This window comes from Prionailurus viverrinus, chromosome D1 (assembly GCF_022837055.1).
Source record: "Prionailurus viverrinus isolate Anna chromosome D1, UM_Priviv_1.0, whole genome shotgun sequence".
NCBI lineage: Eukaryota > Metazoa > Chordata > Mammalia > Carnivora > Felidae > Prionailurus > Prionailurus viverrinus.
The window spans coordinates 2,828,531-2,900,619 of record NC_062570.1 but is presented as its reverse complement, the minus strand read 5'-3'; positions in this window follow the sequence as shown (position 1 = coordinate 2,900,619).

Genomic DNA, 72,089 nt, shown 5'->3' with positions numbered 1-72,089 from the left:
CATTTTGACAATATTTATTTTTCCAATCCATGAGCAGGGAATGTCTTTCCATTTCTTTAAATCTTCTTCAATTTCCTTCATAAGCTTTCTATAATTTTCAGCATACAGATCCTTTACATCTTTGGTTAGATTTATTCCTACATATTTCATGCTTCTTGGTGCAATTGTGAATGGGATCAGTTTCTTTATTTGTCTTTCTGTTGCTTCATTGTTAGTGTATAAGAATGCAACTGATTTCTGTACATTGATTTTGTATCCTGCAACTTTGCTGAATTCCTGTATCAGTTCTAGCAGACTTTTGGTGGAGTCTATCGGATTTTCCATGTATAATATCATGTCATCTGCAAAAAGCGAAAGCTTGACTTCATCTTTGCCAATTTTGATGCCTTTGATTTCCTTTTGTTGTCTGATTGCTGATGTTAGAACTTCCAGCACTATGTTAAACAGCAGCGGTGAGAGTGGGCATCCTTGTCGTGTTCCTGATCTCAGGGAAAAAGCTCTCAGTTTTTCCCCGTTGAGGATGATGTTAGCTGTGGGCTTTTCATAAATGGCTTTTATGATCTTTAAGTATGTTCCTTCTATCCCGACTTTCTCAAGGGTTTTTATTAAGAAAGGGTGCTGGATTTTGTCGAAGGCCTTTTCTGCATCGATTGACAGGATCATATGGTTCTTCTCTTTTTTTTTGTTAATGTGATGTATCACGTTGATTGATTTGCGAATGTTGAACCAGCCCTGCATCCCAGGAATGAATCCCACTTGATCATGGTGAATAATTCTTTTTATATGCCGCTGAATTCGATTTGCTAGTACCTTATTGAGAATTTTTGCATCCATATTCATCAGGGATATTGGCCTGTAGTTCTCTTTTTTTACTGGGTCTCTGTCTGGTTTAGGAATCAAAGTAATACTGGCTTCATAGAATGAGTCTGGAAGTTTTCCTTCCCTTTCTATTTCTTGGAATAGCTTGAGAAGGATAGGTATTATCTCTGCTTTAAACGTCTGGTAGAACTCCCCTGGGAAGCCATCTGGTCCTGGACTCTTATTTGTTGGGAGATTTTTGATAACCGATTCAATTTCTTCGCTGGTTATGGGTCTGTTCAAGCTTTCTATTTCCTCCTGACTGAGTTTTGGAAGAGTGTGGTTGTTCAGGAATTTGTCCATTTCTTCCAGGTTGTCCAGTTTGTTGGCATATAATTTTTCATAGTATTCCCTGATAATTGTTTGTATCTCTGAGGGATTGGTTGTAATAATTCCATTTTCATTCATGATTTTATCTATTTGGGTCATCTCCCTTTTCTTTTTGAGAAGCCTGGCTAGAGGTTTGTCAATTTTGTTTATTTTTTCAAAAAACCAACTCTTGGTTTCGTTGATCTGCTCTACAGTTTTTTTAGTTTCTATATTGTTTATTTCTGCCCTGATCTTTATTATTTCTCTTCTTCTGCTGGGCTTAGGCTGCCTTTGCTGTTCTGCTTCTAGTTCCTTTAGGTGTGCTGTTAGATTTTGTATTTGGGATTTTTCTTGTTTCTTGAGATAGGCCTGGATTGCAATGTATTTTCCTCTCAGGACTGCCTTTGCTGCGTCCCAAAGCGTTTGGATTGTTGTATTTTCATTTTCATTTGTTTCCATATATTTTTTAATTTCTTCTCTAATTGCCTGGTTGACCCACTCATTCGTTAGTAGGGTGTTCTTTAACCTCCATGCTTTTGGAGGTTTTCCAGACTTTTTTCTGTGGTTGATTTCAAGCTTCATAGCATTGTGGTCTGAAAGTAAGCATGGTATAATTTCAATTCTTGTAAACTTATGAAGGGCTGTTTTGTGACCCAGTATATGATCTATCTTGGAGAATGTTCCATGTGCACTCGAGAAGAAAGTATATTCTGTTGCTTTGGGATGCAGAGTTCTAAATATATCTGTCAAGTCCATCTGATCCAATGTCTCATTCAGGGCCCTTGTTTCTTTATTGACCGTGTGTCTAGATGATCTATCCATTTCTGTAAGTGGGGTGTTAAAGTCCCCTGCAATTACCACATTCTTATCAATAAGGTTGCTTATGTTTATGAGTAATTGTTTTATATATTTGGGGGCTCCGGTATTCGGTGCATAGACATTTATAATTGTTAGCTCTTCCTGATGGATAGACCCTGTAACTATTATATAATGTCCTTCTTCATCTCTTGTTACAGCCTTTAATTTAAAGTCTAGTTTGTCTGATATAAGTATGGCTACTCCAGCTTTCTTTTGGCTTCCAGTCGCGTGATAAATAGTTCTCCATCCCCTCACTCTCAATCTAAAGGTGTCCTCAGGTCTAAAATGAGTCTCTTGTAGACAGCAAATAGATGGGTCTTGTTTTTTTATCCATTCTGATACCCTATGTCTTTTGGTTGGCGCATTTAATCCATTTACATTCAGTGTTATTATAGAAAGATACGGGTTTAGAGTCATTGTGATGTCTGTATGTTTTATGCTTGTAGCGATGTCTCTGGGACTTTGTCTCACAGGGTCCCCCTTAGGATCTCTTGTAGGGCTGGTTTAGTGGTGACAAATTCCTTCAGTTTTTGTTTGTTTGGGAAGACCTTTATCTCTCCTTCTATTCTAAATGACAGACTTGCTGGATAAAGGATTCTCGGCTGCATATTTTTTCTGTCTAGCACCCTGAAAATCTCGTGCCAATTCTTTCTGGCCTGCCAAGTTTCAAAAGAGAGATCAGTCACGAGTCTTATAGGTCTCCCTTTATATGTGAGGGCACGTTTACCCCTTGCTGCTTTCAGAATTTTCTCTTTATCCTTGTATTTTGCCAGTTTCACTATGATATGTCGTGCAGAAGATCGATTCAAGTTACGTCTGAAGGGAGTTCTCTGTGCCTCTTGGATTTCAATGCCTTTTTCCTTCCCCAGTTCAGGGAAGTTCTCAGCTATTATTTCTTCAAGTACCCCTTCAGCACCTTTCCCTCTGTCTTCCTCCTCTCGGATACCAATTATGCGTATATTATTTCTTTTTAGTGTATCACTTAATTCTCTAATTTTCCCCTCATACTCCTGGATTTTTTTATCTCTCTTTTTCTCAGCTTCCTCTTTTTCCATAACTTTATCTTCTAGTTCACCTATTCTCTCCTCTGCCTCTTCAAGCCGAGCTGTGGTGGTTTCCATTTTGTTATGCATTTCGTTTAAAGCGTTTTTCAGCTCCTCGTGACTGTTCCTTAGTCCCTTGATCTCTGTAGCAAGAGATTCTCTGCTGTCCTGTATACTGTTTTCAAGCCCAGCGATTAATTTTATGACTATTATTCTAAATTCACTTTCTGTTATATTATTTAAATCCTTTTTGATCAGCTCATTAGCTGTTGTTATTTCCTGGAGATTCTTCTGAGGGGAGTTCTTCCGCTTGGTCATTTTGGATAGTCCCTGGAGTGGTGCGGACCTGCAGGGCACTTCCCCTGTGCTGTAGTGTATAACTGGAGTTGGTGGGCGGGGCCGCAGTCAGACCTGATGTCTGTCCCCAGCCCACCGCTGGGGCCACGGTCAGACTGGTGTGTGCCTTCTCTTCCCCTCTCCTAGGGGCGGGATTCACTGTGGGGTGGTGTGGCTCGTCTGGGCTACTTGCACCGTGCCAGGCTTGTGATGCTGGGGATCTGGCGTATTAGCTGGGGTGGGTAGGCAAGGTGCTCGGGGGCAGGAGGGGCAGGCTTAGATCGCTTCTCCTTAGGTGATCCACTTCAGGAGGGGCCCTGTGGCAGCGGGAGGGAGTCAGATCCGCTGCCGGAGGTTTGGCTCCGCCGAAGCGCAGAGTTGGGTGTTTGCGCGGAGCGAGCAAGTTCCCCGGCAGGAACAGGTTCTCTTTGGGATTTCGGCTGGGGGATGGGCGGGGGAGATGGCGCTGGCGAGCGCCTTTGTTCCCCACCAAACTGAGCTCTGTTGTCAGGGGGCTCAGCAGCTCTCCCTCCCTTTGTCCTCCAGCCTTCCCGCTTTCCGAGCAGAGCTGTTAACTTATGACCTCCCAGACGCTAAGTCGCGCTTGTTGTGGGAACACAGTCCGTCAGGCCCCTCCGCTTTTGCAAGCCAGACTCGGTGGCTGTGCTTGGCCGGCGAGCCGCCCCTCCGCCCCGGCTCCCGCCCGCCAGTCCGTGGAGCGCGCACCGCCTCGCCGCCCTTCCTACCCTCTTCCGTGGGCCTCTCGTCTGCGTTTGGCTCCGGCGACTCCGTTCTGCTAATCCTCTGGCGGTTTTCTGGGTTATTTAGGCAGATGTAGATGGAATCTAAGTGATCAGCAGGACGTGCGGTGAGCCCAGCGTCCTCCTAAGCCGCCATCTTGCCGCCGACGACCGGTAAATTATCTTTTAACTTAATGTTATACAAATCTTATGACCTTACTCTTCAAAAAGAAAGCTAGAATCTTTCAAGAATTAAAAGAAAAGCAGGTATGTCTGCCCTATCAATAAATCCCATTGTCAGTATCTTCCTTAACACAATACTATTTTTTTTTAAATCATACCCAAAGAAAATACAGAAAATAAAATAAAACGTTACTTAAAATGGATAGGAAACCAAAAAGAATTCTTAAAACTATTAGGATTTTTATCTGGCCTTTGGGGCTATCTAACAGGCTCGACCAAACACTGAGCTAGCATCTTTTCCCGCTGCTGTTTTCCTCCTCAGGAATGTTCTAGTTACTTATTTTTGAGTGAAAATATTTCCCACAAGGGAAATGCCTGCACACTTAGACCACTGATGAGGACCAGCTTGTCCGGTCCTCGAATATAAAGTCCCTCAGCTGCTTTCTGCCAGAAACTTCACCCAGTCCTTGCCAAACAACAAAATTACAAGACCATCAGCTCATGAGGAAGTTAGCAATTCTGGACTCTTTAGATAATAGAAGAGATGTTGTGGAACAACATTTCTTGGAACATGACTTCCTTTGGGACATCAATAATGGCTTGCATTATATCCGGCGTGTGGTAGGAACAGCACTTTGGTCCCCCGCAGTACGAGACTTTCTCATTCATGGAGAAAGAGTCCAAGTGCATTCACAGTCAGTTAGTGACCTAAGAGCCCCGTGAATTGAGAGACCATGGTAACAACGTCCAGATATAAGGATGCATTTGATGGTTTTCACTGTATTCACTTGCTGCAAGGTATACAGTTAATCAAAAGTATGTTCTGGAACAAGAAAATTACAAGTCAGGTCTTGAGCACTGTAAAGATTTTTCGGATAAAAGGAAAGAGAAACAAACATTACTCTCTACTTGTTGTTCATTTATAGGAATAAATAAAGGCCAAAAAAAAAAAAAAGAAAGAAAAAAAGAAATCCCAGAGTGGAAGACTGATTACTAAGAGAACTCTAAATGTACAAGAAGAGGCTACATGGTCAAGAAGAAAACATCGATGAATATTCCATGCTAAGAGGTTTTTTCTTTTAAGAAAGTAACAGCAGTATAAACTTGAGCCTTGAGATTGAGTTGAGAATGTCCTGTCTTTGGTTCTGTGTCAGTGAAGAAGGGTTATGCTCTAGTAACAAGTGACCCCAATATGTCAGCAGCTGACAGCGAAGGTTTATTTCTGGCATCTATTACGTGTCTATACTGTGCTGGCTCTAACTCTGTTCCACGTGATTTCTCCACGGAGCCCTGGCTGATGGGGCAGGTTCTATTTTGAACATTGCTAATTCTCACAACAGGGCAGAATGGGGAATCACATGCTGGGTCTTAGAGCTTCTGCTTAGAAATGACAGATGTTATTTCTGCCTAGATGTCATTGGCCCAAGCGTGTCACGTGGTCATGCCTGAGAGCCACAGGTGGGAAAGGACATTCTCCGTCACTGAGGAGCACCTCCAGGAGAAACCGTGAATATGGATGAATATAAAATAGGCCACATATATCTAGTAGTCTGTAATTTAAGATCCTTTTGCTATGATGCAGTGTACCATTTTTAGGAAAAAAAGAACTAAAGATACCAATATTGAGGATTGTTGTGAAGATAAACTATGATGAGTAGTAACTGTCTGGAATAGGAACTGAGGCTCACAGATTACAATAATGTTTTATGATTATTCTCTTCTACTTACCTATATTATGACCACATATTATCTGACAGACTTGGTTACAAAAACTCAGACAGAGGCAGCCTAAGACTTATTAGACTGTGTGGCTGGCAGACAGCACTGTTGTGAATTCAGTACCAAATCCAATGAAAATGCACATTTTTGACAATTAGACACTGTGAAAAAAATTTGCCTCAATATTTGTCCCTCAGATTGAAGCTTTTGGAGAGGAGGTTTATTTACTCACTGATTGATTCAATTTATTTATTGAGAAATAATTCATTCCCTGATGGGGAGAATTATGGAAAAGAATTGCGAAATTTAAGATAATCATTATGGGAAGTTATTGTGATCATTCCTAAGGGTTGAATTTGATCACCGTTGGCCTCAAGAAAAGGGTTCCCAAAAAAGCCTACAGCAGTGGGAAGCAGTCCCGTAGAGCCCATGTTCCTCCAATTCCCTCCAAGTTTAACTAAGGGTCCAGTTATTGAACAAGCACCAGGAAACACGGCCTCCAACATTCAGGAATTCACATGATGTGGCCTATGTTTGCCATCGCTGTTTCATCACTAAATGGAACGTTCTGCTAGATGCCCTGACAGTGGGTGCTAACTAGACTGAGTGCGCCTGGTTCACAATGACAGAGGACCCTGAAAGTAACACTGACGACTCTTCAAAGCATAACTTTCTGGCAACCTGTAACTGAACAAAATTCCACATTTCAGTTTGTTAGGAGATGCGAGACACCGGCTACAGCTCTCTCTCCATCACCTTTTCCTGACTCTGTGGAAGACAGTCCATGAAATTTACACTGGAACGGCCAATCGTTCACTAAATAGGAAGGAGTCTCTTGTGTCAACTACCTATGGCTACAGGACAGAATGTGTTTGAAGTAGCCGGGGAAAAATCGTATACCAAGGGGTTTTAATTATAAATGAGCTACACAGCAATCCTGGACACATCAATTACTTGATGCCATAGTCATAACCTACGTTTCCATCGTGTATGGATTACTGAGTGAGAAAACATTTATGTGTCCCTTCGTACATCAAGATTCGCTAGTGCATCTGACCAGTCACAGAGCATGTGCAAACTTCTAATCTTTTAGGTCCACGTCTCAAAGCTACTTATTCAGAAAACACACACACACACATATGCACACACACACACACCATAAACAAAACGATCTTTCAGAAACACCACATCTACAAAGGAGACAATCTTCCCTTTGGAATTCTCAGCTATACCTTGCTATGTGTGTGTGGGTACGAATATATGTGTGGTGTGTATACATGTTTATTTACTTTTACTTCTACTACCTGTAAGCTCATTGAAGACAGGACCTGTGTTTCTACGGGCACCAAGCTTGGCCCCTGCATTTGTAAAGAAAAGCTTCATGAACTCCTATGGCTCAAAACTAGAAAACCTGGTTCTTTCCTTCCAGGGACAGGTGAATATTTTTTTAAGTTTACTTATTTGACAGAGAGAGAGAGAACACACAGCTGATGGGGAGGAGGGACAGAGAGAAAGAGGGAGAGAGAAGCCCAAGCAGGCTCAGTGCTGTTAGCGCAGAGTGCAACATGGCGCTCGATCCCACAAACCTCAAGATTGTGACCTGAGCCAAAACCATGAGTGGGACACATAACTAACTGACTGAGCCACTTAGGTGCGCTAAAATAACATTCTACAACAAATTTAGAAACATAAGATAGCTCATGGTAACAGTTATATCTACTCAAGATCAATTATGAGCTGATGCTACAAACAGTATCTTAGTTTATTAATATTTCGTAGCTGAGATCTGTGTTCTATTTTTCACTCAACCACTAATAATGTGAAAGACCCCAGAAAAGTCATCCTACTGTAAATAAAAGGGAGCATGCCTATGGTATGCAAGCCAGCTAGATTCTATTAAGTCCATGTGCACTGATTTGTTTAAACCTCACAACAACCATGATATATCCCACTTTTTATTTTCACTATCTCAATATGGAAACTGAAGTCAACCTAAGTTAAGTAACCTGCTCAAGTTCATAGAGCCAGGCTACATCAGAACTCACAGAGAGGCAGTCAGGCGTCAGACACCGTGCCCCTAATCACTACGATGTGCACCCTCAGTGAACTTAGCATTTTCATTTATCATGAGGATCCAGAAGGTCTCTTTCAGCTCTAAAAAGTATGTAACTTCAGAATAATCACTGTACACATGATGAGTAATCTACTTCTTAATTCATTTGCAAACTAGACTCAATGACTAGCACAAACCCAAACTCAAGAATAAGCATGACCTGGGGCGCCTGGGTGGCGCAGTCGGTTAAGCGTCCGACTTCAGCCAGGTCACAATCTTGCGGTCCGTGAGTTCGAGCCCCGCGTCAGGCTCTGGGCTGATGGCTCGGAGCCTGGAGCCTGCTTCCGATTCTGTGTCTCCCTCTCTCTCTGCCCCTCCCCCGTTCATGCTCTGTCTCTCTCTGTCCCAAAAATAAATAAAAACGTTGAAAAAAAATTTTTAAAAAAAAGAATAAGCATGACCTTCAGGATAAATAATCCACCAAAAAGCAAAAAGTCCTCAGCAATACAGCATAGTCATAAAATGCAAATCCTTTCCATTTTCTACTATACTGGGGAAAAAAGGTCATGTCTCATATGGTCTAGCACAAGACAGGATTACTGAAAATATAGGGAATAATCTAGACTTCTGGGGAACTGCATAATTCTAATATATGGTGATTCAATTACCTAATTAAGATTATTTCCACTTTTACTAATAGAATCAAAGATAGGCAAGAGAGTAAGTTGTGCTAAATGCACACAATAACAGATTTTGACAGAGGAGAAAAATGAACTCAGGAGCCAATGCTAGGAAACATTTTGTTCTTACGAACTCTCAACTTCAGTAGAAATGACTGCTGTAGAAAGTCCTTGAAGAACGCTTTCAATAACTGTGTACTGTAATTTGCAGATTCAGCTGTGAGTGTGAACTATTAGCCTAATAAATATCGTGAATGCGGTTTTTCCAGTGTTTTCCACCCCTGTCCACCTTTCCTGTTTAACTACATCCATGTTGGTTCACCAATCTAGCTCCTTCCTGTACTGTTATGAAAACTTCACCTTCTGACTCCATTCTGAGGGATATGTCCTTTCTAGAACTGCCAGAACGAATTTACAAAACTAGGGCCATCCTCAAAAAGAATTCATTCCCTGATGGTAAAAGCTTAACAACTACGACATGGCAAAATGGAATGTATCTTCTTCATTAGAGTCCACTTACTAATCTTTTTCATGAAAACTACTGTCAGAATTGCTTTTTATAGCTCCAAACTATAAAAACGTTTATGGAACTAAATGCTTTCACTGTAACTCAAAAGTCAGTAAGCAGGAAACACTTCTAGTGGCCACCGAGTTGCACTCAGAATTCTCCCCAAGTTACACCCAAGGAGCCCGATTCCACCCGGCTTCCCCAGGTTCTCAGCCAAGCATATGCCACACTAGCACCCTCTACTAGCCCAGACACATGTGAGCAGAAAGCTCCTTTTTAGACTAACCAGAGAAAATCAGTTAAGTTTAAAAAACAAATTAACTGGGGCGCCTGGGTGGCTCAGTCAGTGAGCATCCGGCTTTGGCTCAGGTCATGATCTCACAGTTCATGAGTTCGAGCCCCGCATCGAGCTCTGTGCTGACAGCTCAGAGCCTGGACCCTGCTTCGGATTCTGTGTCTCCCTCTCTCTCTGCTCCTCCCCCGCTCACACTCTGTCTCCCTCTCAAAAGTGAATAAACATTAAAAAAAATAATTAAAAAAAAACAGATTAAAAAAATTAATAAATTAACTAGAAACTTCGAGAATAAATAGAAAGCATAAGCGACATGACATTTCAAAATGAGAGCATCCAAATTAAAATTAAGGAGCTTCCTGGGCTCAAGGACTCTTGCTTAATAACGTCTCAAATAAGGCACAGCTAACGGGTTGACACTGTCTGAGGTCGGTGAGCATCTGCACCCCTCCACATCCCACTTGCCGGACTTCTCTGCAGGTGTGGGCTTGCGATATCTTCCAAAAGTCCCTCACTGGGTCTCTAAGCTCCTCACACTCAACTTCTGCCGCTTCCTCCCATCATCCCTGTCATTCCAGTCAAACTGAACCACCCGCAATCCTCTGAAAGCTTCTTCAGGATCCTATACACAAAGCGTTTTCCCCACTTCCCCTGCATAATACGTAAACATCTTTTCCCGAGCACAGCAACTCCCATTTGCCATTCTGCCTCAGTTTACACACTCTTCTGGCCTTTGAGGATTCATGCCTCACCCTCTACTGACTCTTCAAGGATCACATTTTGTACATACAGGCACACACCCCAAACACAGGCCCCAAGTAGCCCTGTCATCCGACGCCTTGTGCTTGTTCCTGTTTTAGCAGTGACCACAGAGATGAATTCAGATTGTCCCCCCACAAGAACACGGTGCCAATCTTCAGCAGGGATCCAGGAAAGGCGGCAAAATAGCTCAGGTAAGTGCATTACATGAAGGAGGGGAGGAAAATCCAAAAGTAAAAAAAGGTGCTCTCTCCTATTACAATAAACAGACAAGAAGGGAACCCATCATGGCAAATAGAGATCTGTGTAGATACACTGGGCCCACAGAGGCAATCCAGGGTGCTGGCTTGGCCTGAGGTCAGCCGACCAGCAGCCTCAACTGCAAAGGTGACCTTGACTCCCTTTGCCAGGGAATGGAACAGATTCACAGGTTCAGGTATGAGGATGTGAACATCTTCGGGATATGAACATCATCTTTTTCTGACTCCCACAGTCACCACTGGAGCACTAATAAAAAAATATTGTTATCAATTATCCACCAGGTTCTGTGGAAGCTTGTTGTTTGTTTTTTTAACATTGTTCGTTACTGTCTGATTGACTAAAGGGAATTTTCTTTATTTAGCACCACAATAGCTTAGAGTGAACGGATGTACTGTTGGACTCTCACTTTACAGCTTATACTCATCTTTTATTTTGTAGCCTGTGTTCAATAATTAATGAAGATGAAGCGATTAGTGACAAAGGGGAGTGTATGGCACCACTGTCCCCCAGAAGCTGGCAGGAAACCCGCCCCATTACTCCCTCCACATCTCCTCTGCCCGAAGCCCAAGACTGAAAGGAGAGAAGGTTTAAACAATGAGGAGCCTGCAGTAACCAGTAACCACACTTAACCGCACACATCTATGACTCTGCGATTTCAGAAAATGAAGGGGACAGTGTTTGCCTGGACTTTTATACGGGGTGATCTTCAGTCTAGAAAAAGGGATCATGGGTGCCTGGGTGGCTCAGTCAGTCGAGCTTCCGGCTTCGGCTCAGGTCACGATCTCACGGTCTGTGGGTTTGAGCCCCGCGTCGGGCTCTGTGCCGACAGCTCAGAGCCTGGAGCCTGTTTCAGATTCTGTGTCTCCCTCTCTCTGACCCTCCCCCGACTCATGCTCTGTCTCTCTGTCAAAAATAAACATTAATTAAAAAAAAAAAAAAGATCAAATTGAGCCTATTAAGCTTAATACAGCATATTAATTTTTAAGCAGCATATATAATAGCAAAGACGTTTTTAACCTAGGGTACCACTCATAGTTAGCTATTTCTAAGACTTATCTTCATTTGTGTCTGCCCAACTGCAGTAGACAGATGGGTGTAATTCCGGCAACAGCCTCCTGGGACTCTGTCCGCATCCCTGTCATCACAGGCGTGGGCCGAGTCAGGGCATCTTCCGGCAGCTTCCCCACCTCTTCCCAGATAACCTTTCACTGACCTCCATTTACTCAAGTCACCATTACCTACAGCTCTCCATTTCTTCCAAAGAACATAAACGCAGAGGCCCACGGGTCCTGGAAGCTCATAGCTATTGGCTGAATCTCTGGTGTGCCTTCCACTTACTCTGCTCTGTTCACATCAGTTCTTTCTTTACCGGCTAACATCAGCTGACTTGTATTTCTAAGTAGACAATCAAACACAAAGGCAAAATAGAAGAGAGTTATTATTTCTATGAAGACCAAGGAGGCTGCTTTGGAATGGTTCAAGGAAGAGAAGACACTAAAAACTTGCTGGTAAATTTTACCTGGGTGAAAGAAATGTTAAAATTGGAGAAAAAGTAACTGAAAATAACATGGTATTCTTCTCTAAGATTCCATAGGTAGGGAAACTGTCGAACATACATTTTAACTGGAATTAATACAAAACCAACAATGCTGATTACCAAAGAATACGTACTGTTTTAAAAAGCCAGATCTCTGCACTAAAGAATTAGCACATTTACACGCAGGTAAATACATTAGGGAAGTAGCTTCAGGGCCTCTGGGGGACTCAGTCTGTTAAGCTTCCGACTTCCGCTCAGGTCACGATCTCAAGGCTGTTGAGTTCAGTTTGTGAATTTGAACCCCGCGTCCAACTCTGTGCTGACAGCTCAGAGCCTGGAGCCTGCTTCAGATTCTCTGTCTCTCTCTTTCTCTCTCTCTCTGTCTCTCTGCCCACTCGTGCTCTTTCTCACAAACATTGAAAAAAAGGTAAGTAGCTTTTAACTATATATATATGTACGTATGTATGTATATATATAGTTAAAAGCTACTTATCTTTTTCATATACATATACGTACACATATATACACATGTATATGTATATATGAAGACCTTTTCTTTAATAACTTTTTTATACATATTCCTTTTTTTAACTTTGTTTATTTCACTTATTTTGAGACAGACAGAAACAGCATGAGTAGAGGCACATGGGAGGTGGAGGGGTGGGGGGGAACCAGAAAGAGAAAGAATCCCAAGTAGGCTCCATGCTCAGCATGAGGCCCAAAGCAGGACTTAATCCCCCAACTGGGAGGTTGTGACCAGACATGAAACAAAGAGTCAGATGCTTAACCGGCTGAGTCACCCAGGCACCTCTTTAACAAGGTTCTGGATTCACAGGCTAATTCCTGGCTCCAGTAAAAGGAGCAGTCTATGTTAGACTTACATACAGATATATTGGAAGTCCATAGCTCCCCAGGACTCCACATTTCCTACATTCCCAATGATCCCATCTTGTGCTAGAGCACATCAGACACCATCTTTTTTCCCAATGTATCAGAAAAATGACAAATGTATGCATATATGGCAAGGACTTGTGTTCTAACCGTGGGTAGGATATGTTACTTGTAAGTAGTATTATTGACTCTCCTTTCCTGAGGAAGTATTAGCACTAACTTCATTTTATTTTCTTGTAGAGAATAATGTTTTTATTTTTTTAATTTTTTTATTTTTAAATTTACATCCAAATTAGTTAGCATAATGTGCAACAATGATTTCAGGAGATTCCTTAATGCCCCTTACCCATTTAGCCCATCCCCCCCTCCCACACTCCCTCCAGCAACCCTCTGTTTGTTCTCCATATCTAAGAGTCTCTTATGTTTTGTCCTCCTCCCTGTTTTTACATTATTTTTGCTTCCCTTCCCTTATGTTTATGTTTTGTATCTGCAAGTCCTCATATAAGCGAAGTCATGTATTTGTCTTTCTCTAATTTCGCTTAGCATAATACCCTCCAGTCCCATCCACGTAGTTGCAAATGGCAAGATTTCATTCTTTTTGATTGCTGAATAATACTCAATTGTGTGTGTGTGTGTATATGTGTATATATATATATATATATACATATATATACACATATACACACACCCCACATCTTCTTCATGCATTCATCCATCGATGGACATCTGGACACTTTCCATACTTTGGCTATTGTTGATAGTGCTGCTAGAAACATAGGGGTGCATGTGTCCCTTCGAAGCAGCATACCTGTATCCCTTGGATAAATACCTAGTAGTGCAATTGCTGGGTCGTAGAGTAGCTCTATCTTTAATTTTTTGAGGAAACTCCATCCTGTGTTCCAGAGTGGCTGCACCAGAGCACTAACTTCATTTTTGTCTAAACGTGACCTCTGACTTCATTGAAAATAGGGTAACTCTTTTCCTCTGAGGGTAAATACTGCAGAAAGAATTTAAGATCTTAGTGAATTATCATAAGCAGCATTTGTAGCCAAATTTCTAAAAAGAAGGGCGAATGTTTTTCCATGTGTAGCCTTTGTTCTTTCTGTTACAATTGCTAGAAATAGTCACCATCACAATGAGACATAATTGGATGATTATGCTTTCCAGATTTATTAAAACCCTCCCCAGCTTGTCTTAAAGATCAATGTGGTCTGCAAAATACAAATTTCAAGCCATCGTTTTAAATGTCAAGCTGCCAGTTTTCCCAAGCGAGCTGAATGATTAGTTATACTAGATGCCAGATACGAGATTTTCCTCTCCAGAAACCACTCCACAGCTTACTCTGTAGGACACAAGAATGCTCTCTCCTGGGAGCACACCGCAAGCCTAAAAGCTGAAGGCTGCATCTATTTTTCCTGAGGAGCATGTAGGAAAGCCAAAGCTCTTTTCCTTTTCCCCAAGTCCTCTCCAAATTCTGAGACACAAAATAGAAAAACAAAACCACAGGGGAAAAAAAACTTTGATTATGCTTGTCATGTTCCCATGACTTTGGTATGATCTATACAGTGTTTTTCTGGTGCGGACATCACACTAAAAACGTTCTGAGGGAAATAATATGAAATATTAAAGATAATAATAGCAAAGGGTGAAAAGTTCTGACGAAAGAACTTTCTGGAGAACGCAACGTAAACGGCAAAGGCGAAAACAGGAATCCCGTATGTGAGCAGCAGTGTCCACAAGTCCATGAGCTACTCCAAGTGTTCCCTGAACTGCATAAGGCTGTTCTGTGACAGGAGAGGAAGGGAAGGTGGTGCAGGAAGGTGTCCACCTGCTTTGGAGCAGAACGAAAGGACGTCATTTTCTGCAGAAGAACTTCATCCACTGGGCCACGGAACACGTACAACGCGCCGGGCACAGTGACGGGTGCTGAGGAATCGTACTCACGTCCCAAAGCTGTCACAACCAGCATCACCAACTGAGGGGCTGACATGACAGACATGTATTTTCCCACAGTTCTGGAGGCCAAGAGTCCAAGATCAAGATGCTGACAGGGGTCCTCCAGGGCCCCTGGGGAAGGACGTGTCCAGGGCCACCGTGGAAGTACGTGACCCAGGGCCACCGTGGAAGGACATGTCCCGGGACCACCGTGGGAAGATGTGTTCCAGGACACTCCCAGGCTTACACATGGCCCTCTGGCTGTATCTCCAGGACGTCGTTCTGTGTGCGCACCTGTGCTGTGTCCTTGTGTCCCTATCTCTTCTTCTTGGAAAGACATTGATCAGACTGCATCAGAGCCCATGCTCTGAGCCTGGTGCCACCTTCCTCATGCCTTCAGGGGCCCCGTCTACAGCAGACTCCCTTCTGAACTTCCAGGGGTCAGGCTTCAACACGGGGCTCTGGTGGTGTGAGGGCATGATCCAGCCCACATTGGGGGTGAAATACACCAAAGTCCTACTCGCACCCTCAAATCACAGGAAGGAGGGCTTCAGTTCTAGCTATAACCTGTATGAGGACAGTAGTGTAAAATGGACTACATGAGTAAGGAGCCCATAGAGATGTTTGTTAAATAAAAACAAAAGTGTGTCAAACGGAATTACTCCGAAACTGATAATCTGTGTTAGCTGTCTTCTTCTTCTTCTTCTACGACGGGTGTCAAGGTCTGTTGCCCCAAAACTGACAGAGGCTGGAATGCCCTGGTGGACCCACAGTGGCCATGTGTGCAAATTCCAGCAGGTGGAATTTACAGGTCATGTTAGAGATGACCTGATGAGAAGAGCCATGGTATTGCTTACTGGAAACACCCTGCTTTCTTTACCTCTTTCGTGTGAGGTACGTTGACAAATGCTGATGAGCTCTAAGATTCAAGTCCAGGGCAAATAATCCGAGCACTAGACAACTCACTCACCAAAGTATTCATGTGCCTCTGAAAATGCTTTTCATTTAGAATGGTCTTCCCAAAGTGATCACCTCAGATCGATGATGACAGAAACATTTCATTGATTTGGATGGGACCTGATGGATTCCTCAGAAGTTCAATCTTTTAAACGAATAAATACACAGATACACCAGTCTAGAGATCACTGTTATTAAAATAACTGCCATTTCCTCATTTACACGGACCTTACGTGACGTGTTATCCTGGTGCTTTTGTTTGAACAGATTCAGATCTTCAGTTCTCTCCTTCCCGCAGTTCACCTACGATTCATTCTCGTGCACCCCATGGGGGCATTCAGCAAGTTAAGTGTGACCTCTGCCATCATACTTTCTCTGCCCGCCTCCCATCCAGGAGAGACAAGTGGGAGGTGGGAAGAAGCTTCCAGGACTGGCTGGAGGCGGACTCATGGCTCGGCTTTGCCACTTGTTGCCTGTGGACCGCTGGGCTCAGTCTCCGTTTTCCTTTGTGAGGTGGGGGAGCCGACACCGCACACAATTACTGTGACCACTGAACGACCCTGGACTTCGGAACGTGCCTAGTGCAACCCCATGCAAGAGAAAGGTGAGGCATTCTGACCGCCTTGCGGGTCAAGGCCGGGTAAACAGCACATCTGAAACCTCCCGATTTGGTGATCTGGTCTTCACATTGACAGTTAACCCTTATTAACAAAACCTGATAAAATGCAGGGAAGGAGCCCCTATTAAAAAAGGTTGAGAAGTCGCGACTGCTTACTTCTTACCCAGGATAAACACTAGCGGAAACTGCAAAATCTTTGTTCTTCCCCTTCTAGAAGACCCCTCCTAAACGGAACCAGGGTATATTCCTGTTCATCCATGCGCGCGCGCGCACACACACACACACACACACACACACACACACACACCTGTGGGATCCAAAGAGCTGGCTCTCCCACAGTCGGCGGGCAGGGCCGACCTGGCACCGAGGTGAGGACACACGTGGCATCTCGCTCCTTTCCCCACACACACGACGTTCAAGCAGACATTCACATGTGGATCGAGGTGCCATGATAAACCATGTATACCCTTTACTTCCTGTGTGTTTCTTATGATTCATTAAATGGGAAAGCCAAACACTGGGGCCAGCCGCGGCTACGCGCAAGGCCTCCCTCGTGACAAGTGGCACGCAGCCTGGTGCTCTGCCAAATGTGTCATTTATACATATGCACCAGGACCAGGGTCAGCTGCACATAATAAATGACGTCTTAAATGAGCTAATGTGTATTGACTGCCTTTGGGAAGCATCGCCAAGCCGTTCTTCATTAAGTGCTCTTCCCCTGAGCGGTGTGGCCAAAAGGGGGCTGAACAAAACCGATCTCTTACATAACCTGCCTCATTCTGATAGAGGTTGGCAACATGTCACACAGGATACCTGGCAAGTTCCCAGGCCATCTGCCTTATTCACTAACAGCCAGATTTGTATGATGTTATCTGCTGACACCACCCCCTAAATCAGATACCTTCAGGAAATTACGTACGTCGAGCGCAAAATTCCAAGCAACCTTCCTGCTGCAATCTTTGACCGTTTTGACTGTTTTAATATGAACGCTAACGATACAATCATTTGGCTTATAAAACTCATTCACACTATCACCGAGTGATTTGCCCCATTATCCTGATACGGTCTGCTGATTAGAGACGAGAGGACCTCCAACACCGTACGAAGCGTCAAGCCCAGCCGTGGAGGCACAATCACTACCACCGTAGGCAACGTTCCTAACAGCGCTCCACACAATCTGGAAGACTCTTGAGCATTCGGAAGAAAGTTGAGTAACGGCAGCCTCAGACGGGCCGGCTGTGTGTCTGGCTGCTGAGAAACACACTTAGCAAGCTCCAGTCAGCTGCCCTTCATGTCCAGGGCTGAAGAGAATATTCCAGGCCTCAGCCCCCAATATATTACCAGCACTTATTTACTTAAGAATCTCTTTAGTGCATGCGAACTTCCTTACATAGCATCAATTTTCTGGTAACTACAAATAAGTACACATATACTACAGGGTATTAAGGAAATCAGTACTTTTGAGGGTGGGCAAAGCATTAAGAATGTGTTATCATAGGGGGAACCTGGGTGACTCAGTCGGTTGAGCATCCGACTTTACCACAGGTCATGATCTCATGATTCATGAGTCTGAGCGTGTCAGGCTCTGTGCTGACAGCTCGGAGCCTGGAGCCTGCTTCAGGTTCTGTGTTTCCCTCTCTCTCTGCCCCTCCCCTGCTTGCACTCTGTCTACCTCTCTCAAAATAAAAAAACACGTAACTTTTTTTTTTTAAAGAACGTGTTATCATAGATAAAACAGAAATTATCCAAAAGTGCATTAATCCCAAACTTCCATGTACATACTACTCACAAACAGTATAATGATAATAATATGTAATAATAGTGATATTTCTGGATTCTCAACTTTATAGTGTAGAATACATTCATTCTTCATTATAGGTGTGAAATAAAGCAAATGCTACCTTAGAAAATAGACTCTAGGGGCGCCTGGGTGGCGCAGTCGGTTAAGCGTCCAACTTCAGCCAGGTCACGATCTCGCGGTCCGTGAGTTCGAGCCCCGCGTCAGGCTCTGGGCTGATGGCTCAGAGCCTGGAGCCTGTTTCCGATTCTGTGTCTCCCTCTCTCTCTGCCCCTCCCCCGTCCATGCTCTATCTCTCTCTGTCCCCAAAAAAATAAACGTTGAAAAAAAAAAGTTTAAAAAAAAAAAAAGAAAATAGACTCTATTATTTCCATAAATATGAGTTTTTGAAACTCTTTCAATTTCTTATGACTCCTCAAAATATTCCAGAAGATATACAATTGTACAGAAATATTTGTATGGGTGTTTGGCCATTTATTGGCTTTCCCACTCATTTTCTAACAGATGTTTGAGAATAAAGGAATGTGATAGTGATTAAAATATTAACTCCAGCCAATATTTGTTGAACATTTCCTTTGTGCCATGAACTATTCTAATGGCTTGATTATATTAATTCACCTAAATGTTGTATGTAAGGTATTTAAACTTCCTAAGAATTTATTGAAACATGTAAAATAAGAGAACAGCTCAGATAACCTCTTCATGGCCTCCAAGATTCAATGTTCTATTGTTCTAAATACGTTTGTATTCACATGTGCACATACATGCTTGTGTGTGTGTGTGTGTGTGTGTGTGTGTGTGTGTGTGTGAAATTAATTACTGGTTTAGTTACAGTTTTCAAACATTTGAAATGTAAGAAAGTTGATGCTTAGAACTACTCTCTACCAAAAAAAAAAAAAGTACCAATTTCTTTAGGAGAGATGGAAGGAGGAGCTCCTTGAAGGACTACAGTCTCTAGAGAAGACAAAACACGTACACTCCTGTAATTAATACCTACACACCCAGGTATGTTGTCACAAGCACACTATTGTCACTACTACTGAAGCCATGTGGATGTAAAAGTGAACACAGCCCCCAATCTGGGACACGTGTGTCCTGTTGAGGGAAATGTATGTTATCTGAGATTTCCGTTTTCCAACACTGCGGCTACTCACCTCTCTTGTTAGCAACTTCCACCTGTGTTTCCTAAAGTGAATTTAGGGTTTGGCTGGAATCCTTAAGGTCAACCATTGTCTTGATAACTCAAATATTTATGTTAATGATACTTTGGCACTGCTGACTTCCTTGATCCCAATGAGGACCCATATGCCTTACTCCCTGGGTCAACAGGACGACATCTAGGACCTCACCATCCAATCATGTTGTGCGACTTGTAAGGTCTACAAGCCTGTTGTCAGCGTTTCATACCATGGCGCCCTCAATATCCACCTCCTGTATAACCCCTTACCCACTCACCTGGCACAACAGGGATTCCTGCACTTATACATGTGTGTCTCCACTGGACATTCCCTGCTGTGCGTGACTGCCAGTTCCTAAGTGCCTACTAGGTATTTTCACCAGGATAATCCATGGCCCTTTCAGGTATTTAAAAGTTAACTCTTCTGCATGTTGCTGTCCAGTTCTCCCAGCACCATTTGTTAAAGAGACTTTTTTCCATTGGATGTTCTTTCCTGCTTTGTCAAAGATTAGTTGGCCATACGTTTGTGGGTTTAGTTCTGGGGTTTCTATTCTATTCCATTGGTCTATGTGTCTGTTTTTGTGCCAATACCATGCTGGCTTGATGATGACAGCTTTGTAGTAGAGGCTAAAGTCGGGGATTTTGATGCCTCCTGCTTTGGTCTTCTTCTTCAAAATTACTTTGGCTATTCGGGGCCTTCTGTGGTTCCATATGAATTTTAGGATTGCTTGTTCTAGTTTCGAGAAGAAAAGACCACTTTCTCACACCATTCACAAAAATAAACTCAAAATGGATAAAGGACCTGAATGTGAGACAGGAAACCATCAAAACCCTAGAGGAGAAAGGAAAAGACCTCTCTGACCTCAGCCGTAGCAATTTCTTACTCGACACATCCCCAAAGACAAGGGAATTAAAAGCAAAAATTAATTACTGGGACCTTATGAAAATAAAAAGCTTCTGCACAGCAAAGGAAACAATCAACAAAACTAAAAGGCAACCAACGGAATGGGAAAAGATATTTGCAAATGACATATCAGACAAAGGGCTAATATCCAAAATCTATAAAGAGCTCACCAAACTCCACACCCGAAAAACAAATAATCCAATGAAGAAATGGGCAGAAAACATGAATAGACACTTCTCTAAAGAAGACATCCGGATGGCCAACAGGCACATGAAAAGATGCTCAACGTTGCTCCACATCAGGGAAATACAAATCAAAACCACACTCAGATATCACCTCATGCCAGTCAGAGTGGCCAAAATGAACAAATCAGGAGACTATAGATGCTGGCGAGGATGTGGAGAAACTGGAACCCTCTTGCACTGTTGGTGGGAATGCAAATTGGTGCAGCCACTCTGGAAAACAGTGTGGAGGTTCCTCAGAAAATTAAAATAGACCTACCCAAGACCCAGCAATAGCACTGCTAGGACTTTACCCAAAGGATACAGGAGTACTGATGCATAGGGGCACTTGTACCCCAATGTTCATAGCAGCACTCTCAACAATAGCCAAATTATGGAAAGAGCCTAAATGTCCATCAACTGATGAATGGATAAAGAAATTGTGGTTTATATACACAATGGAGTACTACATGGCAATGAGAAAGAATGAAATACGGCCCTTTGTAGCAACGTGGATGGAACTGGAGAGTGTGATGCTAAGTGAAATAAGCCGTACAGAGAAAGACAGATACCATATGGTTTCACTCTTATGTGGATCCTGAGAAACTTAACAGAAACCCATGGGGGAGGGGGAGGGGGGGGAAAGAGGTTAGAGTGGGAGAGAGCCAAAGCACAAGAGACTCTTAAAAACTGAGAACAAACTGAGGGTTGATGGGGCGTGGGAGGGAGGGGAGGGTGGGTGACGGGTATTGAAGAGGGCACCTTTTGGGATGTGCACTGGGTGTTGTACGGAAACCAATTTGACAATAAATTTCATATATTGAAAAAAATAAATAAATAAATATAAAAGTTAACTCAACCCCCCTCCAAATCAGAAGCTTTATTTCAAAACTCTCCACTTAAGTGTCTTCCGTCTTTACCAGCCACCTTGGAATATTCTGATAGCTCCTGTTCCGCGGGTTCACTGCCTCCTTCGTAATAACCCTGGCGTCTTTACCGCTGGCTGGGCTGGAGCACCGCTGTCTGAGTTCAATATCACTCCGTCTGACTGATGTCATTAACATTCTGACTGGTCTCTGGTCGCACCCTCTGCAATCTATTCGGCACTCTGTTGCCAGTTTCATCTTCTTAATATACTTCTCTACTGCAGAAAACCTTCAGCGACCTTCTCCTCGCGCCAGACTGATTCACTCCCTTCTCTTCATCATATCATGCACTCTGTGCATATCTATGTCAAGGGTGACACCTTTTCACTCTCCTGAAATGCCCGTTCCTCTTCTCCTCCTTCTGCACTTATCTGGTTCCTCAACCGAGGTCCCTTTCCTACAGGAGACTTGCCACATTCCTCTCAGACCTCACCCAACTTTCTTTTCTTTAATCTACTGCTGGTGTCGGTATGATGCACGCGCTCGGTGTGTCTTATACTCATGAGAGCAGAGGCTGAAGGGCTCTCACGTCTGTTAGTACCCACTACTGAATGCCAGAGCTGGGGTGAAAACAAGCACTTTGTTTTCATGATTCCATAGAATGTGCTTATTTAATATTCAGTGAATTCCTTTGGGGCTCAAGGATATATTAACTTGTGTTATGGACTGAATTCTGTCTCCCCAAAACCCTCGTGATAAAGGTGGAATCCCAGGACCTGAGTATAAGACGATTTAGAGAGAGGGCCTTTAAAAAGGTAATGAAGGTGACATGACATCCTAAGGCTGGGCCCTAATCCAACCGGACCAACAACAAGAGACGAGGACACAGACAACATACACAGCCTGAGGGGCCACCATGTGAGGACCCAGGGGAAGGTGACCATCTGCAAGACAAGGACAGAGGCCAAAGAACCAAACCAACCCTGTATACACCTTCATCTCAGAATCCTGGCAAAGGGAAATGCCGGTCTTAATGCCACTTTGTCTACACTACCTGTTCTAGAAACCCAGCACACTAATGCACTCTGCGTAATTATTTCTATTTGGTATTTATCTGAGGGTCTATGAAACCATTTCCCATTTTCTGTTACAATCCACTCAAATGTTAACATAAATATACATAAATATCAATATAACATATTGTTGCCAATCAAACACTGAAGAAAAGTAAATAACCTCTAATTTGGTGGGCACATATCATGCTTTTCAAAGAATAACTAAATTCAGGTAATTTTACATCCAAATGACCCTGAAAATCAGCATCTAAAGTGAAACAGAAACCTATCTGCCATTTTGATTCCACGTCATGAAATTCTGCTTGGTATTATATTTAATTCCGTTCCCCTTAGAAGCAACAATGAAGTTACTTTGGTCCTTTACACTGCTTTGAATTTAAATGCCCCTCAGCTGCCACGAACACTTAGCAAAAATCTAATACTCCTTTCCTGGGATTATTCAAAATCTAGACTAGACAGAACAGAAATTGTCTGACTGATGGTCCACTTTCTTTCTCAAATAAAGAGTGATTTTCCCAGTCACTGTATAGATTTAAATGTGCAGAGATATTTTGTTTTCTTCCCAAGCCTATAACTACTGCTCTGAGGATTTGTATAAATACCCAAGACGTCAAGTCTAATTTTAGCAGAGGCACAATATACCCACTACTGGGTCTGACACCCAGGCTGACCCATTCTCAGGATAAGCAACCGTGAATTAGTCATTTTAAATCTAAGGTCTTAAAATCCGTTGGACTTCAATTCATCTTTTCTCTACAAAAGTTAGTTATTATCTTTTAAAATGGGAAATTTAGCCATTTTTATGATTGTAAATATAAATTTAAAACTATGCTCCTAAAATGAGCTTCACTTTGATGAGAATGTAAAAAACACTGAATGTAAAGTTAGCCCCGCTTTGGTCCATTTACGGACCTGCATTCTCATCTCCAGTCTTACAGAAAGAAGCTTACAAAGATTCCAAAGTGTCACAGGTTGGATTTCCTGAGAACAAAATCCCTGAGACAGAACTTGTGTGCAGGAAGCTGTCTGGATGGGACCTTCTGGAGCAGCCAAGAAAGCAGGACACAGCAGAGGCAGGAGCTGAGCAGAGCTGTGGCCCCAGCAGTGGCCTTCCTGGAATCTGTGGAAATGTCTAGAGCTAGGAAGGCCTTGCTCTTACAAACTGGGGAAGAAGAGCAGGGCCTGCACCTCCACGTGGTTCAGACACTGGACGGTGGCACCTGGAGAGCAGAGCACGACCCTGGGAGCGGAGACTCCCTTCAGCAGAAGGCAGTCCTGGGGATGGGCTCTACTGAGACTTGTCACCTGCCTGCATCTCCAGCAACTGGGAGAGAACGAATACCTAGGCCTGAAGCTGGTGAGGCATGGTGCGGACAGACCACAGGGTCCACTACAGAAGGACAGGACTTCAACACGCTGGCCAAGTGTTTGCAGGCCAGTAATTCTAACATTTATCAGACTCAATTTCATTCATTCATTCATTCATTCATTCATTCATTCATTTGAAAGAGAGCACACACAGCAGAGAGGGAAAATCCCAAGCAGGCTCTACTCTCAGCACAGAGCCTGACATGGGGCTTGAACACACAAACTGTGACATCATGACCTGAGCCGAAACCAAGAGTCAGATACTTAAGTGACTGAGCCACCCAGGTGCCCCTCCATTTCTCTTTTTCTAACTGGGACAATTAATACCTTTCAGGCTTTCTCAAAATGATTTTTTAAAGCCAGTATCAATGCAAATTCTTTGGGGCATAAAGAATCAGAGCCAAAATGTATCTTAGAAATAACCCAAGTCCAAGTGTCTATTATAGCGAAAGAAGTGAAGCCTAATACAGAGACATATACTACTGTGTACCTGACACAATTCTAGCATTTCTCGTTTATGACCTCATTTAACTGTCACTATGACCTATGACACAAAAGACAAGGAGAGGTCATGTGACTTGACTGCAGTCATACAGTTGGGGACAGGGGGCAACACTGATGATCTCGTGCCCCAGGGGCTGTGCTTTCAACCACTATTATATAGCTTCTGGTGACATCGAAGGCCGTGAACTCCGTGGTCGGGACTGCAGCTTCCTGCCGTGTGGTTCATTTCACCTATCCTGGTGGCCACATGGCCTGTACAGCAGAGACAGCAAACTGACAATCAGGGGGCAGAACTCACCCAACAGGTTCATTTGATCGTTTGTGCTTTTTTTGTATCTTCACAAACCTGTTTTAGTCTGTCCAGGAGTTTGCAATGTACTTTGACTCATCAGGTGTTAGGTTTAGAATCTCACCAAGAAGTCTGGCACCTATAACTTTACACCACATATAAAATGATGCCATGCACAGGCATTCCCAGCCTGATCCATTCAGGCCCCTGAGTTTGCACTCAGCCATGGTTATCCACAGGTAGGTGCTGATGGTGATGGCAACGATGGTGATGATGATGGTGGTGGTGGTTATGGATGATGGGGATGGTGATGATGATGGGGATGGGGATGGGGATGGTGATGATGAGGAGGAAGAGGAAGATGGTGATGAGGAGGACAGTGGTGATGATGATAGTGATGGTGGTGGATAGATAGGAGGTGATGGATGATGGTAGTGGTGGTGATGATGATGGTAATGGTGATGATGAAGAGGAGGAGGAGGATGGTGATAATGACAGTGATGGTGGTGGATAGATAGATGGTGATGGATGATGACGGTGGTGGTGATGGTGACGGGAGGACAAGAAATAGTACGAGGAGGAAGAGATGGAGATGAGGAAGAAAGAGACAAGGAAAGGATTTAAAAGGAGGAGGGAGAAGGGAAGGCAGGGAATAAGTTATTGCTTACAATAATATGAACAGTCAGCACCTATTACGGTATAAGCTCTTTTATGTTCTATTTATCTTCTCTGAGAAACCTCACCTGATACACAACTTCAGAGGAGTGCCACTATTTTTTTCCAGATAGATATAAACTGCTTAAATGAATCCACACCCCACACCAGACTGTTTTGATGGGAGCAAAATGTCTGCAGGCTAATACCAATCGATACAGGGTAGGGGGGTGCAGAAAGGGGGAGGGGAGCAGAGGCATTTTACAAATTAATAAGATACACATATTTTCATTCCATATTTAACCAGGAGAGAAATGCCTATGAAGATCAAAGACACATTACTATTTTTTCAGATAATTACTTGTAACAGGCAGAGATTTTTCCAGGAAAACAGGAACTGAGGCACTGAGAAAAGCACACTGCACTTACTTTCTCACAGGCATCAAGTTTCAGGTTGCACACAGAAATAAAAGTATACATTTCCAGTCATGGAATAAATGCCCAAAGAGGCTGAACAGATGGTGTAATTAGCACATTACAAAGAGATCCAAGTCTCAGGTGATCAGGGAGGGCTCCCCGGATGAAAAATCTAAACTAATAATTGAATATTAATAATTGAATAAATATTAAGCATTGATTGGTTAAATAAAGGGGAGAGGGTATGTCAGGGACCAGGAATAGCCCATAAAGTCATAAAGGAATGTTTAAAGTACAACCAGTCCATTCAGATATACATCTATTTGCAAGTGCTGACAGGAAGGCAGGAAATGGTGGGGAGCTGCCAGGAGCCACCGTGCCCACTGAGTACTCATGGGAAGGAAGCCCACACAAAGGAGACAACTGAGAGACAGGGAGACATCCCTGAAGGTCCCACTGCTGACCCTGTAACAGCCATGCCTGCATCTAGCATTCACTGTTAGAGACTCTTTATTTCCAGGATCTATACATTCACTTTTGGCTTAAACTACTAACTGGCAGTGGTACTTGCAACCAAAAGAACCTTGACCCATCACAGTGATTTTTCTCTTGATTTAAAGCACTTCTAGATAAATAGACATTAAAAAAAATTTTTTTTTAAAAAACTAGAGCTAGGGGCGCCTGGGTGGTTCAGTCGGTTGAGCAACCAACTTCGGCTCAGGTCATGATCTCACGGTTTGAGAGTTTGAGCCCCGCGTCAGGCTCTGTGCTGACAGCTCAGAGCCCAGAACCTGCTTCGGATTCTGTGTCTCCCTCTCTGTACCTCCCCTGCTCATGCTCTGTCTCTCCGTCTCAGAAATAAATAGACGTTAAAAAAAAATTCAAAGCAGTTCTAGAAATCTATGTCTTATTCTATGTAGCCTTTACATATGGCCCAGAACACACCCTGCACACAGCATTGTGCATCCTTTACAACACGTACATGCACCCCTTAACACGCATGCACACACGTGCACACACACACACACACGACACACAATCCCCATCCTGTGCAACACGTACATGCACCCCATAACACGCATGCACGCACGTGCACACACTCACACACACACACGACACACAATCCCCATCCTGTACGACACGTACACGCACCCCATAACACGCATGCACGCACGTGCACACACGCACACATACACACACACAATCCCCATCCTGTGCAACTTGTACATGTACCCCATAACACACATGCACACACACACACACGTGCACACAATCCCCGGAAGAACTACAATATAAGAATCAGTCACACAGAGTATGATTAAAGCTGAACTTAAAAGGGCACAAAGAAAAGGAGGAAAAGGAACTCAAAGAAAAATGGCAGGGGAAAAAACTCTATGACTACCTCACCCGTGACATGGTAAATGTAGCTTGGTTCGTGAGCTTTGTTGCTGTTGTCATTATTTTCAATCTGTCAAAATGTGGCCGCTTACACTCAGTCCTCACTACTGAAGCTAACTGCGTGATTTTCATGTTTTAGTCTCTGATGCACCTCTTGTGTAATGTTTCAAATGATGGTCTATTTCACAACATGAAAGTTGACTGTTCTACGAGCCCAGACCAAAACATGAAAATAGTTTCAATGGTCTGTTTATCTGTCCAGTCAAATATGTGATAAGGTCTTCATGTGGGCCAAGAGCAAGAACAATTAAACATTAACTTCTTAAATCAATCAATGAAAAATTTCTACCCAGCTGATTTAAATTGGGGCAGACTAGGAAAATACAGTGTATTCACGTTATTTTTAAAAGTAGCACCAGAAGGGTTCCTGGCTGGCTCAGCTGGCAGAGCGGGGGCCTCTTCATCTTGGGGTTGTAGTTCGAGCCCCATGTTGTGTGGAGATTGCTTAAAAATTAAAAACTTCTGAAAAAAAAGTAGCACCTGAAACTAACACTGTATTGTTAACTATACTGGGATAAAAAAAATGTAATTAAAAATTTTTAAATCAATAAGTAAAAGATCACCGTACCAGGAAATTCTCAATTACCCTAACCTCATGTTTTCATTAAAAATACTTAGAATTCTGTACTTTTACCAAAAAAAAAAAAAAAAAAAAGTGACAGTACACCAGAAACACTATAGATTCAAACAGGTTACAACTCTCTGAACAAACTCTGCGTAAGACATTTTCTCCTTTAGGCTACCCCAAAATCAAATGACGCAAAGTTTGTAGAATCCATAAGGTGACAACAAAAATGGACATTTGCTTTTCTGTCTTTAAGCTGTGACAAAAGCGACCAGCAGAAACCCATTATCATCCGTGCTTTCATCACTGCTGAACGCTGAGCTCTTCCACTGCGCCAGGCATTACGCCAAATACCTTTGCAAAGAGGAGCTAAGAACAGTCAGGTGCAATTGTTGTATCATTATTTCACTTTGGGCATGACAAAACTCAGGTTTAAGTAAGTTCAATCATCTACAGAAGACAACACAGCTAGTTAAGTGGCAGGGTCAAGTTCCAGACCCAAGTTTTTCACCATCGCATCACACTTCCAAGTCTGGGCTGAAAACAAGGGATGAGGCATCTACGTCTGAGAACGTTCCTCTCGAAGTAATTCAGAGAATTTGATTTAAAGCATGAAGGACGACCAACCTTTGGTAGCCTGTTAACAACCCGTGCATAGGCTATCCAGGCAGGGGGCCCCACAAAGCAGAGAGCTGGCATAGGACATTCCCCACCATCTTGGTCACCCCATCCAGCACAAGCTGGCAGCGATCCAGACCAAGAGCTACCGTGTGGAACTTTCCTCTTGAAGACATAAAGGCATGCCACCCCTCCCCTCCCACGTGCCTACAAAGAGGTAAAACAGACACTACATATCCAGGATCCTTGCTTAAAGCATTTGGCCTCAAAGAACTCAGAACATTAGAAAGTGTTCTACTGTATTAGTTAACTGTGGATACAATACTGCTATGTAACAAAGGGATCAACACAAAACTCAGTGATAACGACAAAACGCATCTATTACCACATTTACAGAGACCACAGACCGGGGGGTGAGCTTTTGTCTGACTTCCCAGGCCCGTTCACCAGCCCTGACTGGAGAGAAAGCAGCTATCTGGGCACGTTCTCTTTACCAAAGAGGTCAGATGCTACTGAAGACAAACAGGAACACGTGACACCTTATTATGTCAAAGCTCAGAATTTGCACCCTGTCAATCATAGCCACGCTCTCCTGGCCAGAAAAGTCTGTGGTCATGCCTAAAACAAATCAACGGGGCAGAAATATGTGTTTGCCCCACAGATGATAGAATGGGGAATACAAGGTGACCAACAATCCAAGTTACCACGTCCAGTCATTTGAAAACTAGATAAAAGCAGTTTCTGAGTCACTGTCTCCTTTATTGATTCTCTATCTTCACTGATGCTAATCTCACAGCTGGAATCCCTTTCACCTCTCCTTCCCCTGGTAAGTCCCTGTTTCTCTTCTAGAACCCACTCAAAGTCAGCTGGTAAGCCCCTGGTTCTCTCCTGCCAGATCATGCTCAAACGTCACCTGCTAAATTCCTGGTCCTCCTCTGTGAGATCATGTCACCTGCTAAGTTCCTGGTCCTCCTCTACAAGATCGTGCTCACACATCACCCCACTTCACAAGCCTTTCCTAAACCCACCATGTCAACCGCATGTGGACGCCAACACCGTGACTTGCCATTAAGGAGACGCACCCAGATGCACAGTTTAAGTATTTTAGGTAGGTTTTCTTTGTTTCTTTCCTTTTCTGCGTTTCTTTTTATTCTCTCTCCCTCCCCCACCTCCTCCCTCTCCCCCTCCTCTCCTCCTTCCCTTCCTCCCCCCTCCTCCATCCCCTTCCTCTCTCTTCCTTCTCCCCTTCGTCTCCCCTCCTTCTCCCCTTCCTTTCCCATCCTTCTACCCTCCTCCTTCCCTTCCTCTCCCCTCCTCCATCCTCTTCTCTTCTCCCTTCCTCCCCCACTCCTTCTCCCCTTGTTCCCCCTCCTTCTCCCCTTCCTCTCTCCTTCTTTCCTTCCTCCCCTCCTCTCTCTCTCTCCCTTTCCTCTCCTCCTCCTTCTCCCGTTTCTGTCCTCCTCTTTCTCCCCTTCCTCTCCTCCTCCTTCCCCTTCCTCTTCCCTCCTTCCCCTTCCTCTCCTCCCTTTCTCCCTTTTGTTCTTTCTTTACTAATAACCTTGAAACAGACATCATTACTAGTATTTCTCACTATATTTGTGGTTCTCTTCATTCGGGGCACATGATACAACTATTACAATTAATTCTCTATTCCTGGAATTTAACCATGATCACGTGATTTGTGTCACCCGAAGAAATGTGTGCAAAGTGAGTGCCTCTTTCTGGCAGACACCTTTCAGAGCCAGTGGACCACCCCATCTTCCCATGCAGCAGTGGTGGGGCTTCCCTGGGCTCAAGGTCCCCAGACAAGGACGACAGGGAGCAGGAAACCCCGGGGACCTGTGGCATATGGGATGCATGACTACAAAACATGACTGCTATCTCACGACATTAAGACACGGGATCGTCACCGCAGCATAACCTCGGCTATCCTGCGTGACAGTCATTATCAGAGTCCTATTCCTATCAGAAGTTCCCAAGACATCACGACATAACGTCATTCCCATGGGGGCACGGTGGCCTACTGTAACACTGGTGCTCATACAGCACTGTGAGCATATAAAATAGTTTGAAATGCAGCAGTGAGCAAAGGTTTGAGGAAAAATATTTCAATTTTCAACATTATCACATTTAATAATCACTAACATACAAAAATGGTCCCAAAAAATTAACACCCCCAAATTAAATTTTAAGTGACTTGTTAGAAACATCACATGAACATTTTGGTAAAATGTTTTTAGATAACTAATTTTAAATAGATGTGTTTTTATGTCAGCCGAGTTTAGGTGAAAGGATTTATTATCTCCATTTCTTGTTACTTACTGTCCCTATACTCCGTGTAAGAAGCAGATATCCCGTTTTTATAATGAGCTAACTGACTTCACCTCAGCAATTCATTTATGGCAAGACAGTAAATAAATCCAGGGTGATATCTATTTGGAAATGGTTTGGAGCTGGTAATCCCTGGATTCACTATAAAATATACTTATTATTCCAAATAATACAAAGTGCAGGCTAATAAACAGTTAAACACATATTAATGTCTTCAACATTGAGCTGCCACTGGTTTAAACAGAATGCCTATGGATTTCAGCTTCTGTATAATCATGCCTCTCCCTCTCCCTCTCCCTCTCTCTCTCTCTCACTCTCTCTCTATATATATAAGAACTCATACACAAAGTCCATATATATATATATATGTATGTGTATATATATATATATATATATATATGATACACACACACACACACATATATGGACATTGTATATGAGTCTGTCCTTACAGAATATCAGTAGCAGTAAAAGGTACCATGTTTTGAATGAAATGCATGATCTCAAGGATGCAATCCAATATTTGGAGGCTGGATGCAGTATCATATAAACTACAAAGGTTTCAAAAGCCAAAATGCTCTAACATATCCTCAAGGTTACAGGAGCTTAATTTGCAGGACTGAGCGCATCGCGCTGATATGCAATGATTTTCAGTAACTCTCTTTCAAAGCAGCATCTGCAGGTATCCGCCCTGAGGCATAACCACAACTTCGTACATTAGTAGTATGGGGATGTGCCGGTCTTTAATTGGCACCAAGAACCACTTTGGCTTCAAAAGTAGGAAGTCAAGGAAGTAACACTGAGAACTCATAAATAGGGTATCTGCTTCTGGCTCTTACTGAGAGAGAATGCATATAAAGCCACTGTATCTAGCTGCATTATCAGAGACACTACGGAACCACACAGCTCTGTACTAGGCACATCGGAGGTGTCTCCACAGATCCAGGAAGACCTTCAAGTGCTAGTTGTCTGCATTTGCGTGTTTCTTCCCAGCAGACTGTACGCTTTGGGGTGACAGACACACACCTGACTCCCCGACGTCTTCCTCCCCAAGGCCAAAGGACTGAATCAACTCGCGAGTGACTCAAGTTCTTGGGAAGTGTTTGATAATATCTGATTTAAAGTACTTAGAACACAGTCTGCCAAATGAGGATCGTTACCATTCTTAGCTGGCGCTTCCTGATTGAAGTGTGGTCATAATAGCTTGCTTTAAATATAATGGCTATCTAAAGTACAGTAATTTAATCTAAATACAGACATATGCTTACCTACAGGTTATAAAACTCCCTTATGAGGACCTGAGGTGTCTGTCAAAATATTTGGCTCTGGCAAAACGCGTGTTTCTTAGCGCATTCTGTACCTGACGTGATTGACTCCTAGGTCTTCTTCGTTCACTCAACAAGAGCTAATAAGTATTTTTTAAGTGACCTACCTGGCTGAATCAAAATTTCCAGAGAAACAGAACCAAGAGGAGAACAAAAGACAAACAGAAAGAGACGTGGTGTCAGGGACTGGTCTGCGCGATCACAGGGGCTGAGGAGTCCCTGGCCTGCTGTCTGCAAGCTGGAGGCCCAGGAAGGAAGTGGGTGGGGAGGCTCCAGTTCAAGCTGGTTGGCCTGAGAGTTGGTGGCTGATGGTGCAAGCCTGACCTGAGCCCGAAGGACCCCCAGGAGCACCGATACCTAAGGGCAGGAGACGAATGCTCCAGTTCAAGCAGAGAGCAAATCTACCCCTCCTCCCTCTCTCTGTTCCATGCAGACCCTCAACAGATGATGCCCACCGGTTCACTCAGTCTCGATTCGAACACTCAGGTCGTCTGGAAACACCCTCACACACAGGCCCAGAGGCCATGCTTTACCATCTGCCTGCGTACCCTTTGGCCCAGTCTTGTTGACAAAGAAAACTTTCACACTGGTCCAACGGAACTGGCCAAAGTCCGTTCCGCCCCACCCACCTCTCTGTTTCCTCACCCGCTCCTTCTTCGCACACAGCCCAACCCCTCTCACTGTCCAAGAACTCATCAGGCGAGCTCGCCATGGAGTCTCTGTCCGTATTCATCTCTCCGGCATGACCGTACCACTTATGGAACCAACTATCAATCACTTTATGCCTGTACTCACACATCATCTTCTCTTTAATATCTGAAACCAGATTTCCAATTACAGCCTCCCCGAGACCACCTTCTTGTACTTCTTAACGCATCTATTGCTTGGTAACGTATGACAAGTAAATTATATAAACTTGTCTGTCTCCCTCCTACAACGAAAAGCTCTGAATCCGAGGGAATTTTTGTCTGCTCCGGGAACCACCGTACGTTCAGGAAACAGAAAAATTTCTGCACATAAACATTTGAAGAGGAACGATTTTGGTGCATGCTCTACTTGTGAATATTTTGCCCTTAAGTGGTTTTTTAAAAAATCATTGTAGGGGCACCTGGGTGGCTCAGTCAGTGAAGCGTCCAACTTCGGCTCAGGTCATGATCTCACTGTTCTTGAGTTGGAGTCCCGCGTCACGCTCTGTGCCGACAGCTCAGCCTGCTTCGGGTTCTGTGTCTCCCTCTCTCTCTCTGCCCCTCCCCTGCTCACACTCTGTCTCTCTCACACAAATAAACATTAATAAATAAATAAATAAATAAATATAAAAAATCATTGTAAACACCTCTTCAATGCAAAAAGAAAAATAGGTGTGTAATCATATAACTACTAGTCAAAGAAATATTCAAAATAGATTTTTGCATTCATTAATTTCTAAAAGACTAGAAATACGATGATGCAAACTCTCTCAAGTGAGTCAGTGTAAGCATCGCCCACGCATTACTGAAGGGGACAGAGCTTGACTTGGGGACAAGCTGGATTCAAACCCAGGCTCTTGGAGAACCAGCCCAGAGTGGGGGTTTCTGAAATGTCCCATCTGGACTATCCAATGCCAGAGCTACGGGCACATGCGATCACAGAATACTTGAAACATGACCAGGATGGCTACGGACCGGGGTTTTTAATTTCCTTTAATTTATATTCACATTTTAGCAGTCACATGTGCCTAACGGCTACTCCACTAGGCCGCTCAGACTTAGATACAGGATTTTAGACATTTTTTAAGTTCTCTGATATTCAACTTTACCATACGCAAAACGAGACTGAAGCACATTGTTGTAAGTACTAACAGGAATTAAAACTACTAAGTGGTCACATCACACGTCTCAACACACAGTGGGTGCGCGCATATAGACGCTCTAGTCGTTGCTCATATATCCTGGTTCTTATGACCTTCTCCTGAAATCCTGGAGCTTGCTTCCTGGTTCCTTAGTTGTGACTTGGCGGCCTTTGGGAGGCCCCCAGCGGGAGCTTCCACCCCGTGGTGAAGACCACTGTACCCCAGTTTTCCTTGCTTTGTATGTTGGAGCTGATGGTTCCATCTCGCCCTGGGCAAAGAGTATACAGGAAGTTCTTTAAAAAGAAAGAAGCTCGCTAAGTATTGGGATATGACTTCAAGAAGAGTGGTTTATTTATCACAAGCATCCCCAGGAAGTTTGTTGGCTGCTGTTCTCAGGCAATTCCAGCTCCTTGGGTGGTGTTCTTGCCCCGACTGCTGGTTTCTCCCTCTGCCTTCTGCTTTAGCCAAGAGGGTGTATCCCGTTCCACTGCTGTGGTATTTATTGTAAAAACGGTAGGTTAGGGGCGCCTGAGTGGCTCAGTAGGTTAAGCAGCCAACTTTGGCTCCGGTCATGATCTCACGGTCCGTGAGGTCGAGCCCCGCGTCGGGCTCTGTGCTGACAGCTCAGAGCCTGGAGCCCGTTTCAGATTCTGTGTATCCCTCTCTCTCTGCCCCTCCCCTGTTCATGCTCTCTCTCTGTCTGAAAAATAAATAAACGTTAAAAAAAAAAAAATTAAAAAAAAAACAGTAGGTCCACACGCTTTACAAAGTCATACATGTTCATGCAGAACTACTAATTTTGTGAATGCTAAGGGGTATTCCCATTTCTTTTTTCTTTTTTTTTTTAAATGTTTTATTCATTTTTGAGATAAAGAGAGACAGCACGAGCAGGGCAGGGGAAGAGAGAGTGGGAGACGCAGAATCTGAAACAGGCTCAGACTCTGAGCCGTCAGCACAGAGCCCAAGGCAAGGCTCAAACCTATGAACTGCAAGATCTTGACCTGAGCCAAAGTCAAAAGCTCAACCAACTGAGCCCCCCAGGCGCCCAGGGGCGTTCCCATTTCTATCCTCATTTTGGGTCACAGTTGGGTGAAGATAATTAAAATACCTATACACAGATTTTGATTCTGAGAAAGCCATTTAATGTCATTTAAATGAATCTGTAGTGTCCCTTAGGAAAACATTAAGTGTTTTGCTGTTGTTTGTTTTAAGCACAGGTAATGGTTTGAGAATGTCTTCCTAAGACCAGTTTGAAAACATTTTTGAAAATTCAACAACTTTTTCCTACAATTATACACACACACATTTTTTTTCCATCTCATAATTCACAAGTGACAATTTGGACTGGTAGAAGCCTGATGGCACAGTGTCAAGCCCCATTTAAATAACATACAGTCACAGAAAAAATGTCCAAAACAATTCATTTAAAAGAAAAATGACATTCTTTTTTGCCAGATTTGTTTAACAAGCGTCTGCCTTTAAATCTATCCTCTGACCCTACTTGTCCTTTTTACATCTAGATGTTCATTTTTATACACTTAAATTTTTTCTTTTGTTTTTACATGGGAGCTATTTCTGCAGTCTAGCCAACAAGAGACAGCTGAGTTAAGACACACACAACACACACTGGACTACGCAACTGTGACTTCTACCCTTCGATCCTGTGGGGTCTCTGCCCAACCAGAGTCCTCCTCTGAATGAGACACAGGACAGGCAGACACACAGGTTCCCCTACAAACGTGTTTACAGCACGTATACAGAATAGTGCCTGGCTCTTAGTATGCAATAAAAGAAGGAAGTGATAATTAATGATGTTAATAAAATGTTACTGAATGGATACACACATTCTGACCTCCCGGCCACAGCTGACCAATTAAAGACTTCGGTTTTACTCACCGACCTGGATATCCTGCAGGTCCTGATTTCAGTGTTGCAGCTGGGGCAACTATTTGATAGCACATACAATCAAAAGGGAAGTCAGCTCCGGGACAGAGAGTAAGAAAAGAGAGGGTACTAAGTGAGAGGCCAGTTCTGGCATCTCAGCATGTTTCGCTGGGCCCCGGGCTAGCTCAGGTGGGATCCTGTGCCTACAAACAGAAGACCCGACAGACGTCATCTCTGTGAGTTGGCAACCAAAGGCACCCGCCTATACAACACGGCACCGTCCCTGACGATCCCCTTCCTGCCCTCCTCTCTCCAGCCCTCCATTTGTCCTCGCCCTGCCTTGCGGAGTTCACGCTTTATTTAGCCTCTAAATTCTAGCGTGATCTGAAGCTGTGAGACATTCTGAACTGTGTGGAATCGTTAACTAGGCAGGATAAAAGCTGCTGTAAGTGAACCACAAGGTGAATTTACTAACATGTGCTACTGTTCAACTAAATGTATTAGTGCAACCTCCACTTAGTAAAGGGAGCCTGGCTAGCTGTTCCTCAGACCTCTCCTCTGATCTGGGGGCATGTAGCTGGACCACAGTTAGCACCCTCTCGTGTACGAAGAAGAAATCCTGTGAATGAATGCCAGGAACGCAAGCAGAACTGATGTGTGTCCCCGGCTGGGGTGGCCTAGAAATCCCCCCAGTATTCCCTTCTCCAAGCTTCCTCCTCTCTGAGAGGGAGAAAAATGTACTCCCTTGCACATGACATGCTGAAGCTAACAGGCTTGGCTGCAAGATCGGGAGAACCTGAATTCTGGCACCAAGTGGAGGATAACCCCTGCCCGTCAAGATCCCCACCTCTGACTTCACGTGAGTAAGCGACGCGTGGGATTCTGGAGTTCACCTGTTACCTCACCAACGCTGTTCTAGAACGCACACGGAAGATGGCTTTACTGTTGGTCCTGACACTGGAGAGGAAAAGTGGTGACCCAGGAGAGAAGTTGGGGCTCAACCCAGAGAGGAAAGCCAGGGGCGCCCTGCATCCTACAGGATGCGGAGGCCCAGCATCAGAGCCAAGCCCCCAAGCCCGGGATCATGGGCACCCACAGACGGGAGACGGGGAAGCGGGGAGAGCGCACCGGAGCCTGAACAGCAGGAGGGGGACTCGCCACGCCTGTCACCACCGGACACGGAACGGATTCTCCCAGGGCAAAGCAATGCTACTTCGTGGGAACAGCAGGTCCTGCTTAGGGAACGGCAATTAGCAACAGGAGGCCCTGCCCAAGCCAAGGGGCCCTGATGGTGTTTACTCAGGTTCAAACCTGCAGCAGGAGTGATAGAAAAATGAGCCCGCAAAGCACTTTGGAGATTTCACACACAACACTGCCAGGCTAAGCCTAGGAAGCAGGAAACGCAAGACAGACGTGAAGAAGAAAGGCCCCAGTGTGCTTACGCCCAACCTCCCCCCCCCCACAGGTCATCCCCATCACCCGTTTCCACAGCAACTGTCCATTCCCAGGAGCTCTACAGATGGTGTTAAGTTAATGTCTAAACACTTAAAGAAAAAGTTTGCCACGGATACAGGGAGCGGACAAGTTACCAGAACATTCTGCAGGAACTCGGCCCTTCTCTGTGCATTCTAACCACGCAGAAGTAGTGACACACTGCAGTCCTTACCGGGCGTTCCTGCCCGGATGAAGCAGGTGACAGTCACAAGTTAGCCACAAAACGCTGCTGCCAGGTCAGGTTCCAGAGCTCTCTACCGTGAGGACACAAGAGCCAACCAACTTGAACTACCCTCCTTGCTGCTTTCCCCTGAGCCAACCTCAGATCACGTACTTTGGTGTAGGAAAACCTTATTATTTATGGTAATCAGCATTAAATGCTTACTCTTTTTACCAAATTACCATGCAGGCTAGTCTCAGAAGCACATGTTACTAACTAGCCTGGGTCACTCTGGCAAATTGTGTTGGGGTACGACACTAAATCTGTTTTGTCAGGACACTTAGGTTTCCCTCTTTATTTATTTATTTTTTTTGTCGTCCACACTGAACTTAGAAAATTGAGTGGGAATCCTTCCCGAGGCCCAGGCAACTGGGCATTTTTAAATAAGCCTTAACTAAGTATAATTAATTTAAATTTCATCCAAGTGTGAACAGCATTTAGTCAAATATGTAAATCTGCCCATGAGACAGAGACAGCAGGTGGGAATGTTGCACCTCAGGCTTCCAAAAATGATCAATCCCAGAGATGCACAAATCACTATCTCTGATAATCAGGCATCAAGCAGTGTAATTAAGTAGCTGGTTTTAACTCAAAATGTTACACTTCAGACTCTCGGCATCAATAAAGTGCAGAATGCACGCTGAGAATCACACTGGAGGGAAAATGTGGAGGCGCGTACTTGAGGAAAATTCCAGGCTGGCAAGGGAGAGCTCCGTTTTCTGGGCAAAGTATGTCCCGATGCGGCATCACGGGACTATGCGAACAGGGTCCCGAGCAGCAGGAAGGAGGGAGACGTGGAGGAGGAGACAGTGAGCTCTAAGACCAGGATGGGTTCTTCTTCCGTATCGGGAAGGGACTCGGTATACAGTAACTCAAGACATAACCCTCTGAATGCACTTTTCTCCAGCATTGACTGAGAAGTGCTTCTAAACCAGGTGTTGCCCTGCCTGCTAGGGGACAGGGGCAAGACGCTCGCGGGGACGCGTACTTGTGCTCCAGGTGCGGGGTGCGACAACAAATACAGGTTTGACAAAATAGGTTCGTGTTCTAGGGGACTCGCAGGAAAGAGGGCCACGACCTCTTAGGGGGATCAGGGAAGTGTAATGAAGGAAATGACTGTGCAGCGGCCCCCAGATGCTGGACTGTAAGAGCCGCTGCTACATGCAGCAGACAGACCCGTTCTTCCCAGATCCCTGGAGTTTGAACTGAGATGCGCAGACACCCAGAGCCGCTGGGCGCCGAGCTCCGAGGGAGCCGGATGGTGACAAGCACTCGCTCCGTGACCGGACTCTACCCAGAGTCCTCCACACCGTCAAGGCCCTCCCCTTGGGCTCTGCCCTTGGCCAGTGCGGTTCAGGTTCAACAACAACTCTGCCGGGTCACTAGCAAAGTCCCCCGACCCTGACACTGGATCAAATCCCTCATCTATCTCCTGGGAATCTTATCCCCGTAGCCTGACTTCAGCGAGACACCTGCGGAGTCAGCTTAGCAACAATGCCCCAGCCATCGAGCTTCCTCTTAGTAACCTCCATCCACTGACCCCACCTGGCGCTGTGGCTAAAACCTCACTTGTCTTGGCCGTGTTCGGAGTTGACCCTGGTCTCTCTCCTGCTGCAAAGCCCCACTGTCACCCCCGGGACTCACTGCCATCTTTAACTAGGGCCGTGGGTAAAATTTTTACCATGAATATATATATATTCTTTTTTCTTTAACAAGGGACACATCGTGAATTCCTGATACTGAGAGTCTGAATGGCTGAACTGGTTCCTAAACTATAGGATATTTGTTTTGTTTTTTGTTTTGTGTTGTGTCACTGCTACACTTACTTAGAGACCTGAGATAGTCCATTGGTGTTAAATAAGTTCCAATGTGAATTTGAAATAGCAACCAAAAACAAAGAAAAAAGAAAAAAGAGCAACCAATTTGTATCTGAAATAACAAATAGATCTTAATTCATGCCAATGTTTAAAACAATACTCCTGGGGGCGCCTGGGTGGCTCAGTCGGTTAAGCGGCCGGCTTCGGCTCAGGTCATGATCTCGCGGTCCTGGAGTTCGAGCCCCACGTCGGGCTCTGGGCTGACAGCTCAGAGCCTGGAGCCTGTTTCAAATTCTGTGTCTCCCTCTCTCTGACAGTTAGAGACCCGTTCATGGTCTGTCTCTCTCTGTCTCAAAAATAAATAAACGTTAAAATTTTTTTTTTTTTAAAAACAATACTTCTGTTTCAAAACCACAAAATACTTTAGGAGATTAAAGGATACCTAGGTGGTTCAGTCGGTTAAGTGTCTGACTTCGGCTCAGGTCATAAACTCATGGTTCATGAGTTAGAGCCCAACCTCAGGCTCTGTGCTGACAGCTCGGAGCCTGGAGCCTGCGTCAGATTCTGTGTCTCCTTCTCCCTCTCTGCCCCTCTGCTGCTCACTCTCTCTCTCTCTCCCTCTCTCCCAATAATAAGTAATCATTTAAAAAAAATGAAAAATTTACATTAGGAGAGTAGGGGCATTTTTTTAAAGTTTATTTATTGAGAGAGAGAGAGAGAGAGAGAGAAAGAGCATGAACAGGGGATGGGCAGAGACAGGAACAGAGAGACAATCCCAAGCAGACTCTATACCACCAGCACAAATCCTGATGCAGGGCTTGAACCCACGAACCCTGAGATCATGACCTGAGCTGACACCAAGCATCAAGAGTTGGGCACTTAACCAACCGAGCCACCCAGGTGCCCCGGAAAGTAGGGGCATTTTGACAAAGACCTTCATTAAAATATTAAGGGAGTTGATGCCTCCTTCAGTATGACATAACACAGCCACTGAAGGCTTCAAAATAGGAAAATGTTCTGACGGGTACCAAACTTTAGAGAAGATAATTTGTTGTGTGGTTTAGTTCACACAGAAAAGCACGAGTTAGAAGACTGGCCAGGGGTGACAGTGATCCACATGGCATGGCGTGTCTGTGACAGTGATCCACGTGTATGGGGTGTCTGTGACAGTGGTCCACGTATGGTGTGCAGGAGGTTGTGTGCATTTCTGCAGATGCTGTAGTGTGAAAGCACTGGGGAAACACTATTCACATTAATCCTACGCACACGGCACCCTTACCAATGGGCACAACCTTCTCAATTATATGAGACAGCGCAGAGAATGTGAAATAGAGTGGTAGCCATGGTATTTCAAGGAGAGAAAAGATACGACCGATTTCAGTAAGAGAGGATTACTGAAGTACCGAGAGTGGGCAAAGTGACATCCAGATTTTAAATCCAAGTATCTTAGAGAATGACAGCAACAGTCCTAACAAAAACAGAAGTCAGAAACAGCTCAATCGAAATTTGGGATAAAAACTGAAGTTTAGGATGATGCTGAGACCTCTTTCAGGTGAGTCTGAGATGTGTGCACAACATCCCAATGATGATACTCAACAGAGATCTTACATCTGAAAGGCACTCGAGTGAAGATGATATTTGCAGCCACACACACACACACACACACACACACACACACACACACGAGATTACAGAAGACACAGAAGTCGTAAAGAACACGTTAGAGAATGCTTACACTCAATCCTAAATATACGAAGACGAGAGAGAGAAGACCGCACAGAAACAGAAGAACACAGAAGTCAAGGTGGAGAGAGTTCCGAGGAGACGGTGGGGGCCAAGAATGACGAACGACAGCGAGAGAGCAGGAAGGGAGAAAATGCAGGAACAACATGGGGATTAAAGGAGAAATCGCCAATCACCATCAGGTGTCGGGACTGTCAAAAGTATTTGTGGCCAAAAGAAGGAAAGAGAGTATAGAAACTTGTGAAGTTGCTGAGGAAAAGATACTGGTTTTGGGTTGAAGATGTGTAGACAGGTGCACAGGTGTATGACACGAGGAGAGACAGACCAAGAGAGAAAGATGCAAGAACGTAGGGGAAAGTGACGGAGCGCGAGGTCTGGGGGAGACACAGAGGGCGGACCAAGGGCCGAGGCCAAGGGACGGCACCTGGTGCAGAAGAGGGACGAGCCCTGAGGAGACGGAAGGGAGGGAGCGGGCGTCCATGAGAGCCCAGCAATGCTGAAACACCGCCCAGTGGGTGAGGACATGTGTGGAGCACCCAGCCCATCTACACCTTTTCAGTGAAGTAGGGGAAAAGAGACCTGACACAGTCAAGGGGCTCGGGGTCACGAAAGAGGACAAACGGGGCACGCTCCCAGGGGTGGGTCATGACCTTTCACCGTCACAAAGAAAACTGGGGGCAAGTCCATTTAAAACTTTCTCATCTGCTTCTGGGACCTTAGTGCACAAGGATGCAGACTCTAGGGATGCATCTGGAAATGCACGTATTTGCAGATGTTTCTGATTTGGCTTTTGTGTTTAGGTGTAACTGACACGAGGGCCTAGCTCCAATGAGATCCCTAGCACACACACATCCCCACACCCGGGGTCCAATCAAACAACTATGCTACTTGATACCAAAGCACTTTTTTATGTCACAAACGCAGGCACCTCTGTGACTTCATGACGTCATGTGCATTAGTGGCATTTACGTACAAATACAGAACATAAATGTGTCAACAGTCAGCTCCACAATCATTATATTAACATCTTATGTGGCCAGATTCTGAGCTGCCTGAGGACAGAAAAATGCTGCTTTCTAAAACAATCTAGCGGACAAGAGAAACTGGGGGAGGGGGTAGGTAAGGGGCCCGATTCGGAATCATCTGAGATATGCCTTTAGGACCCCTGACCTCTCCTGCAGCAGAAACAGCCAGAGGAAGGCTCTGAAAATACAGGACAGGAAATCACCGACAGGTGACTTGAAGGGAATAGAGAATTCAGGACCCGAAATGCACCTTTATCACAGAAGTCTCAAAGCTGGCCTATTTAAAGGACGTCTGCATATTAATCGGAGAAGTCTTCACATGTTAAGAAATAAAATGAAGAAACTGAATGAAGGAATCTGTCCATCAACCGTCAAACATAATACCAAACGTACTTGACATTTTCCAACTTGGTGTGAAATTTCTCTGTGACTCCTTCAGAACTACTCCAAATGGGTACGGAAGGATAACGCTCCATGTGTGCAGTGAAATGAAGAGAGATTTTTAAGGAAAAATTACGCCCTCGTTTTCCATTATGGGCAGGCACTTTAGAATGATGAAAACTTTCACTAAACCAGAAGCATATGAATTACAGCCACAATGTCTGTAATAATTTCATTTCGGCGGCTGATACAACTCTTGGGCTTGGACTTAGCATGAAGCAAGTCCCTAGATGAATTAGGAAGGAACAGTTTAAGGATGTGTGTGTAAAACTTATTAATGCACTCACTGTGTTGTCTTTTTCCCCTTGAATCTTGCAGGGACAGAATATAATAAATTTATCTCATCAAAAAGCTCAGTGAATTTATAAAAGGACAGACAATGTTACATTTGGGATAACTGCATCTTTTCAGTTATCGACAGTTCATTTTAAGCCCCACACCCAATAGCTTATTTGAAGATATTATCTTAAAGAACCTAGTCAAAAATATCCTTTCTTTTTTGTTTTGTTTTTTAATTTTAAATCTGGCATCCATTCTAGCAACTCTGACTCCTAATCCTTCTATTCAGGAAAGATGCTTTCCTTTCTATTATTATACTAACTTTTGCTCTTTAATCGTATAATGTATGGATTCCAATCCCTGCATCACTGCCAAACAAGAAAAATGCATAGGGTTTACATCTAGTGAAACAAAAACAAATCAAAGGGAAATCTCAGCATAAACCTTAAATGAGTGTTTTGTACTTTTGGGGTTTTGTTTTTAAATTTGATTCTCTTTCTTGGTTTAAATAGCAATCTACATTTAATTAGGAGATAGAATCCTGTCTTTTTCCTACCAATTCCTATCATAATTCTTGAAGGTTAGCATCCACTGTCTGACAATCAACAATAAATGTGTTTATAATGATTAAAAGAAAATAAAACAACCGTAAGAAAAAAATAATAAGAGAAGGGCCAATGTGAAAATACAAAGAATTTTAGAAATGAAACAGTCAACTAAAGTAAAAAGGCAACCAATGTGTTACACCATTGATTAGACATTGCTAATCTCGTGTCCGTGTTTTAGACTTTAAAATCTCCTCTCGTTAGCTTTCAGTTTTGAGGTTACCTTTAAAACTCAAATTAAACACACAGAAGCAAGGGAAACAACGACCCTTCCCAGACGCTTCCCTGGTGCCAGGGGCTGACACGGGCGCTCGCTCGCTCCATACAAGCCTACCACCGGCACGCGGTGTAGACGCAGTGTAGTGCACAGAAGCCCGAGGCTGGAAACATCCAGACGCTAACACTTCTCGTGGGCACGGGGGCCCCTTGTCCGCTCTTGCCCTGGGCTCCCGTGGCTTGGGTCGGGATGCCGACCTCCCCACCCCGGGTTTATGTTCCCAGCCTGCACCTGCCTTGGAAGCTCAAGAGAGACCTCCTCACCTGTCCGTGATCACGGCCACCGGAGCACCAGGCTGCCAGGTCAGACTCTGCCCTCGTCTCTTCTTTCCCCTCCTACTCCAGCCTCCTGCCTGAAGAGCCTGCAACATCTACTTTTCCTTCCCCTCCTTCAGTTTCCTATATCCAGTCACCGAATCCTGGTGTCTCTGAGTCCTCAATGCAACTTCCTTCCCAACACTCCTCTCTACCCGTCCGATCCAGGACCACCGTAGCAGATATGATCATAATGAAAAGTCCGCGATACTGAGAGCGCTCGCCAGATGTGGCGGAGACATGAAGTGGGCAAAGGCAGTGTGAGCGGTGGGCTTTCTCGACGCAGGGCTGGCTGCCACAGCCCTGCACTTTGAACCCACCGCGGCGTCCGAGAAGCACAACGAAGGCATGCCGTTCAGCAAGCTGTGCCCGTGCTGCTATGTCCAGGCCCGGTAGGAGGCGCTCTGATGTGACGGAGGCCGGGGGAGGCCAGGGTCCTGCTCGCAGAGACGGAGAGCCTCGAGGAGTGAGAGCGAGCCTGAAAACCCACATCAAGAGCGACGTGCGTGCCCACGCATTGGCGGCGAAGACAGAGAAGCGCGGGCTGTGGCCGGTGTGTGCCAGGGCCGGTCGGTGCGGGCGGAAGCTTTGCGGGGACTGGAAGGTGGAACAGAACCCGGTGGGGCCAAGAGGGCGGGAAAACCCCACAGGACAGAAGCAGCTCCCGTAGGCTGTCTCCCAGAGCTCCCCTGACTGGGTCCTGTCACCATTTGTGCGACGCCTACTTTCCAGCCCTCACCCCCGCCCCCCCCATCTTTCAAAACCCCAACCAAACCAAATGACCTCAAAACCTAACACCACGAACGCAGTGACGTTAGGGCCCTCGAGGTCTCCCTCCATTCCCAACAAGAGGCACGGCCCCAGAACACAGAGGCTAAGTCTCGCTAAGTCTGTGACTCATCCACCCAACCCAACAGCTGGAATCACTCATACCAGCTTGCCCAGCAGGTATGCAAACCTTCAAACAGACAAGTATTTGAAAGGAGGACTGTCCTTGGAAGAGGACAGACTTGTGCATGCAGGAGTGCGTTCTATGCGCTTTACCGCGCACGTGACCAACTCGAAGCCACCGCAGGGCACCCCAAACCCCACGTTTCCGTGGGGCGGTGCTCGGCTCTCCCCCCAGGCACCTCAGCCGTCTGGTGAGGCCCCAATATTATGCTCCTTCTGACCACACTAGCACGCAACCTTATGTGTCCACAGACCACCATCCAGGCCGGGAGACGTGCCAGCAACTTGCGTGATCAGCCAAAGAAAAATGGTCAGCAAAGCCTGATTTCTGAATTGGATCAGCGCAGAAAAGAACCCAGTTGCCTTCTCCGTCCCCCAAACACAAGCAGGCCGTGAGCGTGAGGCAGAGGGTGGGAGACAGTTACTTCGGGGGGATTGGGAGATAATGGCGGGGCTCTGCTCCTGCTCTTACTGCTTCTCACCTCTCAGAAACGCAAGGCATTCTGGAAAAGAGTCCATTTCCTGGGTCCAAAACATTTGGTCCTGGAGGCCACACCTCTTAGCAGCCTGCCTTCCCCCAGTGAGAATGACGGGTCCATGGCTTTCTGGGAGTCACAAAAGTGGCTCTCGGGTAACGAACCCAGGACAAAAATCCCAACCGTCAGCAGCCATGAGCCAGATCCTCAGAGAGTTGCAGGGGAGGGGATGGTCTGATCCTACATCAGGGGGAAGCAGAGAGGAGAAACCAGTGTTTTGTCTCCTAAAGCACATCTGTGAATGGAACTGGATTGCTACTAACAAGAAAACTAAGATCTTCTGGAAGAATTTCAGGGTCCTTGTTAAGACGACAAGTCCGAGCTGGCGCCCTGAAGCGAAGGGTGGTTGTATGCGCGGGCACTGAACCTCCCATCTGCTCCCTGTGGCTGGAGAGATGCCGTTTTTTTGTTTTGTTTTGTTTTGTTTTTTTTCCCCATGTTTTTATTTATTTTTGGGACAGAGAGAGACAGAGCATGAACGGGGGAGGGGCAGAGAGAGAGGGAGACACAGAATCGGAAACAGGCTCCAGGCTCCGAGCCATCAGCCCAGAGCCCGACGCGGAGCTCGAACCCACGGACCGCGAGATCGTGACCTGGCTGAAGTCGGACGCTCAACCGACTGCGCCACCCAGGCGCCCCAAGATGCCGTTCTTAACACACGCCCACCAGGTAGGGCTCCCCGGAAGCAAAGACTGCCTCCTCGTCACCCGGGCAAAACACAGATGAAAATAACAAGTCTAGAGAGACAGGAAGTCACACAAGGCAGGGTCACTTTACCTGTAAATATTTTACCTTAAGTGTGCCCAACACCTTCAAAATCACTACGGCCGAGGCTGTACGCACGGAGCAAGTCGCATCCCAGACACTGGTGTCCAGGGAAACACCAACAGCAAATTATGTGCATGGGCTTCTTTGCAGCGAGGCACCCTCTCACAAATGACGCGGTAAACAAAATCACCTCTGCTGGGGCGAATCCTGTTTCCTCGGGAATATATGTACGGCATTCAGGAGAATTCAATTTTGTTAGAATGGGAAAGAAATAAACCTCAAGCAGTTGCCAAGATCCTTCCGTTATATGAAATGACACCTTTAAAATTATTCTTTTCCAGAAGAGCAGCCCCAGTCTTTAAAACTTACCCAGGTTTCTCTTGTAGAAGCTGATTGTATTTTAAATATGCCTCTCATTCCCCTTGAGTTCTCAGTTGTCTCTGAAATGCTGTTTTTAACACTATTTGAATTAGCTTATAACTGGTCTAAATAAAAAGCAGTAATTCATAGGATTAGCCAAACATGGGGTAAATTATTTCAGGGGTAGGTACGTGTAGTGTGTGATGTGTGTGGTGTGTGTATGTATATGTGTGTATATAGTTTGTGTGTGTGTGTTATGTATGTGTATGTGGTGTGCACGTGTGTGTACGGGTGTGTGTGTATGTGAGTAGGATATGCTGGGCAGCGTGTAGCACACACGTTTGTGGTATTATCAGAAGTTAAAGTTAAGTCATTATTAAAAGTTTAGAAATATGCTTATGTTAAGCTTTCACTCAGAGAGGTGGTCTCAACTCATGATCCTTCTGCGTTGTGGGGTCACAGACACATTCAAGGATCAGATGACAGCCAGACTCCCTCCATGAACACATGCAAGCAAACAACTGTATACATGACACGGGTACTTCCTGGACCCACGAGTGCCATCTTCGGACTGTAGGAAGAACATTTCCCTTGACACCTTTCTTTTCAAAGGGCTCCTTCGTAATTACTACCCTGAGTCACAAAAATTCCTCAGGAGAGGACTTCAGAGATTACCTAATCTGGTTTACTTAAAGCCTGGAGAGGTGAGGCGATTTTCCCAAGGACATTCTGCTGGGAAGGACCAGGGCTGGGACCAGGGCAAGACTCCCGGCCATTTGTCCAAAGCTCTTTCAATTAAGGGAGGCACTTGCATTCCAAGAACACATTGCTAGCATGGAGCAAGTGACTAATAAAGAAAACACACAAACCACTAAAGCAGAGTTAAAACTACAAACACCCTGGCTGCTCTAAGAGCCGTCCTTGGGAGGAGTCGCTTCCCCTGCGATTACACCCACACCAACATAAATAAAGTCCTGCTTCTTGCTTTACTGCACCAATCCTGTAGGGCTCACCTGAGCACAGAGCTCCCGTTAGCTTCAAAGGTACTTTTTACTTCTTGGTTCAGCTCCACGGGGATATTAAACAAGACAAGATGCAGCCCAATGCCTTGGAGATGAACAATGGAAACAAATTACTATACGCTATTTAGTCGAATAATAAGAAAAATGTGTTCCATCCCTACACGCTACTAAATTTCTCTGACAATCTCCCTTAATCTTCCGACACTTGGGTCTCATTCTTTCACAATATTGTTTCTATCACAACAATGAAATGTGGGTTATTTCATCTCCGGGAAACTCGGATACGATTTGTTAAGCGGTAATTGTGTTACCTACACTATTGATTTGGGCACTGGTCCCACAAGGGGCTGGGCTGGTGGAGTTTACTCGATCTGTGCTGCCTGACATCACCTTCACAGGCACAACACAGGGAAAGGCTTCCACTTGTTTCAAAGCAAAGTGAAGTACAAATATTTCTTAGAAAGCTAACGTTCCTCAACCAGGACTAGCTACAGGACTACAGGTTACTCAGCCGATACACACAGATCAGTTTCAAGCACAGGCAATTTCTAATAAAGAATGGTGGGTCAAAGACAAAGTAAGACTCATTAATAATCAAATGATGCTTAGCCTCTTTTCCATACCATCAAATTAGATCAGATGACAAATAAAACATCTTTAGCTATCTTCCAAAACTGGGAAAACAACTGAAACAAGTGAAATCTAGATATGGGGGATCTGAAATTTTATTTTTTTTTAAGTTTTTATTTAAACTCTTAGCACACAGGGTAATATTAGTTTCAGGTGTACAATAGGGTGATTCGACACGTCCACACGTCACGCAGTGCTGGTCACAACACGGAACAATCACCCAGGGATCTTGTTCAAAATCTGATTCCGATTTGGTGGACATTCCACATTTCTAACAAGCCCCCTGGGATTGCTGACCACGCTGTGAGTACAAGGGCTTAAGACAGTTGTGGGTTAAGATAATCAAGGATGAAAACTTGTTTTTATGAGCACTAATGCTTACCAACCACCTACTACGTGCCAGGAACTCTACCTATAGAAAGTTCAACAGTCACAAAACCCACCTGAGGAAAGATGTCACTGCTCCCATTCTAGAGATAATAAAAAATAAGGTTAACAAAGAAAATACACAATATGAATAAGGTAAAAAGGTACAAATGGGTAGAAATGGGGCCTGAATTTAGGGTTATTTGGCTCCAAATGTTTTCATTAGTCTAATCATTTTCATTAATTTAAATAAATTTAAACAAATATGAATGGAATATCTACACAGGCAAGACATTAGGTATGGAGGAAGCAGAACAGTATAGAAAACAAAGAGTCTGAACTAATGGACCTTACGTTCTAGCAGTCAAGACTAAACCAACAAGCTCTGTAGTTAGGTACATAACTATGATTTGTTACATCCTGTGAAATAAAGTTCAAGGTGTTCAGAAAGATTATAGAAAGAAAGACTGACTTAATCTGGGTTAAAGTAAAAAAAAAAAAAAAGAGAGAGAGAGAGAGAAAAGAAAAGAAAAGAAAAAGAAAATGCTTCCCCAAAGAAATGCCTTTTGAGTTGAGTTCCAACAGAGGAGTAAAAGTTAACTAAGTGATTGGAGGTGTGGTCAGCACGCAGGCAGCAGAAAGGGTCAACCCAACCAGATGAACACAGTGTAAAAAATCCTAGGAGAGAAAACCACCAGCGTGGTTAGAGACAGAGGGTGTGAAATGGGGCAAGTGAGAAAGGCCCCACCCAGATCATGTGTACTTTGTTGTTAATGGTGGTCTTCACCTGCAGATGAAGGGAAGCCTAGGACAGTGCTAAATAGAGATCAAATACAATCAGGCTCACACTCTTCCTTTCTTTCTAAATGTGCATTTTTGAGGTGTCGACACCTGGGTGGCTCAGTCAGTTAAGCATCTCACGGCGGTTCAGGTCATGATCATGTCACAGTTCGTGACTTCAAGCCCCACGTCAGGCTCTGTGCTGACAGCTCAGAGCCTGGAGCCTGCTTTGGTTTCTGTGTCTCCTTCTCTCTGCCCCTCCCCACCTGCTCTGTCTCTCAAAAATAAACGAAAACATTAAAAACAAAACAAAAAAGATGTATGAACCTTCGGCTACATGCATTTTGGTGCACATATCACTGCTGAGTCAATACCTACATATGGGATTGCTACTTCCGCACATATGTAAATTGAGCTGATGACACTCGCCAAGAGTCTTCCAGCGTGCTGCCACAGTTCACAATTTTACCATCAATGGATGGAAATGTCCACATGCGCTCCAACACAGGGTTTTGGTCCTTTTAAATATCTTATTCATTCTGGTGAGTGAGTGATGTTACCACATCGTTGTTTTAGTATTTCCCTGATAATAGGATATTTTCACATTTGTTGAACTCCTGCACGTAATCTTTTATGAAATGTTCCAGATTTTCTATTTTATTTATTACCTTTGATTTACGGCAGTATATGTGCACAAATAAACATACTGGAGAAACAAGTTCTTTACCACATATATGTTTTGCCCACGGAGTCTCCCATCCTCTAAGTTTTTTTCTCTCTTAACGATATCGTTACAGGAAGAGAGAGTCTTAATTTTAATAGATTCCAATTTGTAAACCACTTTTTCTATGGCTCCTCCCTTTCATGGCTGGTTAAGAAGTCATGGCCTAGGGGCGCCTAGGTGGCTCAGTCGGTTAAGCCTCCGATTTCAGCTCAGGTCATGATCTCGCGGTCCGTGAGTTCGAGCCTCGCGTGGGGCTCTGTGCTGACCGCTCAGAGCCTGGAGCCTGTTTAAGATTCTGTGTCTCCCTCTCTCTCTGACCCTCCCGCGTTCATGCTCTGTCTCTGTCTCAAAAATACATAAACGTTAAAAAAAAATTTTTTTTTAAAAAAAAGAAGTCACGGCCTAATCTAAGGTCATGAAGATTTTTTTGCATAATCTTCCAGAGTATTTATTACTGTAACCTTTACATTTAGGTCCATAATCTCACCTGAAATTAATTTTCGTTTTTACTGTAAAGTTGAGGCAGAAGTAATTTTTTTCCATATGAATATACACTCGGCTCAATACAACTCATTTAACAGTTTGTGATGCTTTTCAACTTCCTCCATGCACAAACATACCATTTAGGTTTAATGGTTTATTTTATGTCAATCTCTATAGTTCTCAGTTTACTAAATTGGTTATCATCTCCTGTGCACTCTTAAATGACTCTGGTGACAGAGCACTTCCTTGTCCCACCCAAATCTCAGGAAGAAAGCTTTCAATACTTATCAAATCCATATATTGCTTTTTCTGAGTTTTTAAAATTATGACTACAGATGTTTATAAATCCTTTTTAACTTTAATCTTCATAAGATCATATATTTTTCCTCTTTTTTCTCTTATGATGAACAAAACTGACTGAATTTCAAATGTGAAAAAGTAACACAAAATATTCCATCCCTGGAGCAAACATCATGCCTTGTTATATAATATCCCCTGTAAACATGATCAATATGTCCCCAACAAATGAACACATATCTATTCTCTTATGTAGTCCTATTTCCTTGCTTTTGGGCTAGCTCTGCGACTTGACCTGCTGTTGACCACTGCAATAGCAGAGCCAGGGTGTGAATTCTGACTTGAAGCCCCTCCAGGAGTCACTCTCTCTAGGGGAAGCATGCTGACATGAAGAACTCACGTAGACCTTGTGAGGCCAGACCCTGAGGAAACCCAGGTTAACAATGTGGAGAGACCACAGGCCCCACCAATACCCATTGTGTCAGCCCCCCCAGCACACACATTAGACAGTAGAGTGGAGAAGCCTTCACACGGCCCTCATCAGAGCCCCCATCTGACTACAACTTGTAGGAAAGACCCCAAGAAAACACCCGCCACATGCATCTATCCAACACACAGACCTGTGGGAGATAATAATAAACTATTGTCTTAGGGGTTGTTGTTGTCCTTCTTCTAAAGCAACAGGTAAGTGGAACAATTGGTATTTGATCTGCTAATTTTCCACTTAGGACTTCTGTGTCAATTTCCATGAGATAGAAGGGTATGGAATTTTCTTTCTTGTGATGCTCGTGTAAAGTTTTGGTTGGTATTGTGTTTTATAAAGTGAGTAGATATGTATTTCATCTGAAAGAGTTTGTGTATTATCAGTGATAAAGACTCGTTAAGAGTTTGAAATTCACCAGTGAAGGCATCTCAGCAAGGAGAGTTCTTTGTGTATTTCAGTAAAATAATCTCATTAACAGATTACAGTATATTTTAGATTTTTGTTTCTTCTGATGTTTATTTGATCTATATTTTCCTATTTATTGACCACAATGTGTTCAAAATAATTTTATTCTATATTTATTTCCCACTTCTCTTCTCTTCCTGTTTTTCAGGGGCAAGTGGAGGAAGCAAAGAGGAGGTTGTAAGTGAAAATATACGTTGATTATTTCCCTTTCAACTTTCCTGTGTCAGTGTACTTAAGATGTGCTTCATATAAGCAGCACAGAGTTGGACTGTAATTTTTAAAATATGGCTGCCAATATTGATGTTTAAGGAGGAATATTTAGTTAATTCACATTTAGTATCATCACCACTTTGGATTCACATCTCCCACTTTGTTATTAATTTCCCATTTGTCCTCGCTACTCTCATTTTTTTTTTTTGTCCTTCCTTGATTTCTTTTAGGTGATCAAGAAATACAATTACAACACCATAAGTGCTATCGTTATTACTTTTTTCCACACTCCCCTCCTTTAGATTTTTAAATATTTTTACTGTATCTTCCACTTTTAAGTAGTTTCTCTAAAGAGTTTTTTTTTAATAATTTTTTTCAATATATGAAGTTTATTGTCAAATTGGTTTCCATACAACACCCAGTCCTCATCCCAAAAGGTGCCCTCCTCAATACCCATCACCCACCCTCCCCTCCCTCCCACCCCCATCAAACCTCAGTTTTTTCTGTTTTTAAGAGTCTCTTATGCTTTCACTCTCTTCCACTCTAACCTTTTTTTTTTCCTTCCCCTCCCCCATGGGTTTCTATTAAGTTTCTCAGGATCCACATAAGAGTGAAACCATATGGTATCTGTCTTTCTCTGTATGGCTTATTTCACTTAGCATCACACTCTCCAATTCCATCCATGTTGCTACAAAGGGCCCTATTTCATTCTTTCTCATTGCCACGTAGTACTGCATTGTGTATATAAACCACAATTTCTTTATCCATTCATCAGTTGATGGACATTTAGGCTCTTTCCATAATTTGGCTATTGTTGAGAGTGCTGCTATGAACATTGGGGTACAAGTGCCCCTATGCATCAGTACTCCTGTATCCTTTGGGTAAATTCCTAGCAGTGCTATTGCTGGGTCATAGGGTAGGTCTATTTTTAATTTTCTGAGGAAAATTTGCACCAATTTGCATTCCCACCAACAGTGCAAGAGGGTTCCCGTTTCTCCACATCCCATCCAGCATCTAGTCTCCTGATTTGTTCATTTTGGCCACTCTGACTGGTGTGAGGTGATATCTGAGTGTGGTTTTAATTTGTATTGCCCTGATGTGGAGCGACGTTGAGCATCTTTTCATGTGCCTGTTGGCCATCCGGATGTCTTCTTTAGAGAAGTGTCTATTCATGTTTTCTGCCCATTTCTTCACTGGGTTATTTGTTTTTCGGGTGTGGAGTTTGGTGAGCTCTTTATAGATTTTGGATACTAGCCCTTTGTCTGATATGTCATTTGCAAATATCTTTTCCCATTCCGTTGGTTGCCTTTTAGTTTTGTTGGTTGTTTCCTTTGCTGTGCAGAAGCTTCTTATCTTCATAAGGTCCCAGTAGTTCATTTTTGCTTTTAATTCCCTTGTCTTTGGGGATGTGTCGAGTAAGAGATTGCTACGGCTGAGGTCAGAGAGGTCTTTTCCTGCTTTCTTCTCTAGGGTTTTGATGGTTTCCTGTCTCACATTCAAGTCCTTTATCCATTTTGAGTTTATTTTTGTGAATGGTGTGAGAAAGTGGTCTAGTTTCAATCTTCTACATGTCGCTGTCCAGTTCCCCCAGCACCATTTGTTAAAGAGACTCTCTTTTTTCCATTGGATATTCTTTCCTGCTTTGTCAAAGATGAGTTGGCCATACGTTTGTGGGTCTAGTTCTGGGGTTTCTGTTCTATTCCATTGGTCTATGTGTCTGTTTTTGTGCTAATACCATGCTGTCTTGATGATGACAGCTTTGTAGTAGAGGCTAAAGTCTGGGATTGTGATGCCTCCTGCTTTGGTCTTCTTCAAAATTACTTTGGCTACTCGGGGCCTTGTGTGGTTCCATATGAATTTTAGGATTGCTTGTTCTAGTTTTGAGAAGAATGCTGGTGCAATTTTGATTGGGATTGCATTGAATGTGTAGATAGCTTTGGGTAGTATTGACATTTTAACAATATTTATTCTTCCAATCCATGAGCATGGAATGTTTTTCCATTTCTTTATATCTTCTTCAATTTCCTTCATAAGCTTTCTATAGTTTTCAGCATACAGATCTTTTACATCTTTGGTTAGATTTATTCCTACATATTTCATGCTTCTTGGTGCAATTGTGAATGGGATCAGTTTCTTTGTCTTTCTGTTGCTTCATTATTAGTGTATAAGAATGCAACTGATTTCTGTACATTGATTTTGTATCCTGCAACTTTGCTAAATTCATGTATCAGTTCTAGCAGACTTTTGGTGGAGTCTATCAGATTTTCCATGTATAATATCATGTCATCTGCAAAAAGTGAAAGCTTAACTTCATCTTTGCCAATTTTGATGCCTTTGATTTCCTTTTGTTGTCTGATTGCTGATGCTAGAACTTCCAACACTATGTTAAACAACAGTGGTGAGAGTGGACATCCCTGTCATGTTCCTGATCTCAGGGAAAAAGCTCTGTTTTTCTGCACTGAGGATGATGTTAGCTGTGGGCTTTTCACAAATGGCTTTTATGATCTTTAAGTATGCTCCTTCTATCCCGACTTTCTCGAGGGTTTTTATTAAGAAAGGTTGAATTTTGTCAAAGGCCTGTTCAGCATCGATTGACAGGATCATATGGTTCTTATCTTTTCTTTTATTAATGTGATGTATCACATTGATTGATTTGCGAATGTTGAACCAGCCCTGCATCCCAGGAATGAATCCCACTTGATCATGGTGAATAATTCTTTTTATATGCTGTTGAATTCGATTTGCTAGTATCTTATTGAGAATTTTTGCATTCATGTTCATCAGGGATATAGTTCTCTATATACAGGCCTCTATATATACAGGCCTCTATATATACAGGCCTGTAGTTCTCTTTTTTTACTGGGTCTCTGTCTGGTTTAGGAATCAAAGTAATACTGGCTTCATAGAATGAGTCTGGAAGTTTTCCTTCCCTTTCTATTTTTTAGAATAGCTTGAGAAGGATAGGTATTACCTCTGCTTTAAACGTCTGGTAGAACCCCCTGGGAAGACATCTGGTCCTGGACTCTTATTTGTTGGGAGATTTTTGATAACCGATTCAATTTCTTCGCTGGTTATGGGTCTGTTCAAGCTTTCTATTTCCTCCTGATTGAGTTCTGGAAGCGTGTGGGTGTTTAGGAATTTGTCCATTTCTTCCAGGTTGTCCAGTTAACTTGTTGGCATATAATTTTTCATAGTATTCCCTGATAATTGCTTGTATCTCTGAGGGATTGGTTGTAATAATTCCATTTTCATTCATGATTTTATCTATTTGGGTCATCTCCCTTTTCGTTTTGAGAAGCCTGGCTAGAGGTTTATCAATTTTGTTTATTTTTTCAAAAAACCAACTCTTGGTTTCGTTGATCTGCTCTCCAGTGTTTTTAGATTCTATATTGTTTATTTATGCTCTGATCTTTATTATTTCTCTTCTGCTGCTGGGTTTGGAGTGTCTTTGCTATTCTGCTTCTATTTCCTTTAGGTGTGCTGTTAGATTTTGTTTTTGGGATTTTTCTTGTTTCTTGAGATAGGCCTGGATTGCAATGTATTCTCCTCTCAGGACTGCCTTCGCTGCATCCCAAAGTGTTTGGATTGTTGTATTTTCATTTTCATTTGTTTCCATATATTTTTAAGTTTTTTTGTCTAATTGACTGGTTGATCCATTCCTTCCTTAGTAGGGTGTTCTTTAACCTACATGCTTTTGGAGGTTTTCCAGACTTTTTCCTGGGGTTGATTTCAAGCTTCATAGCATTGTGGTCTGAAAGTATGCATGGTATGATTTCAATTCTTGTATACTTATGAAGGGCTGTTTTGTGACCCAGTATGTGATCTATCTTGGAGAATGTTCCATGTGCACTCGAGAAGAAAGTATATTCTGTTGCTTTGGGATGCAGAGTTCTAAACATATCTGTCAAGTCCATCTGATCCAATGTATCATTCAGGGTCCTTGTTTCTTTATTGACCGTGTGTCTAGATGATCTATCCATTTCTGTAAGTGGAGTGTTAAAGTCCCCTGCAATTTCCACATTCTTATCAATAAGGTTGCTTATGTTTGTGAGTTAATTGTTTTATATATTTGGGGGCTCCTGTATTCAGCGCATAGACATTTATAATTGTTAGCTCTTCCTGATGGATAGACCCTGTGATTATTATATAATGCCCTTCTTCACCTCTTGTTACAGCCTTTAATTTAAAGTCTAGTTTGTCTGATACAAGTATGGCTACTCCAGCTTTCTTTTGACTTCCAGTGGCATGATAAATAGTTCTACATCCCCTCACTCTCAATCTGAAGGTGTCCTCAGGTCTAAAATGAGTCTCTTGTAGACAGCAAATAGATGGGTCTTGTTTTGTTATCCATTCTGATACCCTATGTCTTTTGGTTGGCGCATTTAGTCCATTTACATTCAGTGTTATTATAGAAAGATATGGGTTTAGAGTCATTGTGATGTCTGTAGGTTTCATGCTTGTAGCGATGTCTCTGGTACTTTGTCTCACAGGATCCCCCTTAGGATCTCTTGTAGGGCTGGTTTAGTGGTGATGAATTCCTTCAGTTTTTGTTTGCTTGGGAAGACCTTTATCTCTCCTTCTATTCTAAATGACAGACTTGCTGGATAAAGGATTCTCGGCTGCATATTTTTCCTGTTTACCACACTGAAAATATCATGCCAATTCTTTCTGGCCTGCCAAGTTTCAAAAGAGAGATCGGTCACGAGTCTTATAGGTCTCCCTTTATATGTGAGGGCACGTTTATCCCTTGCTGCTTTCAGAATTTTCTCTTTATCCTTGTATTTTGCCAGTTTCACTATGATATGTCGTGCAGAAGATCGATTCAAGTTACGTCTGAAGGGAGTTCTCTGTGCCTCTTGGATTTCAATGCCTTTTTCCTTCCCCAGTTCAGGGAAGTTCTCAGCTATAGTTTCTTCAAGTACCCCTTCAGCACCTTTCCCTCTCTCTTCCTCCTCTGGGATACCAATTATGCGTATATTATTTCTTTTTAGTGTATCACTCAGTTATCTAATTTTCCCCTCCTACTCCTGGATTTTTTTATCTCTCTTTCTCTCAGCTTCCTCTTTTTCCATAACTTTATCTTCTAGTTCACCTATTCTCTCCTCTGCCTCTTCAATCTGAGCCGTCGTCATTTCCATTTTGTTTTGCATTTCGTTTAAAGCGCTTTTCAGCTCCTCGTGACTGTTCCTTAGTCCCTTGATCTCTGTAGCAAGAGATTCTCTGCTGTCCTCTATACTGTTTTCAAGCCCAGCGATTAATTTTATGACTATTATTCTAAATTCACTTTCTGTTATATCATTCAAATCCTTTTTGATCAGTTCATTAGCTGTTGTTATTTCCTGGAGATTCTTTTGAGGGGAATTCTTCCATTTGGTCTTTTGGATAGTCCCTGGAGTGGTGTGGACCTGCAGGGCACTTCCCCTGTGCTGTGGTGTATAACTGGAGTTGGTGGGCGGGCCGCAGTCAGACCTGATGTCTGCCCCCAGCCCACCGCTGGGGCCACAGTCAGACTGGTGTATGCCTTCTCTTCCCCTCTCCTAGGGGTGGGATTCACTGTGGGGTGGCATGGCCCGTCTGGGCTACTTGCACACTGCCAGGCTTGTGGTGCTGGGGATCTGGCGTATTAGCTGGGGTGGGTAGGCAAGGTGCACAGGGGCAGGAGGGGCAGGCTTAGCTCGCTTCTCCTTAGGTGATCCACTTCAGGAGGGGCCTTGTGGCCGTGGGAGGGAGTCAGACCTGCTGCCGGAGGGGTGGCTCCGCAGAAGCACAGTGTTGGGTGTTTGTGCGGAGTGAGCAAGTTCCCTGGCAGGAACTGGTTCCCTTTGGGATTTTGGCTGGGGGATCGGCAAGGGAGATGGCGCTGGCTAGGGCCTTTGTTCCCCGCCAAACTGAGTTCTGTTGTCCCGGGGCTCAGCAACTCTCCCTCCCTTTGTCCTCCAGTCTTCCCACTTTCTGAGCAGAGCTGTTAACTTATGACCTCCCAGATGCTAAGTCACGCTTGCTGTCGGAACACACTCCATCAGGCCCCTCCGCTTTTGCAAGCCAGACTCGGGGGCTCTGCTTGGCTGGCAAGCCGCCCCTCCGCCCCGGCTCCCTCCCGCCAGTCCGTGGAGCGCGCACCGCCTCGCCGCCCTTCCTACCCTCTTCCCTGGGCTTCTCGTCTGCACTTGGCTATGGAGACTCCATTCTGCTAGTCTTCTGGTGGTTTTCTGGGTTATTTAGGCAGGTGTAGGTGGAATCTACGTGATACCCAGGACGCGGTGAGACCAGCGTCCTCCTACGCCGCCATCTTCCCAGGATCCTCTCTAAAGATTTTAACGCATACTGATGACTCATGAGAGATACTAGAATTAGAATCCATCACGTCCCAATCGAGATGGGTGCTATCTTCCTTTTTACCTTTAATACTTGAACTGCCTTTTAACCTCTTTATGCTTGTGTCATTGTTTGCGTATGATTTCATTCTACACACATACGTTTCAAACCAGCAAACAGTATTTTTGTTTTTTTGGCTGACAGACATTTAAATTCACACATGTATATATTTTTACTAAAATCTTTATTCCCTCAGATTTTGGGATATCCACCTGCCTCATAAGCTGCCCTCAGTATTTCTTCCACTTTCAAGGAGTTATCTCAGTTTTTCCTTAAATGTCCTTGTTTTATTTTTTATATTTTAATTTATTTTCAGAAGCTCTAGAGCCAGACCAGCAGTTATTTTATGTCAGGAAGCTGAACATATCATCCCCATGTAGTTTCCATCATTTCTGGAGAAACACACGAGAACATTATTGTTTTGTTGATGGTCACACGCCCCCTCCCATTTTTTTATTTAAATTGATTTTCTTTCAGTCTTTGGCTGAATTCCAGCAGTTTGACCATAATGTGCACAGTGTAGTTCTCTGTATTCATCCTTCTTGGTGTTCATAGTTTCTTGAATCTGTGATGTAATCTGCTTCCTAAGTTGTGAAAAAGCGTCAGTCACTGTCTCTTCAAATAGTGCCCTGGTGCGTCTTCTGTATCTTCTCCATCTGGAACTCTCACTGAATATTTTTTAGATCCTCTACTGTGTACCATATGTCTCATAATCTTTTGTGTGTTTTCTATCCTTTTCTCTCTTCATTTTCCAATCTGTTATTTTCTATGGATTTATCTCCAATTTCAGGAATTTTCTATTCTGTTATGTCTTACTTGCTTTGTAGCCAAAATTTTGATCTCAAATTTCAGTTGTCTTATTTTCAGTTCTAGAATTTCCATCTGGTTCTATTTTTACGGATCTCTGTTGTAAAAATCTTCTTATTTCTTTACAAATGTTTATCACAGTTATTTATAAAGTCTCTCTCTGCTAACTACAATATCTGGATCACTTGTGGTTCTTATTCTACGGTCTTTTCCCCCTATTTTAGGGTTTGCTCATTTTGTCCTGTTTTAATCAGGAATTGAGTCTTGGACATAGTGTATCAAAGTGTGCAGAGGCTCTAAATGAGGCTATTGTCCTCTAGAGATTACTTACATTTCTTCTGGAAGACCACTGATTAGAAATAAATGAATGAAATTACACTCTAAGTACATTTAATTTCATTTATAAGTAGTATGTGTCCCTATAAGAAAAATATAAAAATACCCCACTGGTTGTGAAAATCTTCACAACTTTCCATCCATGAATTTGAAGTCTGATATTTATTTAATTCTGATATTTAATTTTAATGGTTTTCGTAACTAAAAAATCTCCCCACAAAATATAAAATGACACAGAATAAGTATACTCAGCTTGTACACAGCTGCTAAATATGATTGTACACACTATCTTTCATTTCCAAAATTAATTGAGAAAGGAGTGAATTAAGCAGGAAGAGATAAATTCTAAGATAAAATTGCCTGGTTAGAAAAAGACCAGAAAATATCCAGGGCCATAAAACAGAGTCACCAGGATTATCTGCTCTACTGCAACAGACTTTATTTGCATCTCTACTAAAAATAAAAAAAGGATGCATTTGCACCTACCTTCCCTACAATGTCTGGCACCTTTAGTTATAATGAACAGTGGGATGACCCAAAGACATTCACCTAGAAAATTCTCAGGTGTTTCACCTGAAACACCTGTATGGTATTGAAAAATCCCCATCACCCAATATATCCCCTTATTTCTGACTTTCATAGAGTTTCTCTGAGTGGTAGATGGCCAAAACTTTGAGGGAAAAAATGAGGTCAAAAAAGTAGAAGCAGATAGCAATCTCCCATTTTTCCCTCATTTCTATGACTGGAAGTATGTAACAGACTACCAGGCCTGTGTATTCCTATCATCACGTTTTCAACAACATCTAACGGTCTTCTAAAAATATTTTCATTATTGGGACTAAAGAAAATTTAAGTGTGAACACATAAAACATGCCCATAAAGTACTGACAAGAAAGGCAGAATGAAGAAGTCACAAAGTAACAGTCGATACATTCATGTATGAATCCACTTTCTACTATACCAGATGCCAAGTTAGAGCAAAACAGGGGATGGGGAAGAAGAGCACAACGTCTCAGTAGAGCAACTACCCGTTTTGCAGAATTCTCCAGGGACATCTTTCAACCCCTGTTTTGTGTGGACAGCATCTGTGTTATCTGACACACTGACTTCTGCTTTACATAAACTAAACATCTCCGAAATCTTAAAAAAGAAAAAGAAAGAATAAGTCTGTCTATGCAGAAAGAAAGAATACAGCAACTCGCCATTTTTCTCCAAGAAGTTTTCCTCTTCTTCTCTTCTTACCCCTCTCTCCCTCACACTCCCGATTTCTTCTGCAATTTTCCCAAGTGTTCAAATTTACACTCATGGAGATATCTACAAATTCACAGACTACTGAATATTTGGTAATTTTGAAATATTTGGAGCGCAGCAGACATTTTTTGTAAGGGTATGTTTAAAAATATCCACTTCACACACATTCTGTGTTTTCCTATTTTTCAAGGTTTTGATATTTTACCAGTCAAGATTCATGAACTGTTATGCAAAAAACAGAATTATTATGAAAATAATGCTTCATTCCCATAGTCCTTGAAAGCCCTACCTAACATCCTATTTCCGGATCACCATCTTTCTTCTATCCAGCAACCCTTTAACATGGGAATGAAATCTTGGTGTTACCATTGGGAAATATCTCACTTTTCATAATGTGGAGCTGAAAGGGAATTTGAAGAGTTTCTTTCCCAATTACCTCACTTCTATAGTTGAATTTTTTTTTCTATTTAATAGTATGCAAGACACAATTGTTGTAGTTCAGACGAGCACACTAATGCGATAGTTTAATTTCTCAACTTGTGCTCCCCAGGAATTCAATCAGTCAGCTAGGTGTTTCTGTGAAATATTTTGTATGGCTTATCTGAGGGTCCCTGAAGAAGAAATTCTGCCCATGGACGGCAGCTTGAACTTGTGTCCAGGGACAGCATGTCTTCCTGACAGCCCGCACCATGGATTTGAGACACACCTACTGGCCCCAAGAATCACGCGAGCCAACGCCTTGCAATAAATCTCTCCGTACATATCTCCTGTTGTTCTGTTTCTCTGACTGAGCCCTACCGACACAACTAACAAAGTAAAATACAATCAGGGCCATGGGTTTGCACTCAGATACTGCAAACATAGAAATAAATCTCAACCCCCTAAAATTCTCTCCCAATCTTCAAGCTAGTGTTAAAATTACATCAAAGGACTTACCACGAGCAAGACTTCAGCTCCAACACAACAGAGGATACACAAGCTTGAAAGTTTGTAAGTTGTATCAACAAACGGGAGGGACTGTCATAAAGAGCCCAGCATTCTAAGGACAAGTGGAGAACAATATGTCCAGATATAAAGTTACCGCAGAGCCCAGAACAAACTGGGCTCATCACTGTTACTGCAGAGTATTTGATGATTTTAGTGAAAAGTACCTTAAGTTAATGTATTCTCGAGTATTTTTACACGAACATGGTTTTTTTATGTGTGTTTGTTGCCAGAACATATCTGCGTCCCTATTCAGGGCTAATTGTTAATTTTTCAATTAGTTAACAACATCAAGAATATGGGGAGATAAATTCTAGTCCCTGAAACCATTCGTATACCTAAGGCATTGACCCAATGGTGCATAGAATGTATTGCTCATCTCCTCTTTTCATTTGAATTTTTCAAAAGGTTTATGCCTGGAAGACAACTTTTTGCATTCTCTTTGATTAGCGAGGTTGATGAAAATTTAACTGGCAAGTAGAGGTTCCATTTCAACCTACCGACTAATTAAGCAATATTCTCTTCTTTAAAGCAGAGAGATACTAACCATCAGCCAACAAAAACCCAGAACTTAACACCACAGTTCCTATAAAATACCAATGGCACAGAGTCACCTAACACAGACAATCTGTGGCACTTTTTACTGCAAAGGCTCAATCAACAGTATACAGAATTCCAAAAAATAAATCTCTAAGGCAGAAATCTTGGAAGGGATTTATGCATCAACTCATTTAGTAAATACCCAGTGCTTACTAAGTGCTAGACATGGTGTTGAGTCCAGCAGGCAGGACATTACATACTGGAGATGAACACATACGAATCAGGCAGCAGCATGTACACGTAACTAACTCCAAAAAGCATACAAAACACGAGAACACATCAGGTGACACAGCAAAGGTGTGAAGGAGCCAACCAGCAAGGCCCTGGGGTGAAAAGGACCCGGGCTCAGGGAAGTGAAGAGATCAGCCTGACAGGTGCCCTGACAGCTTGATACAGCTAGTCCCCAATTACCTCTATTGGACGCAGAGCTGTGATTAGTATCTTTATAAGCCTGTCACCATGTAATAATTTCTTCGTATCGACTCCTGAAAGGGGGGCTCGCTGGGTCAAAGGTAGTATTTTTATGTTCTTTGTTTTTAACACAATCCCCAGCTTCCTGAGGGGAAGGTTAGCTTCATACTCAAGGGCAGCAATTATTAATACCGGATGGATTTTGTACACATCTGATTCTACGCTGAAGATAAAAACTTCATCCCCAAAAAGTCATGGCTAATAGAAAACAGTCCTGAAGTCCTTCCGCATTATTTTCTGGACGGAGAGCCAGCTTACATGTGTAACATCTGAAATGGTAATAAACTCATTTCATCGTAGTCCCTGAATGAGGTCCCTCAGCACCCATCAATCAGGTGTTGTGGTCATTCTGCATTCTGCTTAAACATTTTCAGAAAATGCCACGTAGATACCACATGTGGCTACTTGAATGTTCACTTTGCTGTTCTGTGTCTTCTTCTCACAGATACTATTAATTTTCTTGTTAAGGTTCTATTTTCTAACCTTCATTTCATTGATGTTTGGATCGTTGGAGGAAAACTCCTGTGAGGACTATGTCCCTCCAAACTGCTACGTGGAAACCTAACCCCTCATGTGATGGTATTAGGAGGTGGGGCCTCTGCGAGGCAACCGGGTCAGAAGGGCACAGCCCTAATGAATGGGGCTGGCGTTCTTTTAAAGAGAGCAGAGAGCTCTCTCACCTTCAGTCACAGGAGGACACAATGAGACAAGAGCCATCTCTGAACCAGGAACCAGGTCTATGCAGACACTGAACCTGCCGCCACGTTGAGCTTAGACTCCCCAGGCTCCAGAACTGTGAGACATAAATCTCTGGTGTTTAGAAGCCCCCCAACCCGGGGTGTCCTAGGACTGCAGCCCAAGGGGGGACAGAACTGCAGACGGGAGACAGCTCTCACAGACCATCTCCAGACCAGCAGCTGGAAACTCTTCTAATTCCCCGAGTGCCACACCACAACACCTGAGGCAGGAACTCCGGAGACGGGGCTCCGGGATCTGGGTTTTAACTAGTCCTCATGTGGGAGACGGTGATGGAAGCTAAAATCAGACAACCGCTGGCTGGTAACATTACCAGGTAGGAAAGGTGATCTCAGGTTCAGCACAAGGGCACCTGCTTGGAATTCAAACCACTTCCTAGCTGTGTGACACTCAAAGACCATATTAACCTCTCTGAACCCTCCTATTAAACAGAAAGAATATCTGCAATTAATGAATTAATGTAGGGGCGCCTGGGTGGCTCAGTCGGTTGAGAGTCCGACTTCGGCTCAGGTCATGACCTCACGGTTCATGGGTTCAAGCCCTGCGTAGGGCTCTGTGCTGACTGCTCAGAGCCTGGAGCCTGCTTTGATTCTCTGTCACCCTCTCTCTGCCCCTCCCCTGCTCACGCTCTGTCTCTCTCTAAAATAAACATTAAAAGAAATTAAAACATGAATTACCATACGCAGGGCAGGAAGCACCGTGCCTGGTGCCCAGGAAGGACTTTCCAGCACAGGTAGCACCCACGACGACGACTCCAATGACAGACTTGCAAACAAGGAAGAAATGCTGTGCTGTGTTTTGGGTTCTCAAGCTGTCCTTGCCCAGTATTTGATTTCCAGTACTTTAGCCCCTCATTTTGTCTATCAAGTTTTTTTTTTTAAAAAGATTTATTTATTTATTTTTGAGAGAGACAGAAAGCACGAGTGGGGGGAGGGAAGAGAGGCAAACTCAAGCAGGCTCCCCACTCTCTGTGTGGAGCCCAACGCGGGGCTCCAACTCAGGAACAGTGAGATCATGACCTGAGCCGAAGTCGGACACTTGACCAACTGAGCCACCGGGGTGCCCCCTCAACCTTCTTATCTGATACACCAAGTACTGATTCAGGGTCATGGAAAAGAGCACAACTTCTGCGGCCAAACTAGAAATCTCTGTTCCACTTAGGGTTTCCAGACTTAGCAAATCAAAATACAGGATACGCAGCTAAACCTGACTTTCAGACAGACAGTTAACATTTCAAATCTAATTATGTCCAACTGAATATCTGGAACATATTTCTATAAACAATACTGTTACTTATGTGAAATTCGAATATACCTGGGTGTTCTGTATTTGATCAAGTGCCCTACCTACAGGACTTGTGAGTGTATACGACTAGCGAGTTCTTAACCTCTCTGCATCAGTTTCTTCACCTGTACCAAGTAAGTAATAATAGTACCTGCAGCACAGGGTTGCTGTGAAGAACATGAAGTAGGTACATATTATGCAAATATATATGTGCACGTGTGTGTGTATGTGTGTGCACACAGGAAACACAGGACAGTCTTGTAAATAGTAAATACCAACCTAGGATATTATCATTAATTCTTTATAAAACATGAGAGGCTTTCATTTCAATTCATGACAAGTGCTCTAATTTATCATTTGGGAAAGAATACTGGTGGGTGCGGGAACAACTTGCCCCTTAGTGATACCAGGAGATGTTTTGAAAATACAGAATCCTGTTGAAGTAGAATTCATTAGCATATAAATGTGTCTTTCCACAAGAGAACAAGAACACAGACTTTAACTGCTACATATAAAAACTTTTCCACATTTATTTCAGGAGCTTACCATTACTTATGCAAAATAACCAAAGCTTTTATTCATCTCCTCTGGAATGTTCTTTGAATTCTAATGAGTTTCACAATCAGCTTTATATGGGGTAACCGGTACCAGGTACATTCTGGTTTTCACAGGGAAGGAAACAACTCAAAAGATTTTCAGGTGTGCAGAGTTTACGTTCTTTTCACGCATTTACTCTAAGAGACGAAAACCCACTGCTGTGTTGTTACGTCAGGTAATAATTTTTATATTACATGGAATGAAGCTGGGAATCGCCTGGTGGTTTCATTTTTATTTCTCTTATTTTTCCAGGCAGAAAAATCTGTCACTAAAATCCTTTTTATGTGTTAAAGATCTGGCAAAAATGGAAACATATAAATGTAAAAAAAAATACCATGCTAGAAATAGGGATGCCTATTATTTAGCAATATTTTAATAAATTATTATGTAGTTTGTTTGAAATACCGTATCTTTTAGGAAATAATTACACAAGAAAGAATATATCACATATTAGCTGAAATCTTATTTGCATGTGACGTCCATAAGATACATGCTTTCTGTGTTTTGCTTTCACCAGAAGAAATACAAAGAACTACCGTGTTCTAAGTACTTACTTCCTAGGTGTAGGGTATATTTTTGGTGACACACATTGCTCAACAAGAGTAAAATGAACAACAATGATGAAAACCTACATCGTTTTATTAAAAGAGTAAGAGTGTATGTCTGGCCACTATTTCTCCACTGTCTAAATGTTGAGCCACCTGGAAACGAGTGTTTAAGCGAAGGTCTGACTTCAACACTTCTCACCACTTTCTCCCACTATGTCTTTCTACCTCCTTAGCGCTGGCGTAGTGGTTCAAACATTTACAAAGCTGCTTTGAAAAATCTTATGAAAAAAGGTGGATCCGCTGTTACCTTAACATTTGTTTAAAGGGTTTTCTGTCCAGACCAGCCTCGGTCATGTCCCTCAGTGTACCCAATATGGAGACTCCAGACCAGGCTCAATCATGTCCCTGGGTGTCCCCAACAGACACTCAACACCAGTCACCCCCTCAGTGTCCCCAACACGAACACTCCAGACCAGCCCCAGTCTTGTCCCGCAGGGTCCCCAACATGGCAACTCCAGACCAGCCTCAATCAGGTCCCTCAGTGTCCCAACACAGAAAGAGGCACACAAACAGAGCTTGCATCCAGGACCCCGGCTTTCCCCAGCCCTCACCTCCAGCCCATGTTCCAGTCACACTAACAGGCTGGGAGTCCATCAAACCCCCTGTCCCTTGAAGCTGTTTTGCAGGCTGTTACTGCTGTGTGAACCTTTACCTTCCTCCCTGTGTCACCCTCTCCCTGCTTCAGGTCTCCTAGCTGCTCAGACTTCACCTGGCTTCTCTCGAGTCATAGGAAGTCACTCTGGGTCGCCAAGCCTAGCAGCCACTTGTCAGGGCTCTCAGCACGGGTACACATCTCCACATCGCCGGTTTTCCTGCTTACTTGTGTCACTATCCCAGCCTTTTGGGCCGGGGACTGCCTTCTTCACTGCTGGATCACAGGACAAGTCTGGGGTTCAGCATGTAATAGGTTCTCCAGTACTGGGTCAACAGACACATGATTTCCCCAGGGACAGACTGGGAAGCTAGAATAAGAAACTACTGCATTATTCAAGAACTATAAAATGAGGGTTATTCCTGAAGGTCAGGGTGTAACAGAACCGGATGTAAAGTATGTTCCTCTCATTTTTCTTTGTTCAGAATCATTTCCAATTATGGCTGCAGTTCTCTGGTCCTTGTCAATGTTACACTTCAAAAAAAAAAAAAGATTTTATTTTCAAGTAATCTTTATACCCAACACGGGGCTCATACACACAACTCTGAGATCTGGAGTCTCACGTTCTTCCGGTTGAGCCATGCAGCCCGCCCCCCATCAATGTCACACTTCTTGAAACATCTTGTCTTCATGTGTTGTCTCTGTACCCTCTTTACATTATGCCAGCAACATGCCCACCAAGTGAAATAACTCTCTCTAGGTTCCACGGGTACCATACTTTCCTAACACCTACACAGCAAAGACAAAGCCCCATAACATTCGATTTTGAAAGCGAGAGGGGACACATTTCATGAGTTCTTACAACCAGAAGGATTTAAAGACTGGAATTTTTTTAAAAAATGAGCGGGCTTACTTCTGGGAGAGCCCGGAGGACCACAGGAAGCTGAGTCCTCTCCCGCACAAAGAACGACAAAGAGCCCTCAGAAGTAGTGCAGAAGCAGCAGCTGGAAAAATACCTGGGGCACACAGGAGGGCGAGTTGTTTACTCTCCTCAGGACTTGTCCCTACAGGCAGGGATCACAGGAACCAAGCAGCTGGCAGCCACCATTTCCCTCCTCCGCCCCCAGCATAAACACATGGACACCTGTGGGAACCAGCAGAGGCCCGACACGCACCACCTACCTAGCTCGCGCAAGCTCCCCCCAGCCTGCACCTCAGTGCATCTGCCCTTTCCAGTCACCCCTGCCAGAGTCCCAGCACTGTAGAGGCAATGACCCTAGGGCACCCGTGCACACCCGGACAACATCACACATCCTGACCGATGCGCAGTGTGGAGCGGGGACCCTGCAGTGCCCCCAGGGATACCTTGGTAACGATGGACACCCCACCTTGGCTGGGGACCTAACACTGCAGACAAGTGAAGGACAAAGCAGCCAGGGCACAGCAGGGCAAAGAGAACACACTTGGAGACACTGCCAGGTTCTGGGGACCAGGGTACCCTGCACCGCAGGACACCACAGGACCTCTTCTTGATAAGGATATTCCTTCTAAGAACAAGAGAAGTACCTGACTTTCCTAACACACACAGACACACAGAGTTAGACAAAGTGAGGAGACAGAGGAATATGTCCCAAATGAAAGAACATGCCGAAACCACAACAAAAGATCAAAACAAAACAGAGATAAATAATATGCCTGATAGAGAATTTAAAGCAATGATGATAAAGATACTCACTGGACATGAGAAGAGAGTGCAAGAAATAGTGAGACCCTTAACTAAGAAATAAAAAAATAACTAGAGATGAAGAACACAATAAATACAATTAAAAATGCATTAGAGGGGCACCTCGGTGGCTCAGTCAGTAAGGGCTCCAACTCTTTTTTTTTTTTTTAATGTTTTTATTTATTTTTGAGACAGAGAGAGACAGAGCATGAGCAGGGGAGGGGCAGAGAGAGAGGGAGACACAGAATCCGAAGCAGGCTCCAGGCTCTGAAATCAAGAACTGGGATATGGGGCGCCTGGGTGGCTCAGTCGGTTGGGCATCTGACTTCAGCTCAGGTCATGATCTCATGGTCTGTGAATTCAAGCCCCACATGAGGCTCTGTGCTGACAGCTCAGAGCCTGGAACTTGCTTCGGATTCTGTGTCTCCCTCTCTCTGCCCCTAGGCCCTGCTTGTACTCTGTCTCTCAAAAATAAATAAATAAATAAATAAATAAACAAACAAACAAACAAACATTAAAAGATTTTTTAAAAAAGAAGACTACAAAGGTAAGAAACATAAAAGCAGTAAAAATAAGTATACCCATAAAAATCAGGGAAGGGATTCACAAAATAAGAGGATATAAAATATGACACCATATCCCTAAAGTGGGATGGAAAGGAGTAAAGAATGGGTTCAAACTTAAGTGACCATCAACCTAATATCTACTGCTACATATAGAAGATGTTATATACAAACCTAATGGTAACCACAACTCAAAACCCAGTAATACACAGAAAAACAATAAAGAAAAAGAAATCCAAGTATACCATCTAAGAAACTGAGCGAATGAGAGCAAGAGAAGGATCATAGAAAAACTACAAAAACAACTAAAAAATACCAATAAATACGTATCTATCAACAACTATTTTCACTGTAAATGGACTAAATGCTCCCATCACAAAACACAGGTGACAGATACAAGAACAAGACCCATCTATATGCCACCTACGAGGACTCATTTCAGATCTCAAGACACCTGCAGATTGAAAATGTGGGAACAGGGAAACATCTGTAATGCAAATGGGTATCAAAAGAAAGCCACAGCAGCAATACTTATACTAGACAAAACAGACTTTAAAACAAGGACTGTGACAAAAGACAATGGAGGATACTGTGTTGAACAATCCAACAAGAAGATATAACTATTGTACATATTTATGCACAACATGAGAGCATTCAAGACATAAAACACTAACAAATACAGGGGCGCCTGGGTGGCTCAGTCGGTTAAGCGTCCGACTTCGGCTCAGGTCATGATCTCACGGTCTGTGAGTTCGAGCCCCGCGTCAGGCTCTGTGCTGACAGCTCACAGCCTGGAACCTGCTTCACATTCTGTGTCTCCCTCTCTCTCTGCCCCTTCCCTGCTCATGCTGTGTCTCTGTCTCAAAAATAAATAAACATTAAAAAAAAAACACTAACAAATATAAAGGAATTAATCGATAATAATACAGTAATAGCAGGGAATTTTAACACCCCACTTACATCAATACAGATTATCCAAGCAAACGATCAACAAGGAAACAATAGCTTTGAATGACACACTGGATCAGATGTATTTAGCAGATATATTCAGAACATTCCAACCTAAAACAACAGAATACACATTCTTTTCAAGGGAACATGGAATATTCTCCAGAATCAATTACTTATCAGTCCACAAAACAAGTCTCAACAAATTCATAAAGATAAAAGTCATACCATCCATCCTTTCTGACAATACTATGAAACTAGAAGTCAACCACAAGAAAAAAAATCTAGAAAGAGCACACACTTATGAAAATTAAATAACATGCTATTAAATAATGACTGGAAAGGCTCCTGGGTGGCTCAGCCAGTTAAGCATCATCAACTGCTGATTTTAGCTCAGGTCAAGTTCTCACAGTTCATGAGACTGAGCCCTGCATCAGACTCTGAGCTGAGTGTGGAGTCTGCTCAGGATTCTGTCTCTCCCTCTCTCTCTCTCTGTCTGTCCTTCTCCTGTGTTTATGCTCATGTGCTCTCTCACCTTCAAAATAACTATACTTTAAAAAAAAGTTTTAAAAAAGCAACAATGAATGAATCAACAGAGAAATCAAAGAAGTAATAAAAAATTATAGGGACAGGAATAAAAATGAAAACACAACAGTCCAAAATCTTTTGGGATACAGCAAAGTGTTTCTAAGAGGGGAGTTTCTAGCAATACCAGTCTACCTCAAAAAGCAAGAAAAAAATCTCAATAAACTAACTTTATACCTAAAAGGGCTAAAAAAAAGAACAAACAAAACCAAAACCAACAGAAGAAAGAAAATGATAATGATTAGAGCAGAAATAAATTATATAGTAACTAAAAAATAAATAAATAGATCAGCGAAACCAGGAGCGTGTTCTTTGAAGAGAACAACAAAATTAATAAACCTCTATCCAGACTCATTATGAGAGAGAGAGAGAGAGAGAGAGAGAGAGAGAGAGAGAGATCAAATGTTAGAAATGAAAGAGGAGAAATAAAAGCACCACAGAAATACAACTGATTGTAAGACATTATTATAAAAAACTGTATGCCAACAAACTGGACACCCTAGAAGAAATGGAAAAATTCCTACAAATATATAAACTACCAAAACTGAAACAGGAGAAACAGAAAATTTGAACACCAAATTACTCCCCAAAACCAATGCCCAGGGCCAGATGGCTTCACAGGTGAATTCTATCAAACAATGAAAGAAGAGTTAATACCTATTCTTCTCAAACTAATCGAAAAAACAAAAGGAAGGAAAACTTCCAAATTCATTCTATGTAGCCAGCATTACCCTCATACCAAAACCAGAAAAAGATACTACAACAAAAGAGAGAGAGAGAGAGGTAAAGAAATATAGTCCAATATATCTCATGGACAAAGATGCAAAAACTCTCAACAAAATATTAGCAAACTAAATCCAACAATACATTTAAAAAATTATTCACCAAGATCAAGTGGGATTTATTGCCAGGACACAAGAGTGGTTCAATTTTCACAAATCAATCGACATGATACATGACATCAGTAAGCGAAAGGATAAAAACCATATGATCATTTCAGTAGATGCAAAAAAAAAAAAAAAAATTGGGTAAAGTACAACATCCATTCATGATTAAAAATCCCTCAAGAAAGTAGGTTTAAAGGGGACATACCTCAACATTTCTTTGTCAGGACAAAGAGAAGGATGTCCACTCTTACCACTTTTATTATTCAACACAGTACTGGAAGTCCTAGCCAGAGATATCAGACAACAACAACGACAACAACAAAAAATTAAAGGCATCCAAATTGGTAAGGAAGAAACAAAATTTTCACTACTTGCAGATGACATAATACTATATAAAAAACCCTGAAGACTCCACCCCCCCCAAAAAAAAAACAGTAGCAGTGATAAATGAATTCAGTAAGGACATGGGATACAAAATCAATATACAGAAATCCATTGCTTTTTTGTACAATAATGAAGCGGCAGAAATACAAATTAAGGAAACAATCTCATTTACAATTGTACCAAAAAAATTAAATACCTAGGAAGAAATTTAACCAAAGGGGTGAAA